At 45.9% G+C, this 72,089-nt stretch overlaps 1 protein-coding gene across 1 annotated transcript; it reads right to left on the bottom strand.

Annotated features, from left to right (window-relative positions):
- Nucleotides 1-16,541: 16,541 nt before the first annotated feature.
- On the bottom strand, nt 16,542-48,200 carry TNIP2 (TNFAIP3 interacting protein 2). The gene is made up of 6 exons (XM_029592119.1): nt 47,294-48,200; nt 32,968-33,273; nt 27,140-27,232; nt 23,529-23,810; nt 22,411-22,530; nt 16,542-19,709 (listed from the first exon to the last, which is right to left on the bottom strand). The coding sequence occupies exons 1-6, from the start codon at nt 47,672-47,674 to the stop codon at nt 19,416-19,418; spliced, it is 1,476 nt and encodes a 491-aa protein (XP_029447979.1). The 5' UTR covers nt 47,675-48,200; the 3' UTR covers nt 16,542-19,415.
- Nucleotides 48,201-72,089: the final 23,889 nt, after the last annotated feature.

Raw genomic sequence — 72,089 nt, 5'->3', positions numbered from 1 at the left:
CAATTCTGTACTAAATCCACTTCGAAACCCTGACTGTCTTAGATGTAGGGCATTTGTCTTCTCTAAGAAGTCGCCTCCAATAAATTTATAACAAGCCACACAAATCTGACAGCAAATACGTATATGACTTACATCAGTTTTCAAGCGAACTTACACATACATGGAAAAGGTACAGAGAGAAGAGCAACCAAAATGATAAAGGGAATGGAATAGAATGTTGGGAATTATTAGAAAGGTAATGGTGAATAAAACAGAAAATGTCATAATGCCTCTGTATCGCTCCATGGTGAGACTGCACCTTGAATACTATGTACAATTCTGGTCACCGCATCTCAAAAAAAGATATAATTGCGATGGAGAAGGTACAGAGAAGAGCAACCAAAATGATAAGGGGAATGGAACATCTCCCCTATGAGGAAAGACTAAAGAGGTTAGGACTTTTCAGCTTGGAGAAGAGACAGCTGAGGGGGGGGGGGGATATGATAGAGGTGTTTAAAATCATGAGAGGTCTAGAATGGGTAGATGTGAATCGGTTATTTACTTTTTCGGATAGTAGAAAGACTAGGGGGCACTCCATGAAGTTAGCATGTGGCATATTTAAAACTAATCGTAGAAAGTTCTTTTTCACTCAACGCACAATTAAATTCTGGAATTTGTTGCCAGAGGATGTGGTTAGTGCAGTTAGTCTAGCTGTGTTTAAAAAAGGATTGGATAAGTTCTTGGAAGAGAAATCCATTAATGGCTATTAATCAAGTTTACTTAGGGAATAGCCACTGCTATTAATTGCATCAGTAGCATGGGATCTTCTTGGTGTTTGGGTACTTACCAGGTTCTTGTGGCCTGGTTTGGCCTCTGTAGGAAACAGGATGCTGGGCTTGATGGACCCTGGGTCTGACCCAGCATGGCAATTTCTTATGTTCTTGTGTTCTTTAAAAATTATCCCACCAAACTACTTGCGCACAATTACAACTGCTATTTTATGATCTGATATATTTTGGGAAATTTTATGGGCATACTTTTGAAAATGCAAAAGTGGGCGCAGGAGTGCAAATCCCCTCCCCAACCTTACCCCCAAGCATGCCTCCTCCTTATTGCGGGTAATGTTATGTGCACACATGACATAAGTTTACCCACCTATCAGGTGGGCAATTCTACAACAGATCATTTCTGTGGATAAAGCACTACTTTACCTTGGAAAATTACCCTTTAGTTAAATAGGATCATTGTTTGTATAGGGATCTTAGAGAGGTGCTCCCAGCACCACTGATCACTCTGATCAGTCATACTATGAAGACAGGAGTGATTCCTAAAGTTGCCGAATAGCTCCACTGTTGCGGGAGAGGGTGACTCAGTCCCATTGCATACACACCCAAACTTGTAATCTTCATTTACTTCAGGAGATCTACAAGGCCTGTGCAACAATATTTGGTGCCCTACTCAAACCTTTGGTCATTCCTGCCCCCCCTAATTGGTGGCAGCTGCAGTGGCTCTATCTTTGGTGGTATTAGCTCTGGTACAACACCACTCTGAACCTCATCCTGACATAATTTCGCTGCCCCTAAAATCTTGGTGCTGTAGGCGACCGCCTAATTTGCCTAATGGAAGCACTGGCCCTAAGAGATCCAAAGTATAATTTCATGCAATGCAATTACTACTGCTACTACTCGCCATTTCCATTCTATTCTGTTTTCAAATTTCTAAACTGTCTTCTTCAAGAAGACCCAAAGTGATTTACAATATATCATATAGCGCTACCAGACATATTACAATGCATGCAATGGGGGTAAAACTAAGACTAGATCAATCTGATCTGAAAGAAATGGAGCCAGTTTGGAAACTCTGGTAGATCCAAAGGACTGGAAAAAAAAAGGCAGATATAATCCTCTTTCAGAAAAAAGGGAATGGACAGTAAGTTGGCGACTGCAGGCCAGCTGATCTGTCCTTAGTGGTATGAAAATTAATGGAATCACTTGTAAAGGAAAGAAAAGTGGAACAGCTTGAATCCAGAGGTGTACAGAATCTGAGGCACCATAGATCTGTCAGTCAAAGGTCATGTCAAACAAATCTCATTGATTTCTTTGCCTGGGTGACTATGGAATTAGATCAGGGTAGAGTGCTAGGATTTATAGACAAGCTGAGCTGAGAATAGATCCTAATAAACCCTTATGTCCCTGCCCTTCAGTTATAGAAGCATAAATGGAAAGACAAAGAGGTCCCACATTCCACAAGGGTTTGTCTGGCTATGTTGGGGCTTTAGCCAAACAAACCCCAGAGTTTAAATTTACTGCCCTATTTGACCACCCCAGGTTATCCAGCTAAGTCATGAGTCTGTTAACAATTGAGCTGGATAAGATGGGGCAGTCTGTGGATAAATCTGGATAAATTGGTTGGATAATGCCGATATTCAGCGTCATCTTGCTTTGTTTAGTGCTGCCTCAGAGCAGTCCTAAAGTTATCAGTTATCTGTACTTGGATAATTTTAACATTAACTGGATATATTCACAATATAGCTTAAGTACCCAAAAATATTTTAAAACTTCTCCCAGGCCAGCAGGCCCAATTCCCGACATCCAAAATAACTAAAAATATAAGGGCATAGCACCTGATGGCCACCCTCCAAGCTCCCTCAATATAATTAAAATAAGCTGCAGTATATAGTGGCCCAAGATGTCTCCAAGCTTCCCCTCCTTCTGATATTGAAATTGCCAGATAGACTCTGGGCTTTTTCCTAACCTGAACTCTACCCCAATCTGCCCACTCCACTTGGAACCACCCAAAACTTGTAGAGAGTCTATTCATGTCCCGATAAATTTGATTTTCTGAGATGGAATTACGGTTTGTTTTTTTTTATTTATTAGGAAACCTAGGGATTGAAAGAGTTGAATTGTTTTCTGTAGGGAAGACACTACTCTTTCCAGGGAAGTCACAGTCACTAGTCAGTTGTACAGATAAGGAAATATACAGATGCTCTGAAGATGGAGATGCACTTCCACTACATTTAGGCATTTGGTAAACACCCTTGGTGCTTCTGACAGACTAAATGGGAGCAGACTGGTTGTGAGAGGTTTTGACCAGAAAGCGTAGGTAGTGCTAATGGCAGGGTTGGATAGGTATGTGAGCAGAGGCATCCTTTAGATCCAGGGCACACATCCACTCCCCCACCTGGATGATGGGTAGGATTATGTGAAGGGACTTCATCTTGAATTTCTTGTTCAGAGTTCTTAAATTTAGGATGGGTCTCAATTGCCTGATTTTCTTGGGAATAAGAAAATAGGAACAGAATCCCTGGCCATGTTGCTTGGGCGGAACCGGTTCTATTGCCCACCATCTGAGGAGCAACTCCATCTCTATAAGAATATAAGTTTTGTAATGCTGAGTCAGGCCAAAGGTCCATCAAGCCCAGCATCCTGTTTCCAACAGTGGCCAATCCAAGTCATAAGTACCTGGCAGGATCCCAAGAGGTAGATAGATTCCAAGTTGCTTATCCTAAGATTAAGTAGTGGATTTCTGCAACTCTACCTTAATAAAGGTTTATGGACTTTTCTTCCAGGAACTTGTCCAAACCTTTTTTTAAACCCAGCTACACTAACAGCTTTTACAACATCCTCCAGCAACACATTCCAGAGTTTAATTATGCGTTGAGTAAAAAATATTTTCTCCTATTTGTCTTAGGTGGAATTGTGGAGTAAGTGAGACATATCCAGCCTGAAGGCTAAGCAATGAGGTAGCATAGGAAGAAAGCCAGGAGAAATGTAAGCAGTAACAAGATTCCATGATCTTGAGTATCCAGTGGTCTTTGATAATCTTGCACCATTCCTCCAAGTAGGGACAAATTCTCCCCCCTACTGAGAGGATGATTGGGTTTAGAGACTGGTCAAAACAATTGGTCCAGGTTGAAGGTTTTGGTTGGCGTCTTTCGTGTCAGAAGCTGTTGCGGAAGTAGAGGTAGAGTCCGGTATTACTGGAATTTCCGGAAGACATATCTCTGAACATACGACCATTTAAAAGTGGAGTAGGGTCACCTTAAACTGAACTGATTTCTGGGCCAATTGAGAGCAATTAAACTGCTGTACATTGCTCCTTGATTTGAGTGACTGTTTCTCTGAGTTTGTCTCTGAAGAGATGAACTCCCAGGCAGGAGACATCTGCTAACATCATGGACATGTGCAAATTGCTGGCCTGCAATCAAGTCATTTTGCATGCTTCAATGGAAGCTGATGAGGAGTGGACTGGCATGTATTTATTTATTTATTTAATTCTTTTCTATACCGACGTTCATGACGAAAGTCATATCACATCGGTTTACATCGAACAAGGGTGTAATAACATTAACTTAATCATTTAAGGAGGGAAGTGATTAATAGTGGAAAAGGGTTACTAGAGATAGGAAGATAAGGGAAGGGAAGGAGAGGAAGGAAGGAACAATTAAATGACAATGGTTACAATAATGATATACTTATACAATAACTACCATAAAAGATGGTTGCTAGAGCTAGGAAGATAAGAGATAGGGGTGGAGAGAAAAGGAAGGAACACATGAATGATAATAATTACAGCAATATACTTATTGTGAGATAATGAATGTAACACAACATTTTAAGGATAGGCTAGTTTGAACAGCCAGGTCTTAAGTTTTTTTTAAAGGTCAGAGGGCAGTGTTCCTGGCGTAGATCTGGAGGCAAGGCATTCCACTGAGATGGTCCAGCTGCGGAGAAGGCACATTTCCTTGTGGAAGTGTGAAGAGTGGATTTGGTGGGGGGAGCATGGAGGGTATCTTTATAGGCGGCTCTAACCAGTCTATTAGAGGTGTGGAGACAAAGTGGTATTTTTAGCTCGAGCTAGTGCTGATTATGGATGGTCTTGTGGATAATAGTGAGAGACTTATGAAGGATTCTGAAGCTTATGGGTAGCCAATGGAGATTCCTGAGGATGGGCGTGATGTGGTCTCCTCGGCTAGAGTTGGTTAGGATCCTGGCGGCGGCATTCTGGAGCATCTGCAGAGGTTTAGTGGTAGTTGTAGGGAGGCCGAGGAGGAGGGAGTTGCAGTAGTTTATTTTTGAGAATAGGGTAGCTTGGAGGACCACCCGGAAATCTTATAAGTGGAGGAGGGGTCTGAGCTTTTTCAGAATTTGTAATTTATAGAAGCATTCTTTTATTGTGTTGTTAACACATTTTTTTAAGTTCAGTCGGTTGTCCAGAATAACGCTGAGGTCTCTCACTTAGGCCGCTGTGGAAGTTGAGGTGCTGGGGAGGGAAAGTTTATTGTGGACCGGAGAGATGAGGAGGAGTTCAGTTTTGGCTGTGTTGAGTACTAGGTTGAGACTGGAGAGGAGGAGGTTGATGGAGTTCAAGCAGCTGTTCCAGAAATTGAGGGTTTTGGAGATGGATTCTGTTATGGGAATCAAGATCTGCACGTCATCGGCGTATATGAAATGTGTTAATTTTAGATTTGCGAGGAACTGGCAGAGGGGTAGGAGATATATGTTAAAGAGGGTTGGGGAGAGGGATGAGCCTTGGGGGTTCTCCAAGTGTTGAGCTGATGAGAGGGGATTCTTTGTTGCTTATTCTGACCTTATAGTTTCTGTTGCTGAAGAAGGACTCAAACCATCTGAGGACTGTTCCTGAAATACCTATGTCTGAAAGGCGGTTAATGAGGATGGAGTGATTCACGTTGTCAAACGCAGCAGAGATGTCAAGAAGTGTCAGTAGGTATGGTTGTCCTTTGTCTAAGCCAGGGGTGGGCACTTCCGGTCCTCGAGGGCCCCAAACCAGTCTGGTTTTCAGGATATCCCTAATGAATATGCATGAGAGAGATTTGCATGCACTCTGCCTCAGTTGTATGCAAATCTATGTCATGCATATTCATTAGGATATCCTAAAACCTCAACAGGTTTGTGGCCCTCGAGGACTGGAATTGCCCACCCCTGGTCTAAACCCATGAGGATGTTGTCTGTGAGAGAAATTAGGAGGGATTCTGTGTTTAGAGATTTACGGAAGCCAAACTGAGCGGGGTACAGTATCTTGTGTTTGTCTAGATAGTCGGAGAGTTGGGTGTTGACTAGTTTCTCCATTAGTTTAGCGATAAATGGAAGGTTGGCGATGGGATGGAAGTTAGAGGGTCAGCTGGATGAAGGTTGGGTTTCTTTATTAAAGATTTAAGGGTGGCGAGTTTCAGAGTGTCGAGTACTGTTCCTTAGGACAGAGAGCAGTTTATAATTTCAGCCAGGGGCTTGGAGATGGTGTTTGGAATGGTGAGCAGTAATTTTGTTGGGATGGGGTCGGAGGGGTGAGAAGAAGGTTTCATGTTCTTGAGGATGGATTCGATTTCGAGGGATGAAGTGAGTTCAAAGGACTCGAAGTTGGCTTTCAGGCTGATAGAGGAGATGTAAGGGGGTGGAGGCGGTTATTAGAGGAGATGAGCGGGGCTAGGAGGTTGGAGATTTTTTTCTGGAAGAAGGTTGCCAGTTCATTGGACTTAGTTTGGCTTGGTCATCAGGGATAGGGGGAGGGGAGGATTTTGTAAGTTCTGAAACGTATGAGAACAAGGCCTTCGCGTCATAGAGAAAATTGTGGATTTTGCGGGCGTAGAAATCTCTCTTTGTACGGAGTATGGTAGCCCTGTAGCTATGCATGGAGGATTTGTATGCAGACAGCGAGATGGGGGAGGGGTCCTTGTGCCATTTATGTTCTTTGTGTCTTAGCTCTTGTTTAAGATTCTTCAGTTCTGATGAGAACCAGGGTTTTTTGTTCTTAAGGGCAAGGTTAATTTCTTTACATGTCAGGGGGCATATTTTATTAGCCACGGAGTTAGTAATGTTAAACCAGGAAGTGAGGGCAGAGTCTTCGTTAGAGAAATCTAGGTTGTGTAGTTCCATAGAGAGGTGGGAACTGAGGTCATCCATGGAGCAGGGTTTCCTGAAGTGTATAGTAGTTTTGGGGAGAGGGAGGGTCAGGTTTTACTTTATCGTGAGGTTGGTGGTAATCATCGAATGGTCGGACCACAGGACTGGGGTGCAGGTGGGCGGAGTAGTGTGTGAGAGGCAGGAGTTTATGAAGATAAGATCTAGGGTATGGCCAGCTTTATGGGTAGGGATGTTAATGATTTGCTTAAAACCCATGGCCTTGAAGGCTGTCAAAAACCCTTCGCAGTTGGGGGAAAGTGGAGTCGCGTCGACATGGAGGTTAAAGTCCCCCATGATGATAGCTGGGGAGTCAGTGTTGATGTGTTTGGCAATGAGTTCAATGAGGGGAGAGGCATCTAAGTCTAGTAGACCTGGGGGGGGGGGGGGGGGGAGTAGATTAGACAGATTTGTAGTTGGTTTGATTTGAAGAGGCCGATTTCGAGTTTGGAGGCTTTCACAGTCCGAGGAATTAGTCGAAGATCTTTTCTTGCAACTAAAAGTAGGCCGCCGCCTCTTTTTTTTTGTCTGTCATCTTATCCAGTGTACTTCGTGGAGTGGATGCAGGTATTCAGAGCTGCTGTCCACGGTAGAAGAAATGGCTTCAGTTTTTGCATACAATCATGTAAGTATTGTACCATGTAAAACTGAGGAGCAGAAATAATTCCAGCCATAGCACCCCCCCCCCCTCCCCTTTGTAGTAGAGACAGGGGATAATTTAACAATTGCATATGTGAGAAGGGCTTCTGTAGTCTTCAAAGAAAAGTACTGCCAAGTAATTCATGTCACAATTTGTCCTTTCTGTTCTTCCCTGGCATTTTAGACTACAAACAGAGAGTGAACAGGGGTTCTCTCCTTTGCAATTTAATTCACCTTTACTAGTCAGAGCAAGAAGAACATCATAAGCTTCTGGTTTAAGTTATGCTAAATGTCTATGCTTCTTCAGTGCTTAGTGTACTGGCAGCTTTGAAGAGTGACCCTTCTTTTTACTACCCCCACCCCACCCCACTCCCAAGCTCTGCAAAGCCCTCGATAGGCTTGTCAATGCATGGTAATAGAGCTTTTTCTGTTTGCTCGACCCAGACGTATTAGAAGGCCCTGAAAGCTGCTCCAGCAAATAAGAGGCTTACCTAAGGAGTTTCTGCTCAACTTGGCACCCGGGGAGTATGACAAAGCTCTGTTCCAAGAGAAGGACTGGTTACAGTTCATCAAAGACATATACGGTTCCTCCATTTTCCAGGCCCTGGACTTTTGAGACATCTGGCTGCAATGATAGCATTTGGCCTGGTCATGAATCAGTGCTAGGGACCAGTAACAGATGTTGTGACCATCCATAAGGGACATTTTTTCTACCTTATATACAGTCCTTGAAGCCACTGATAGTAGGCTTCTTGATGCCAATCAATTCTGTGAAAACAATTTTTTTTAAATAGCTCCTGAACAGCACTTTTCTGTGCTGCTGTGACAGTGAGGCAATGTAATAGCTGAAAAACGTTTAACAAAAATGACGATACCAAGCGATATCAATTAAGAAAAACACAAAGGATACATTTCCATCCTATAGCTAGAATAAAAAAAAAAAAGATTAGAAAGCTCATGAGGCAATGTCTACATGGAAACTCCTGCACATGCTCAGTAGAGCAAAAATGCTCTATGACCTAAGAGAAAAGGATCCATTTGGTGCCATCAGATGATGTTACCCATGTGTCATGACTGATTCAGCCCTGCTTGCCAACGGACAAAGATACCATCAGTTGTGCTTCTTAATAAATTTAGCACTTACCTGAAAGGAGAGTTTCCACAACTGGAGTCCTGCAACTCAGCTGGATTTTCATCGGCCTCTGACCTACAGTTATCCTGTTGATAGCATAGATCTGCTGCCTCCTTCAGGGTCTATGCAGGACTGAGACAATCCCACCCCTCCTGCTGACTATATGCACCTATTCCACCTTCACAACGATGGTAACTTTCAAACCAGCACACGGGCACAATTTGGCGTATGTGCGTCGGCACAAGCCCAGGTACTTGGCTATTTTATAACTTGCGTCCACATAATAAAATAGCCTGGCTACATGCACATGTACACTCAGTTTTAAGTTGGTGCACATCTAGGTGTGCAAATCCCAATTCTACCACGTAAGGGTATTTTATAATAGGCGCGCATCCACGCCATTGCCAGTTTTACTAGTTCGTCCACCAGTTTGCCCAGTTAAAAGCTAGGTCCTCCAAATCCCCCCTGACTTGATAGCCTGGACTTCCTCAAGACCTCTTAAACCCAGCAGAAATGGCTAATTTAGGCCTGGATTTATCAAAATGCACTAAATATAGCATGTGTTTTATAGTACTAGGCAGTTCATCACAATTTGCACTAATACCTATAAGTGCAGGGAGGGGAGGAGAGAAAGAGAGAGAGACTATCCCTAGTGCCCTAACACTAGAGAGGTATTTATATCTCTATGGTAGGCCCACCTAGTAACTCGAGGTGAGGTTTAGGTATTAGTGTAGGGGTTAGGGGCCACTTTGATATTCAAAGTGAGATGTACGAACAGAACAGTGCTCTCTTGTGAAGATTTGATGACCCTCGGAGTGAGGAAACTCACCGAAAGATGAGATTTGTACAATGTTCTCTCAACCTAGCTTGATGGACTCTCTACCTGGGTAACTACTAAAACAGGCATTTGAGAACACACGGCTTAACGCTACTGAAAAAAGTGTAGCTAAAATCAGCATTAAAGCCGTGCGATAGGGCTTCGCAAAATGGTAAACCCAGCCCGCCCCTAACTCCTCCTCTTTTTCGACTTTGCATCGCACCATACGTTATGGTGCTATCGGATGCGTTAAGGGGTTTTCGAATGCGTTAAAGATGCTTAACGCATGTGAAAAACGCCTTAATGCATGTGAAAATGCCTTATAACATTTTGATAAATGACCCTATTAGTTTGTTATACCTCTTCCATAACAGAAGTAAAGTTATGTGGCCGTGGGCCTGGGCGCATAAGTATTTTCGTGCACATCTAAAATACGTTGGGAGCGTGGGAGCTCTAATTGTGCATGTATCGCCTGATTTTGGTGCAGGCTGGGCTTTTAAAATTCACCTTATATTTAGCACACGAATATCCCTAAAGCTTGGCTGCAGCATCCAAGTGACCATGTCTATGTCCTTCTCTCTCAAGGCTTCTTAAAGAAAAACTCACTGTGAAAATACAATCCATGGGGGTTACACTAACAGGAATGGCTAATAAGTCCCCTGTAAGCATGCACTGTCAGATTGTGAACTTGCATCATGCAAACTCTTTGATAAGCCTCCTAGAGGTGTCATGTTCATGCTCTTCATGCCCTTTCAGGCCAATGCAATATCAGCATTTTCTACTTTTCTGTTAACTTTAAGGGCACCTCAGAAATTAGCATCTACTCCGGGGCAGCGCACTTTTTTTTTTTTTGCACAAGTGAATAATAGCTAATAGCCTCATGAATATAAATTTACATGTGATAAACGCTATTAGCCACGTGCTGATTTGGATGAGCGTTTTAGTCACACTAATCCCCTTTTTGCATAAGGAGTTTTGGATGTGCATCCATAGCTACAAGTGTGTGTAAAGCTGTGTGTTTGGCTATTCGCACTATGGGGCAGATTTTCAAAGGGTTATACGCGTAAACCCCGAAACGCTGTCCCTGCGCGCGCCGAGCCTATCTTGCATGGGTTCGGCGGTGCACGCAAGCCCCGGGACGCGTGTATGTCCCGGGGGCTTCAAAAAAGGAGCTGTCCAGAGGTGTGGCCAGGGGGCATGATGGCGGTCCGGGGGCGAGGCAGAGTGCTCCGACATAGTGGCCTGTGCCGGGGTATGGCGCGCCGGCAGCTGGCCGGCACGTGTAACTTTTGGAACAAAGGTAAGGGGGGGTTTTAGGTAGGGCTGGGGGGCGGATTAGGTAGGGGAAGGGAGGAGAAGGTGGGGGAGGCAGAAGGAGGAGGAAGGCTGTGCAGCTCAGCGCGCGTAAGTTGCACAATTGTGCATCCCCTCGTGCGCGCCGACCCTGGATTTTATAACATGCGCGTGGCTGCATGTTATAAAATCGGGCGTAGATTTATTTGCGCTGGGTTGCACAAACAAATCTACGCCCGCGCGCAGGTTTTAAGATCTGCCCCTATATTGCATTGGCCTGTTTGTGTGCGTGCAGAGTGAGGTAATATCAAACATCCATTAGTCGTCACAGGAATGAAGGTCAGTAGCCACAGCAAGGACTTTAGCAGCAGGGCTGCTAAAACATAGACCTCTTCACCCTGTCATCAATGGCCTGTTCAGACCAGGGTTGTCCAACTCCAGTTCTAATCATCAGTTAATTGGTCTGATTTTCAGAGTGATTAAGTTATAAAATAAACATGGCTGTTAGAGAAAAAATACCAGCAAATACATACATATATATATATGCATGTGTATACGGTTTTTGTAAATTGTCTCTCAAACTGGGTTGGGTGGCAGGGCATTAACCCCCCCGTATTGTACAAGTTCTCGATCTCAACTGAAAAGCTAAAAAGGGACCATCCTCAGCTCATAGGCTGAGACCCTGCGCTTGGATCTTAGCCAAAAAGATAAACACTCGTGAGACAATGAAACGTGTGCAGACAGCATGGCCTGATTTTTTTTTCTTTATTTCTAATCATTATGGATAACCAGACTTGGGTGTGGCCCTCGAGGACCAGATTTGGCATTTGCTTCCTTAGACAAAAAAACCAACCGCATTTGCCAGCCCTGAAACCCAAATGTTGAGTCTCTGATGCTACGGTACACAGCCATGGTTGTCTTCATATCTCCCACCCTGCTGATTTCTTCAGGGAGGTAGGTTGCTGATTACAGTGAATTGTCTCTCCCACTAAAAAGATGATGCCTTCAGTTTTCTCTTATATTTAAGAAGGCAGCTGCATTAAGCTGTGTGTGTGTCAGCAACAGGAAGAAAAGAAGCTAGAATAATTTATAACAGAGCATCTAGAAATGAAAGGGAGCACATTTAGATGTTAGCAGGCTTTTGCCACCTAAAAACTTCTGGGAGGAATAAAGGTTCTAGACAAAAATCACATTAAAGTTTGTGACAGAACCAGAGGCTGTTTTAGACACCACAATTTTTTGGGGGAGTTTCCTCTGTTCTATTCATAGAATTATTACAGAATGACATTAGGTGGGAGGTTACAATGTTAAATGAAGGTTTAGATGCCAAAAGTAACCCACATGTGTGGTATTACTAAGTCTCATGTCTTTTATGTACCCCCCCCCCTGCATTTTTTCCCACCTAAGCACAAAGGACACGACAGAACTTGAACAGTAGTGCAGGGCTGGTTGAGGGGTTTCCTGGGTGATGAGGGTTTGCCAAGTGGTTAAAACATTTGTGGGAGGGGGAAGCCTGACTGACGAGTCGCAGCAGGTTCAGTGCCAGCCAGAGTTCATAAGCTAATAAAACCTTTATCTGAATAATGCCAGCTAAAAACACACATGACCGGAAAGACTGATACTAGGCCAGAAGGCAGAATGCATAGATGGTGCAAAAATATTAATCCATTGATGAATTTTTTTTGCTTATCTCAAAGCAGAAACCAAAGATTTGAAGCTGGCAATTCTCTTTTCGTCAGTCATAACTGGTAAACCGTATAGTTTTTATCTGTAAACAAAACCCACTTCTGGGCTTTTATGGGGGGGGGGGGGGGGGGGGGGGGAGGAGTTAGTTGGATGGGGCTTTTTTTTTTTTTTTAGTTTGCCATAGATTGAGACACTGACGTAAGCTGGCCCTGCCGTTTCCTTCCAACACTTGCTCTTGCTTCTTACAAGATCATACAGGAAAATAAGAGCATCTGCTGTCACTCCAGCAACATTTTCGTCCAGGAATACTTGGTTTCTGCCAGACCAGGTGAACAGTGTTACTTTGCTTTGCCAGGCATAATCTTTAAAGCATTAAGAGGACAAAATGTGACTGACCAAAGAGCCACTTCCACTGAAAAGCTCAGGCACCACAGTACAACAGTTAATATATTAAAATGTACCAAGCAGTGCCATTGATCTGTGGACAAATATTTAAGACTAAGTTGTCTTCTCCCTCAGGAGTAATATCAGAAAAATTTCCTTCAAGGAAAAGATGGGGAGCATATACAATGGCTGGGAACATCTTCTTACCTCCTCAGGGACTATTTTTTTTCCCAATCATATTTGAGTTTTCAGAAGCAATAGACTAAGCCGTAAATCAGAAGTTCTAAGCAAGAACAACATCCATTGCTCGTATAAGCTGATACAACAAATAAACAAGAGATGTCTATAAGAGCAAAAGAAAACCTTCTTAAAAAATTGGAACATCCAACAGGAACATCTTAAATAAACCGCTTCCCCACCCAATCCATCCCATCCCCCCACCCCCTCATGTCTTGCATACCAAGAAGAGAGAAACTGACTTCTGGAGATAGGTCTGCAAAATAAAACAGAACAGACCTTGCACGAGGCATACGAAAAAGGCATTGTTTCATAGCTAGATATCTAAAAATTGTATCACACTAGGATATGACATAACTTAATAAAACATTGCAAAATAAAACATACAGGGAAGAAGGAAAGAAATAGATATCAAGAGAGACCGAGGCAAGTAAAGAAAAGAAAATAGGTAAGACAGGAAACATTAAAGAATACCTTCAAACATCCACTATAGTCATTCAGATGGTGGGAGAGAGATAGTCATGGAAATGCTTTTAAATGTCCAAAATAGTCTGAAAATGTTTGGGAGAGCCAGGTCTCGTGGAAAGGTATTCAAAAGTAAACAATTTTATCATTCTATGAAACCAAAGATCTGGTTGAGAGAGAGAATTACCAATCCAATGAGAGAGTATGACTTTCTTGTCAATCAAACCCATTTTCCTCAAAAGTAAACCTAGGTTCATCTCGCACTCTGTGAGAACATAACATCCTAACATCTAAATACTTAATTTCCTGAACAACCCATTTCAACGGAAAATGGCCTGATCAATTCTGCTCTACATTCCCACATACATCCAGTGCCTCCAACTTATCATGGCTAATTTTTAGGCCACCAAACCAGCCAAAGGTCATTTGCAAAGAAAAACCAAAGGATCTTCTGGGCGGGTAAGAAAGATCAGAACATCATCTACAAAAGTAGCAATCTTGAAAGACTTCAATCTCCAGCTAAAACCATATTTGGTATGGTGTCAATTTTCCTCAATAGAGGATCAATGGAGAGGATATATAACAAAGGGGAGAGAAGACAGCCCTGTCTCACTCCTGTTGTATTTTAATACTGTTAGACTTACAACCATTAGCAATAATAGTGGACAGGGGGTTCTCATAAAGAAGAGAGATATAGGTTAAAATGTTTCCTTGAAACCCATACTTAAGAGCAAGAAGAGATTAGGCCATGAAACATGATCAAAGGCTTTCTCTGAATCGAAGTCAATGACTAAAGCTGAAACTTGATGTTTTTGACAAATTGACATAGCTGTGAGCAGTTTGATGATAGTGTGCTGGCCATCCACCCTTTAACAAAACTCACTTGATATTCTGAAATAAGAGAAGGTAATATGAGATTGATTCTATCTGCTAAAACTTTAGCTAGTATCTTGAGGTCACAATTTAAAAGTGAAATGGGCCGATAGGAAGAGGAGAACAATGGATCCTTCCCCGGCTTCGCCAATATCATAATGTGAGCTGTATTAAAATCCTTCTGGAAGGAGCCCGAATGGAAAATCTGTCAAGGGAACAGCTATCTGCAGTTTAAATATTTTATAAAAATCATAAGAAAACCCATCAGGGCCTGGAGATTTGCCCAGTTTGCTGGTAGCAATTACATCTATCTAATTAACCATATCTTCTATTGTTTGATATTTGTGAATTAATAACCTGTCCTTTCTCTTCCTTCTCAGCCAAGTTCGTATCACCCTGTTTTATGTAACTGCCTTTTCAACACCTTGTTATAGTTATGTTTACTATGCACCCCTGTTTTATGTGAACCAGCATGATGTGACTGCTGTCTCAAATGCCGGTATATAAAAATCTGAAATAAATAAATAAATAAATAAATCTAAAAACTTCAAAAGTTTGGATTGGTCTGTTCAAAAATTCTAAGTGTGCCTCCAAGAGTGTCAGAAGGGTGACATCTGAGGGAAAAAACCCCCCTCTTCTTCCTGTCTCCCCCAGGGCATCATCAGTGAATAGTGAGTCATAAAAACCCTTAAACACCTCGCAAATCTCCAATTTCATAGGGGTAGATTTTATAAATCTACGCCCGTGCGAACAAAAGTACACGGGATTTTATAAGATATGCACGTAGCTGCGTGTATCTTATAAAATCCGGGGTCAGCGCGCGCAAGGGGGTGCACATTTGTGCACCTTGCCCGCGCCGAGCCTTGCGCGCGCTGCCCGTTCCCTCCGAGGCCGCTCCGAAATCGGACCGCACCTTGCCCTCCCTTCCCCTACCTAAACCACCCCCCCCCCCACCTGTGTTTTAAAAGTTATGCCTGCCAGAAGCAGGTGTAACTCACGCACGATTCCCCGGCCCGAGACCCGTTTCGGAGGCCTCGGCCATGCCCCCGAAACACACCCGGGCCGTCACCACGCCTCCGACACGCCCCCCCCCGGAACGCCCCAAATGACGCATCAGCCCCGACACGCCCCCCCTAGCGAAGCCCCGGGACTTACGCGCGCCGCCAAGCCTATGCAAAATAGGCTCGGCGAGTGGAGGGTTTTTTTTTTAAAAGGGTTGCGCACATAACTTATGCGCGTAACCCTTTTAAAATCCGGCCGATAGTGACTAATTTTCCTTGTACGGTTTTCACCAATAAAAGTTTTACCCTGGACTGTTCGAACCATATTAGCTAAGTACTTCCCTGCTTTATTCCTGAATCTGAAGAAATTATGCTCAGATACTTGTAAAGATTGCTGTGCTCTTCAATGTAGGTAAACATTTAAATTTTCTAAAATGGCATGGAAGTCAACCTTATTTTCTTTAATGGTGTTACAAATCAGGGTCTCCTTGACAGACTTCAACCTAGCCTCCAGCTGGAGAATATTCTGGTTTATGCGCTTTTTTCCCCCAGTTGAGCAGATATGCCTGAGAGCTTCTCATCGAGTGCTGCTAGGACACTGCTTTAATCTCCGCAATCAACATGAAAGCTTCTACAAAGTTTTCTCTGAATAGTGCAGCATCCGACCCCTCCCCATGAAGACATTACACAGCATTATCCCCCACTAACCCTCAGCTTACTTACGTCACCACCATCCTCCATCAATATACCAGAAATGACAGCAAAGATTATTTTTCCTAAACGAGCATGAACATCAGAAGTCCCTACCTCAATCAAGGATCAGCCTATTAAAAAAAAAAAAAAGCGCAGAAGGCAGGATAGGAGGGAATAAAGGTCAAGAAATGAGTTTACTTAAAAAAAAAAAAAAAAAGCAGGCAGAGCAAAGACACTGAATTCTTAGCAAAAAAAAAAAAAAAAAAGCAGGCAGAGCAAAGACACTGAATTCTTAGCAAAAAAAAAAAAAAAAAGTAAGTAGAAAAAGCCAAACCACACCCTCTGAATTGTATTATGGGTGCAATTTGGGCAATAACATTTAAATAAAAAAAACTCTGTGAAAGCAAGTGATGACAAAGTAGTTAAGTAAATATAATTTTATTACAAAAATAAGCTTTTGTATCATATGAATATTCAATATCACTGTATACAACTGTCAAATATACAATGATCATAATGTCTGAAGTACAAGAAAGTTTAATTTAATCAAATGGTATAAATAATCAACCCAGTGTAATATATTTCAGTGCAAAGGTTTTATAACATCATGCAGAAGAAACAATATAACAAGCTAGCAAAACATCTCACTTACTATACCCAGAATGGACTGAATGTCCACCTTGGTGCAATGACACTTAACAGATTTATTTTTTTTTCTTTAGATCTTTCCTTACCATTTCTCTGGCTTTTTCTCCCTCAATCCCGCCCCCCCCCCCTTCCTCCTAATTCCCTCCCCCAGACGTCACGCTGTAGAAATACAGGGATCTACAACAGGACCCGATGGCCAATAACAGCTGACACAGAAGCATGCCCTGCCTTCCCTGACCCAAGCCCACCACCTTTACAGTACATCTATGCCTGGCCAGCCTCAATACAGAGGGAGATCCAAATCCAGACACCCAGCACACAGCCGCTGGAGCCTGAGCTCACCGGGCCATCCATAACAGGTCAGACTTGTCAAACTCCTAATCCAGTTTGGGAACTGCTCCAGATTCAGTGAAAATATCCCAGTATTTTCCCTAGGAAAAAAAATACTGGGGCAGAACACAAGGGGCCCAGACTAGAAAGCTGGCCTTTTAAGTAACTTAGCTGAAGACGACTAATCCGGCTAAGTCACAAAGTATATTCACCGGCATAGCCAAACCACTGCACATACGCATATACGTAAGCACTTAGCCGTCTGAGTCTAGCTAAGTTTAGACTTGCTCTACGGGATGGTTAAACTCAGATGTAAAGTTATGCCCGCCAACTCCGAATATCGGTAATTAACCGCATGAGTTATACCAGTGGTCCCCAACCCTGGCCTAGGGGCCCACCAGCCAGCTGTGGATATCCTGAAAACCCGACTGGCTGGTGGGCCCCCCCCAGGACAGGGTTGGGGACCACTGAGTTATATGGCCAACTCGCTCCGCCCCCAATATGCCAAGTACACGCTTTTTGTGGGTATAACTTTTAGCTGTACAGGGGACTTATACGTTAAGTGATGGCCACTGAACACAAGCGCACATTCAGCAGCCGCTGCTTATAGCGCTTTGAATATTCAGCCTTAGAAGAGCAGTATTTGCACCAGTTCGGTTTTTTTTTTTCTAAAGCTGATGATTAACTTCTGAAAATCATATGATAGCAAAGTACAATCAAAATGAAGTACAAGTAGTATAAAATCTAAATATCCCTGGAAAGTTATTTTTTTTTAATCCCAGTATTGAAAAAAGAAATAGTAAAGAATGGCACAATGCACTCTTTAACCACTATGTCGTAAATGGGCCAACAGTTTTAAAATATATTACATGGAACCGGGATTCTGCTGTTAATAAGTTGCAAGACTGCTGCTAGTCCTTCTGAATTTTGGTTTTCACTGTAGAGAGAGTACCAGCACTGCTATAGTGGAGAAGTCCCCTGTTATTTAGGAGCCTTACTTAGATTTTTAAAAAGTCTTCTTTTATCCTTAATTAAAAGGTGTGAAAAGCCTTTTTTTTTTTTTTTTTAGAAGTACTCTCCCTTTTAAACTCTGAACATTATTTCCCTGCACACACACATTGCAATGACATGCCTCTCTCCAAAAACACACAGGCACACTTAATCCCCCCCACAAGAAAAAAAAAAATTGCTGCATTTAATTTATGCATCTTTAGCTAAATTCTACTTCTCTCGCTCCAAACTGTATGTAGTGTGATACAGCAAAAAAAAACACAGAACAAACACCACTCAAAACAGAAACCTCCTTGTCATCATGTAAAGCAGCAGCTTCAGAAAACTGCAAGCGATCGCAAAATCTTCAGCCTGCCGTAAATGTTCCCGAGTTGCTGCAGATTCCCCTCTGGCAAAGAATTCAGTCACAGGGAAACCTGCTGGCAGCTATGAAAACTGGGCCAGTTTCCACCACAACACAAAAAGGAGATAGCACAGGAGCCCTTTCCAGCAGAAGATTCACGACACAAAAAAGCACACTAAGTCGAAGAAAGGAGTTCAGATAAGAGGCCTTCCCCACTTCTCCAAACAAAATCAAACCTTTTTCATCGCCTCATGTTCGGCTGTCATGACCAGAGGTTGTGGTTACTGAGTGGGGAGAGGAGAGGCCAACAAAATAAGAAACCGTCCCTCTGTAAAAAGTCAGGAACAGAGTGCCAAGATTCAGATGGGCACTAGACGGTATTGTAAAGCACCAGAGAAGCAGCAACCATCCTCCCAGTCAAAAGATCCAAATCAAAAGTCAGTAGTGGCATCACAGATACCAGGTTTGAACAGTGTTTTCTTTAACCAGTTCTAGTACGCCAGGACAATACAAAGTGCATCAAGTACATGTTCAGCTCCAACGCGGTTTCAAACTCTTCGCCAGCTTTGGTTTTCATTAACCTTTGTTCTCCTGAGATTTACTGAAACCAAAAAGAGAGAGGTTTTGTTTGCCTTGCATTTAATGATGATTTGCTCTTCCTTGTGTCTTCTTTCAGCCACTTGACAGTCCATTTCCCCTTCTCCTTCCTCCCAGTCAGGCCCGCTGACAGAGCCAGGTAAAAGCTGTTTCTTCGTTTTCAAGCCAGTCCAGCCACTATCCCTTCGGTTCAGTTACTCGTTCGCTTCTGTGTTCACCGGGACATCCGAGCTTAGAAAATAGTTTATGCACTATTGCCCCACGTGGCGCACGGACACAAAACGTTAACCCGCGCTTTCGATGCTGCCATGGTCAAAGGACCTGCAAGCCTGCGGTTTGATCAGTTTTGGGGTTTTTTTTAACCCTTTCACCTGCACTGGCAGCATTCAGAGACGTGTTTGAGAAACTTCTCGCCAAGTTCATCGTCAAACAACCTCAGGCAATGCGGGCACTGCAGTTCCCCTTGCTCTTGCCTGTCTGACCCTGAACTCTCACTAGCCGAGAGTACTTCAGCTTGCTCAGACTCCAAGACTTGTCTCCTTGTCCTCGACTGATCAGAGCTGCTGCCCACAAGCAATGGCTCCGCTGCATCCGGCTCTATGTACATACGGTGCATGTTGCCAATCTGAATTCTTAGACGACTGCCTGGCTCTCTCGCATCCTGAAAGACAAAAAGGAGGGGGAAAGAATGTAAATTCAAAACTTTTCTCTCTCTTTGTTTTAAACACGGCATCTGGACAGTCCAGTTTTTATAGGCTCAAAGTTCGCCAAGCTTCCACCATTTTGACAGTTGTTAAAATAATTACTGTAAATTTGGAAGCATACAGAATCTTAAAAGCAAAAAACAGGCTTGGACTGGGTATGACTTTGCAATTGAACACTTCAGAAACATAAGTAAGCCATCTCTGAGGTGGAGCAGCCTGAATGAATTTCATGAAAGCTTGCGGAAAGGGAAAGGAGGAGGAGTGAATTTTGGTACACAAGTCTGTGTCTGACCATACAAGACTGCAGGTGAAAGAGGAGGAAGAAATCCAAAAACTCAGCTTCAAAAGATATTCCCTGGCACGTTTTCGGCATGCTGACTCCCACAATGCTATTCTGCAGCGTGAGAGAAACCCCACAGTAACACAACTATGCGCTTTATACTGTATATAGACACCACATATTGGGCAGGATTTTTAAATCTGTGCGCGCGGGGTACATTTGTGCGTGCTACCTGACGCGCACAAATGTACGCCCGATTTTATAACATGCGCGTGCAGCCGCGCGCATATGTTATAAAATCCGGCATCAGCGCGCACAAGGGGGTGCACACCAGTGCACCTTGCGCGCGCCGAGCCCTAGGGGAGCCCCGATGGCTTTCCCCGTTCCCTCCGAGGACGCTCCGAAATCGGAGTGGCCTCGGAGGGAACTTTCCTTCGTCCGTCCCCCCCTACCTTCCCCTCCCACGCCCGAAAATAAAAATAACCCTTACCTCTGGCAGGCGTAACCTGTGCACACCAGCCAAGTGCCAGAGCGCGATCCCCCGGCTCAGCAGCCTAGCAGAGGCCTCTGGTCACGCCCCCTCCCCGCCCCTTTTTTCAAGCCCCAGGACATATGTGCATCCCGGGACTTGCGCGCGTCGCCGAGCCTATGAAAAATAGGCTCGGCGCGCGTAACCACCCTGTGCGCGTAAATCCAGCCGGATTTACACGCACAGGGATTTTAAAATCTGCCCCATTGTGTCTACCTTCACAGTCACAGAAAAGAAAAGAAAAAAAAAAAAAGTTAAAAGCTCGTTTGTGTCTTTATGTGGTAAAAATCTTCTAATGATCAATACACTTGGGAAGTGCACTTTTCACAGCCTTTTACACAAACAATTTACCCATGTAAACTGCCTTCCTGAAAGTCACCTTCCTCCAATCCAAGAGACTTGTGTTGGGTGGGAATGGAGAGCCACGGTCCGATTGCATTTTCAGATCCGTAACACACAAAAAAACCCCAAAATAAACGGTGCAAAAAGGTTGGCAGGTACTTTGTACCCATGGCAGTTTTCAAAAAGGGGAACTACATCTTAACCTTCCCTCTGAAAATGGGTCCATAGGTTTAAAAAAAAAAAAAAGGTACCTGCAGCAAACAGTGTGAGAATTTCCCCCTAGAGATAAAGGGGCAGATTTTCAAAGGGGTACGCGCGTACCTCCCGAAAACCTGCCCCAAGCCTATGTTGAATAGGCTCGGCAGCGCGTGCAAGCCCCGGGACGCGTGTAAGTCCCAGGGCTTTGCTAGGGGGGGGGGGGTATGGTGCCAGCCCGGGGGCGTTCCCGAGGCCTCCGGACCAGCCCCCGGGTCGGGTGATGGCGTGCCAGCAGCTCACCGGCGTGAGCAAGTTACGCCTGCCTCGGGCAGGCGAAGCTTTTCAAACAAAGGTGGGGGAGGTGTTTAGATAGGGCCGGGGGAGTGGAAGGAAAGTTCCCTCAGAGGCCGCTCCGATTTCGGAGCGGCCTCGGAGGGAACGGAGGCAGGCTGCACGCGCCGACCCCGGATTTTAAAAGATACACGCGGCTACACGTGTATCTATTAAAAACCGGCGTACTCTTGTTTGCGCCGGTTGAGCGAACAAAAGTACAAGCGGGCGTACTTTTTAAAAATCTGCCCCAAAGAGTGCTACTTAAATTCAACTTTACTTTAAATCAGGAGTATCAGAAGGTATGTCCCCGATTACTCAAACCAGACCTCATTACCATGCAGCACAATTTACCCCCTTCCCAACCGTATTAAGCTTTCCAGCATAGCCGCCGAAAGTTCTGATTTTACAACTCTGGTCATTTTGACGGACACAGTTTGGACCAAAAAGGCTGTTCCAGTATATAGCTATGGGGGTGACAGAGTCAAAAGTCAGCTCCAAAACTGTGTGGCAAGCCTAAATTTTACTGCACAATTCCTGTGGTCCTTTTTGATTACATAACCCCCCCCCCCCCAAAAAAAAAAAAAAAGGAGGTGCAAAATCTTCTCATTCCGTCAATATCACTTAAAATATCTCATCAACGAACATAGCAGAGTGTGATTAATCAGGATGCTTTGACTACAGCACTTGATAATTGGAATTCCATAGACATAAAATTAATCAGTTACTATAAAAAGCAGTAGTAGGTGTTTAAAAATAGTACAAGACAGAAGCAAGGCGGACAATCACCCAAGGAGAAGGCTACAAGTGACCTCGAGAGGTCATTCAGGACACCCCCTTCCTGCCTCAAAAGCAGGATTCACTGTGCCTGAACTAGACTGATAAGTGTCTAATCTGCTCTTAAATTCCTCCAGCGATGGAGTTTTCACTCCCTCCTAGATATTAACTTGTTCTAGTACTTCAGTCTGTTCATATTTACCTGTCTTCTGCTTATCTGAAGCTGTAGCCGGGTAAGTTCTTCCTGTAGTTCTTGTATTTTTCCTTGGGCACGTTCTCGATCCGCTCTCTCTGACGTGAAATCATCCTTGTACACAAGAACCTAAAAAAAAAAGCAGATGGAAAGGATTAGGAATCCACCTCAACAGCATATTCTGTTGCATAATTCCTGGATAACCGATTCCTTCCTGGAGCCATTCAGAACAATGCTGTTAACGCACATATCTGTTACAAAAAGTATGGTAGCTGAAGGTTCGTATTTATGGATTTAAGAAAATTAAAATATTTAGCTCTCATGGAAGCTGGCAATGCAGACTTGCATTTTTGCTTTCCAAAAGCAACGATTATGCACGCCCAACAGAGCAGATTTAAACCTGGTTTAGTGGTTAGTGCTTTTTCGGTAAAATGGGAGACCTAGGCTTGAGAAGACCTCATGATTTGAAGGGAACAGCACGGGGTTACAGAAGCTTTCCCTAACACAGGTTAAAATCTGGTTCAGGTTATCAGCTGGAAGGCTGAGCAATCCAAAGTAATAGAGTCCAAGTCCAGTACAGAAGTATCCGTATCAGAAAAAAAAACACACCCCACACCAATTTAAAAACAATTTAAATTAATTGGAAGCACTGTTGACATACTCGGCACAGAGATCAAAAGATTGCACAGGCATGGAGACTGAGTAATCCTTTCAGCCTTATGAGTGGCAGTATCCCGAGCAGGAGTGGGGAATGTTAGCAGCACAATATTGGGGAAGCTTGCGCTGCCACTGGCTTCACTGCACCCATTCTATGGATAAATGGAGGACTAACTATTTGGCACTTTTCATAAGCTCTAAATTCACTAGGAAATTAAAAAAAAACAAACAAACAAAAAAAAGGCCTAAATTTTATTTTGAAGTCAGGAAGCAAGTTCCAAGGCAACGGTGGCCAGCTCCAGCAGTTCCTGTGCAAGCTGTCGTCTCTTTATACACAGGAGGAAAAGGACCATGCTGCAGTCTGTGCATGAAAGCTCCAGAAGCCACACAGGAAAAAGAGAAAAATGAGCGGAAGACCTGGAAACCAAGAAGGGGGGGGGAAAAAAAATGTAAAAACCAAGAAGACGGACCTGCTGTTCTAGCATCTGTATGCGTTCGCCATCTCCAAGCCTATTCTTTGTCATCTCTTCCAGGTTACGCTTAAGATGTTTACATTCACTCAGTTTTCCTTCCAGCAGTTGATTCAACCGGAGAATTTCCTTCTGCATCAGCTCCGCGTTGGCCTGTGCCGGGGCCAAGCCTTTCAGATACTCCGGCACAGGCTTCAGTTCCTTCAGCTGCAGGTGAAGCCCTTTGACGTACTCTTCCCTACTAGCATCGTATTTCTGCCACTTTGCATTCAAATCTTCTACCTGGAGAAGGGGGGAGGGGGGGGGGAAGGGAAAAAAAAAAAAGGTTTGAATTATTCCAATATACAGAATCTTGGTTTAGGATCAAAATAAGGAAACTAAAAAATGACGCAGGAATTCTGCCAGAAATTAAACAGTGAGGATTTTCTGCCTTTTGTAATGAATGGAATATCTGAATATGTATGCAACCAAAGCATCTCCTTCAATCCCAAAATGTTTTCCCTCCAGGGTATAAGTAGAGCCTTAAAAAGGGAGAGTGCTATTAACTTGAATAAGAAAAATAAGAGACCGGCCCAGTGGTCCCTTGGCAGCGCCGCACACTGCCACGTAGGTTTGATTCCCAGGTCGCTTGAGGATGCTGCAGACGCGGCGTCCCTAGTGCCTGGTGAGGGAGAATCCCACATCATCTCACAAGGAGTTATCACTGAGGGGCCAGACTCGGGGGCCCATGATTACGGAGCCTTAGTGTGTGGCTCCCGGCCGAAAGATCGTCACTGCCACCGCCGGGTTATAAGCGACTTAGGATGGAATATAAAACAGCTGCAGCGAACAGAAGCTCACGGCACTAGGGTCCCGAGAAATAGCTGCACGTTTTGGAGATCCATGCAGGCCATGCTCCCTATGTATCGCACAGCTCAGACCGCTGCTAGACCTGCTCAGGGAAACCCCAGGGCCTCTGCAGTAACTTCCTGGTCTCAAGAGGGATCGAGGAAGGCTGTATCTATGCTCCATGGAAAGAAATCTAAAAAAAGTTAGGAGAAAAAGGGTTCTTGCACGTCACATCATCTAAATCAGTGGTTTCCAACCCTGTCCTGGGGAACCCCCAGTCAGTCGGGTTTTCAGAATACCAAATTTTCTCTCATGCACATTCACTGTGGATATCCTGAAAACCCAACTGGCTGGAGGGTCTCCAGGACAGGGTTGGGAACCACTGATCTAAAAGGTGTAGGGTGCTAAGTTTTTGCGCGTCTCTCTCCTGGAGAGGAGAGCTTCAATGCAGCCAGCTAAACTAATTCAGACCTAGATTTATCATTTTGCTATAAATACAGCAAAAATAGCACCCACGATAAAAAAACAGGGGCATGGTTACGGTAAATTTCGAGACACTGTAACATGCGCTACTTTACTGCATCATTATTTTAGCACAATGCGCTTTGAAGCTGAAGTGCCCAGACAGGCTTTTACCACTTTTTGGGCTGAAGAGAGAGGGAGAAGGAGAGAACCTTTTTATAAAGCTCTCATATAAGTAAACTATTTATACCACTGAAAGAGGGGCAACTAGTAACTCAGGGTGAAGTTTTGGTGGTGGCCTAAGGTTTGGGGGGACAGTTTTACATGCACAGTCAGAGGTACAAACAGCACAGTACACATCAGTGAAGATTTGATGTGATTTGGAGTGAGGAAAGGTAGATTTGTACAATGTACTCTCGGCCTAGTTTGATGTAGACTAATATGTGTGCCTACCCAGGGGGCTCTCTGTCTCTCTCTCCCCTCCCCTCTCCTGCCCGAAACAGGATTTGCATAACTCCAGGAAAAAGCTATTTCCGGCATTAAAACCCGAAATAATGTGCGTTACGCTATCACACGCAGTGCTAAGCACCCCTCATTTTAATTTACTCCGTTCTAACTCCACCCAAACTCCTCCCATTTGGGAAAAGTTTTAAAATTTGCACACGCATCTTGCAAGGAGTTATTTATTGTGGGCGTTAAGGCCCTAACACTCGCGATAAGGCCCAAACATGTAAGTAAAATGGCCTTGTAAGTTAGCAGTCCTGCTCAGTACAAAAAAACTTGCTGGTGGGGGTTGAGAAGTAGAGGATGAACACTCCCCCCAAAAAAGTACATTTGGAACTTGGGGTTGCACCAACTACATTCAGTACAGTGGCCACTAACAAGATGTCACTAAACAGGCTTAGCTACTCCAACAATCTGAGCCAACTCTGCCCTCAAAATAATTATTCCTCTTTCCTTTCACGCTATTTAACCTTAATACAGATTCTACTGTTGTGAAGAGTTTGCAAGCAGGTTATTAAACATGAGAAATGCACCCCTTTAAAGCCAGTGCTTTTGAACCAACATGTTTCTTGCCATGCTGACAGCAGCAAGGCCTGGCTATTTCACATCTCTTTTAGTGGATCTAGAACCAGAAAGCTTTTTATAAAGAGATGTGCCCATATGTTGGCTTCCTAAGCCTCATAGGTCCTCTCCTTCAGAAGTTTTTGAATGTAGTCAACTTGTATTTCAAATGATTGTAGCAAATTTTTTTTAACCATTTTAGTAAAAAAAAATAAAATTATATATATATATATATATCTTGGAACGGAAGAATTCTGCACTTTATGCTGCTCTTAAGTTTTATCAGCCATGTATAAAGAGTCCTAAGAAGCTTGCAACTTGCATGACAAGGTTCAGCTCAATAGGATCTAAAATCAGTCCTTAAAAACACAAACCAAAAGAAAAATGTAGTGTAATCAGGAAGTACAGCAGAAATGGCAACTAAACAGAGTGCCACCTTTGCATTATTACTTCACAGATTTAACACAGAATGTGACGGCAAATAAAAGACAATTCACTTAATTTACTCAACTTCTGTTGCAATTCCCTAGACCACACTCTTATTTCCGCTTTCCCTTCACAACGGAGGATCCTCTTTGCCTTTTCCCAGGCTCTCTTCAATTCTTTTAAACATTTTAGTATCCACCACCTCCCCGGGGGGGACGGGGGGGACCATTCCATGCTCCCAAGTCTATTTCCTTTGACTTAGCTTCCCCAGATGACGCAAGGTCTACATTCCAATATCACATTCCATTCTTTTATGGCTTCTGAAGAGGACATCCCAGGGGGAGGGGGGAGAGGAGATGGCAGCCTTGCTGAAACGTATCAGGGCCCAGAAGAAAACAGAATTTTTGTTTTGAAAAACGGGAGTTTCCATCCTGAACAGAGCAACCAGGACTGCTCTATTTAGAGCTGGATGATCTCCTTTATAATGGAGAGTGGAATGCAAAGCAAATCCTGGCATAATGTGAAGCTGTCATCTCCACCTTTCCCATACATGTGCCCTTAAATTTCCTATATCCTCCCCCCCTTTCATAAACATTTATAACTTTGCTATAACTCATAAATCCTGGCTCCGGTGACCGCATCTTTTGAAAGGTGTATGGCTGTTTCCAGCACCTGGCAATGCACAGATCTTTAATAAAAAGACATTAAAGGATCCGATTCAGCAAGGCACTCTCTCGGGGAAGAAGAGCTCCATGAATCAGACCCTGCAAATGACTTGTTAAACATATGTAAGTTGTTTTGCATTATACAAAATACAAAAATGTACTCACATAAACTACTTTTTGTTTTAATATCCTGTTTTCTTCCTGTAGTTTGCAGATGATTGCTTGAAGCTGAGTGGGTTCACTGTCAGGAAACTGTAGCTGTAAATTAAAAAAAACACAAACACTAATTTATTTATTTTTTTAAATTTATTTATTTATTTATTTTTTTTAGAGTTCCTGTTATTCGTTAAATTAAAAACAAAATAATAATTGGTCATGGAAATGTGCCACAAGCCGTTTGCTTCCACAGATCCATTGACCCAAGGTGTCGCAACAGCTGCTGTGCTGAGCAGCCCACAGGTAGGAAAATGTTCAGGAGCCAAGATAAAATGCTCTTTTGGCTACACTTCAGTCTCTTATTTTCAACTCGCTGAGTAACTGGTGTAAATGGATTTAGCCACCTACCTCAATATTTGTTAGCTTAAATACATAGTACTTTCCATTGAACAATGGATTATTAATTTTGGATAAGCTGTGTCCTGACTTTGCTTCAGTTTTATAAAAACAAAAATGCAAATAAAGAACTTGTTTTACGCTCTTGGCTGTAACTCTTCTCTTTAACCGATGAAACAGGAGAGCGTTCATTGCTTATTTCCCTCCTTTCAAATGTCCTTAGGACAGCGCACACACAGAAGGACAGACCTAAACCTGCCTCACCAGTCTTCAAAATCAGTTGGGTTTTATTTGCATCTATGAGGCAGGGAAGAGACACTTCAGGATCAGGAGTTCAGAGGGATAGCCGTGTTAGTCTGGTGTAGCAAAAATATGACAGGGGGCGGATGGCACCTTGCAGACTTAACCAATTTATTGGGGCATAAGCTTTCGAGGACAGAGCCCACTTCATCAGATGCATGAAGTGAAGTACAGCAGTGGGTAAAACATATGGGGATGGGGAGAGATACACAACAGAGGGAAAGCATTGAATTAGGCAGGAAAAGGACTGATAATGGCATTATAAATCAAGAATACTGACAACGGAGGTAAGTGTGAACAGACAGAATGATCTGAGAACAGTTAAGTTCATGAGATGTGCCATGAAGCCATTAATCTGTTCAGATCTAGGGTGATGGTGTCACATTTTTTTGATGAGTTCCAATTCGGCGGTTCCGCACTGGAGTGTTCCTTTGAAGTTCCTTTTTAGGAGTACAGCAACCTTAAGAGAATGTCCTGGAAAGCTGAAATGTTCACCTACTGGTTTCTGAATGCTGCCATTTCTAAGGTCAGATTTATGTCCATTTATTCTTTTCCTTGGGGATTGACCTGTTTGTCCTATGCAGACAGCAGAGGGACACTGCTGGCAAGCGATGACTTATTACATTAGAAGAAGAGCAGGGGAATGAGCCCCGAATGTCTTAATTTGACGCTGTTGGGTCCCTGTGATGATGATCAGGGATTCATATCCGGGCCAAGGCGGCACCGTGAGGAACTTAAGTCACAGCAAGGGCTGCTGTGTCCAGTCCCTGTTGAATTATTCCGGATTTTTGTCAGCATTTCTGGATGCCTGCTCCAAGGGGGGGGGGGGGGGGGGGGGGGCAGTAGAAACCACAGCACGAGGGTGTCACACTGTTCAGCAGGTTCCCCAGCATGGCATTTAACCCATATACAGTTTGCAACAGCACAGAATCAAAATGGAAGACAATATTTCAAATTTAAAGAAGGTTAAAATGAAGGCAACATCTGAATGCATCTTACTCCGAGATTTTGTTCTCTGCTAGTTCAGCTCAATAAGCGATAAAAAGATGGGCTATTATCCAGCCCGATGCTCCTTTGAATGTAGCTCTCTAAATGCCCACTCTTGATTACTTAGTATGGGGGAATAATTGACAATTTAACTTCTGTGTCTCAGTGCAGTGTTGGGGGCACAAAAGGAGAGCTAGCAAAAAAAACGCGTGCAGCGAGTAAGCTAAATTAAGTTAAAGCAGCAGCTCCCCCACCAAAATAAACACAAAAACAAAGAGGCACCAGAGGATAGTAGAGACTGCTCAGTCCACAGGAAACTGGCCAGATGGACGTGTGAGGAAAGGGAAAGTAGCAAAACCAAGTAGATGATCAGGGTTAGTCCTGTGACTGAGAGACCTGGGTTTCATTTACAGCTCAGGTCTTCCGCTCCCTGGGCTGGCGGATACTGTGGAGGCAGTGTTCACAGCTGCTGGAGATAAGGACTCGGGGAGACTGTCATTGTGCAATGGTGACCCCTAGTGTCAGGATTTAGGGCCTCTGATTTCAGGGTTCTGTAAGGAAATTTGGAAAATGATCCCCAGCTGAGGCTGGTCATTGCAATGACCAAACTAACAGGGTCTTAAATCAAAATGTGTTATCTCGGGCATTAGAGCCCTAATGCCCACAATAATGCCATAACGCATGCGATAAATATATCTCGTGGCGCAAATGCAAATTTTTCAAATTTATTCAAAAGAGCGGGATCGGGAAGGGGTATTATTGATAGCACAGGCATTTTCAGTCAGGGAGAGGGGAATGGTTGGGGAGAGTAAGAGGGAGAAGAGAGCCTCTGGGGTGGCACACATAGTAGTCAACTATTTATATCACTATAGGAGGGCCAGCTAGTAACTCAAGGTGAGGTTTTGGTGGTGATCTAGGTTTTGGGGACAGTTTTACATGCACAGTGAGACATATGAACAGCACAGTACACCTCAGTGAGGATTTGATGTGATTTGGAGTGAAGAAAGTCACACAAGATGAGACTTCTATAGTTTTCTCTCGCCCTACCTTGATAGTACCCTGGTAGAGAGTCCATCAAGCTAGAGTGAGAGAACATTATAGAAATCTCATCTGTGTGTGACTTTCTTCACTCCAAATCACATCAAATCCTCACTGAGGTGTACTGTGCTGTTCGTACGTCTCACTGTGCATGTAAAACTGGCCCCAAAACCCTAGACCACCACCAAAACCTCACCTTGAGTTACTAGCTGACCCTTCTACAGTGGTACAAAGAGTTGACTACTATGAAAGCCTTATAAAGAGTCTCTCTCGTCCCCCCCACCCGCCCCAGGAGCAGCAGCAAAAGTAATAAAAAGCTTGTCTGGGCGCTTTGCAGCTTGCGAAATAGTTATCGCACACCGCAATATTTGTAACGCACATTGTGATACAATACCCATGCGAAATGCTAAGATAGCATGCAGTGCGGCAACTCTAAAATAATCATAGCCATGCCCCTTTTCCTTATCGCGGGCGTTATCCATGCAAAACGTTTTGCATTTTGATGAAACTAGGCCTTAGTGAGCTGGGAGGGAATATAAAATAGGGGAAAAAAATCCCTGGATAGTTATGAATGCAAGCTTGTGAAGCCAGATTCCAGGCCTGGCTGAGACTGCACTGGAAGCCCAAAAGGAATGAGAGAACTGCTGTGTAGGGATATGCAGCCCCTAAATGTTCAGTTCGGTTTATTTCTTTGTTTCAGGGGAAGGGGTGGTTTCATTCTTATTCAGCTTAAGAAAAAAAACCCAAACAAATCCCAAAACAACACAAAAAAAACAAAGTACAAGCAAAATACAGGTCTCCGGTGGCCCTGGCTGGCCTTCCTAGGCCATAAAAATGCCCCAAGACAGGCAAGGAACCAAGGCACAACCCTAGAGCAAGCCCTGCACTGGGAGTTCCCTCCCCTGTCTCCTCTTACCCCTTTTCCTGGCACCAATGCCCAGTCACTCCCAGTCATATTGCAGAACTTGAAAAATGGCACTGGGCACCAAAGTGACATACTCTGGCATCTTCCTCAGGTGAGGCTGGGCTTTTTTTGTTGAACAGCCATACAACCAAATGGCACTGGCCTCATAGGACGTATTTAAGATCTTACAAGGGGGTTGTCCCTCGCACTTGCAGGGTAGGTTACAGTGGCACCAAAGTTGGTGGATTTCTCAGATTAATCAGAAATCCCTACTGAAGTTGCCATCCCTAAAGACCTTACAGCATGTGAGGTTGCAAAGCAGAGCTTTTTAATTTGCTTTTCCATGTCTCTGGCATATTCCCCCTTTGTCTCCTAGGGAGGAAGATAACTTCCTGTGATTTCACAAGGGGCTGAAACCTTGGTTGATGTCTGGTATTACTTGAGTTTGAAGATATAAAGATGGTAGCAACATGTACTTGTTTGTTTTGTTTTATTGTTTGTATTGGGTTCGGAGGGTATTTTATCATTTTTGTTTTATGTAATGTTTGTTATGATTATCATAATTTTGTATTATATGTGATTGTAAATGCAATTTTTGTACATCACTTTGGCAGTTTATTTATTTTTTTTATCAGGAAGGTGGCTATTAAATGTAATAAAACTGAAAACAAAAAACCCACAACTGCATTCACAACCCTGCTAATTACTAGTGCAGTTATGGGCCTGCAGCACAATATTTCTAGATGTACATTCACACTATTAACGCTTCCTCAGCACAGACATGCTTGTAATAGTGTGATAAAAAAATAAATACAAAATGGACCAATATCAAGTGATCATTTTTTCCTAAGTCCATGTGGTGTTTTCGAGGCTAGTGAGACCGGGTCACTTCCATTTTACCGCCGACTGCCTACAACAATTTAATTCATTTTTTACACACTGTTTTTTTCAAACAAAATTTAGAAAGGAGGTGCCTGAGGACAGCAACAATGGTAACAGAGCTTTCACTGACACAACGCAGACATCTACTCCAGGAATTTCCACTTTTACACAATTAACTTTGAAAATTTATTTTTGGTTGGCTGGCTGGCTGCCATATTTCCTGAATGGCAAAGCTCGGGGCCAGAAAAGAGGTTTTTAGAATTTTATAACACATGCCTTTCAGGTAAAGAATGCAGAAAAGCTGGGTTTTTTAAAAACTTCCTTGAACAGGCAGGGATTCACAGTCCATACTTTCTCTCCCCCCCTTGGAAAGTACAGCAAAGTGACTGAGGTATCTGATACGGAGGTGGGTGGGAGAAAAAAGGGAGCTTGATGAAAGTCTAGACAGAGAGTCACAGGTGGAATGCTCAGATTACAGAAAAATTAATAAATAAAATCTCAAATATAGTTCTTGAGAATCATATTTCATATTGTAAACAAGACCATATTTTATAATACACTTATAAACTAATAGTTAACGTGTATTATGCTCTACACTCACTGCTGAACGTGTTTAAATCCGGAGGAGACCATGGAAGAAAAATGTGGTGCTATTCCACGAGCAACCAGCACACATTTTCACAATCAAAGCTTGAATGAGTGACTTCTGCATTCAACTCTGGTTTAGTTAGTTCGTTTGGCGGCCTGTTCTAGTCACACTGTGGGAACTGCTCCAGTATAAAATGTGGATTAGTCTCTATATGATAGCTGAGCATCACCTCCTCCTTCTTCATAAGGGGTAGAGCCCTTCCTTTGGCTAAGGAGATCCAGTGCTCTGCTGGTGTCAGGAAGATATATATTTTAAGCATCACTGTTGGACATTATGCTAAACCACCACAGACTGCAGCTCACTTGCTCCTACCGTACTTCTCAGTTAAGCATATGGCACTAGGTTACTGGCAGGAAGACAGACCAAGTGGGCACCTTTCACAGCTGATGTCAGAAGTAGCTGGCACAAGACGGAATGGATTGGTGCAGGGTGGTAAAGCGGGCAGAGCTTGGATCCTACCAAGTCGGTGATCAAAGGGTCGTTAGTGCCTGAGAACGGAGCAGGGCTTCAGAAGCAATGGTGCAACAGTGAAGAGAGAGAGAGAGTGCCAAGACTCCACACTTCCACTGCTTATCCTGGGGACCTCACTAGAGATATCATCATGCCTGGCACCCTCGACTAGCCTTTTGTTATTTCGTCACACCAGCTCTGCTCTGTAGAAGTTGGAACAGTGTACTGTACCTTATTGGAGCGTTCCACGAGGTGCTGCCCCTCGTACTCTCCCCGGCCTTTCCTCTGGCTGTCCTCGATACACTTCACCAGCTGCTGGCACATCTCGGCTGTGGCTGCCAGCTTACGGCGCAGCTGGTGGGTTTCGTCGGTGAGGGAGCGGCACAGCACCTCGCTGGTGGCTTGCACCTTCTCCTTCTCCGCCAGACTCCTCTGCAGACGCAGGATCTCCAGCTCCTTCTCGTGCTGAGGCTGCCCGCCGAGGTCCTTAGCGAACCTGTCTCTCTCCCCCAGCTCCTCGTGCAGTCGCAGTACTTCCTGTGAAAGAAACAAGGACACACATGTGAGGCTGCGGCATGAGCAAGAGAGCGGCAGGCAAAACAAAAAAAAACCCCCAAAAACTGTCTTCAAAGGAAAGGCAGAGCTATGTAAAGAAGCAACGTACAGAATAAGACGTTCGAGCTGCCATTTAAAAATACTTTTGGAAGTCCCCAGTTTGAGCAGACCTTTGCTGCTTCAGTATCACTGCTCCATGAGCACTCTCGTTATGAAGGCGCGCTTCCCCTCGCATCGTTCAGTCTGAGAGCGAGCATGTGCTTTTATTCTGAGTCACCGGCTTAACTCTACCATCCTGACACACAGGTCCAGGCCTGGCTTTCTAGGACTACTACATACAGCAAGCGAATTAGCGTTCAGGGCCCTCTCTGACCGTGTACCGGTTTTTAATCTGCTTTATTGTAAGCTGCTGCTGCTTCGGTGTCAGCAGTCCATAAATGTAAATAAATGCTATCTAAACAGCAGCAGCGGCGGCTCTGTACAACAATCCCCCATGGTTACACCAGCCATGCCCCGGTGAAATTGCAATCCATGTGTAAGGGAGATGGCATGGTGACCCGCTCCAGGCCCCACAGCACACAATGGATGGGAACCAGACTAGGGGATCCCGCTGGTTTCTGCTTTAACCACTGCGCTACTGTCAGCCACAAGCAAGCAGAGACTTGGGTCAGGCTGATATAATCCGACGGATTCGGTAAAAGCTGCAGCATTTTCCCCCCTCAAGCATGTGCACCAGCGAGGAGTAATGACCAAATGCTATCAGGTATTACTGCACAAACAAATTGGTCCGGATGCAGTAAGCATTGTCTCCATAGGTGCAAATTGGGCGGGGGGGGGAGTGAGGCGGGAAACAAACTTTAATGCATCAAGCCCTTTCCCTTGGTGCTTCAGAGAAAAACGTCAAATAACTTCTCTTAAATAATCCAATAGTCCGAGCAGCTTGGGTGGAGTGCTTCCCAAACCCGTGTGCCTTCAGCCCGGATCGGGCGTGCCACAGGAAAGTCACCACTGCTTGATGCTCAGATCCAGGCGGCCAGCACCCGGGCTCTGCTCTCAGCACCTTGCAGCATCAAGAAACACCAGCGGTGACTCTTGAACACGTGGGAGCTCCTTTCAGACAGCACGTGTAAATCATGCGAGCATCTTCTTCCTAGTTACAGCACAAGAGTCCCGGCGTGTGGTAATTAAGGAGCAGCTTGCAGGGCATGGACAGCTGGGACCCGCACACAGCCCCTCCTCATCCTCCCGTGTCCCGAGCCGCCTCTGTCCTGTCCCCAGGCTGAATGAGATGGGGAGAGCTGCAGGGAGAGGTAATTAAGGAGCAGCTTGCATGGCACGGACAGCTGGGACCCGCACACAGCTCCTCCTCATCCTCCCGTGTCCCGAGCCGCCTCGGTCCTGTCCCCAGGCTGAATGAGATGGGGAGAGCTGCAGGGAGCACTCGATGCGACTTACTCCGAGTGCTGGGAGCAGCAGTAATGAAGGAGCTCTGGAAGCCACATGAGGAAGTCCAGATAAAAAACGTAGGCCCTGATTTCCTAAACCTTTTCTCCCATTCCGTTTCTAGGGGGGGAAAAAAGCTTAGTAAATCAGGTCCTTAGCTGGCTGCCCGCCCTTATCCTGCATTTGTATATAGAGAGGGAGCTGGTCCATCATGACAGGTTGATGGTGTCTCCTCTCCCCCCCCTCTCTCCTTGTGTTTTAAAATTTGAAAGAGTCTGATGGGGCTTTCAGTGCTTCCCTAGCTCTTCTACTGGCCACGAGTCCTTTCCATGCCTACACTGCCTGTCCATGGAGGCTGGTGTGCCACACTACATGTTTGTTAATGTAGGAGTGCCTTGGAAACACGAGCATATAAATTCCTTTAATTAAACAAAACACTATCTGCACCCCCCCCCCACCCCCCTCCATGTCTTTTACCCAACCTCACAAGCCCATTCCTACCGCTCCCTTCTGTATCTGCCCCAAGCATGCTCACTGATCTTAGGGTTGAAACCATGGCTCCACCATGCAGGTCACCCCAGCCATCTTGGAAACCTGATGCCACCATACCGGTGTTGTTAGGGTTCCAACCAGAGTTGCTGCACGCCAGTTAACCTAGCCCTCCCAGAGACCTAATGCCGTTGCCTACCGCTCTTTGCCCCGTTTGCTTGGGAGTTTCCATTTTTCCGCGTATGTAGCACTTTTCTCCCCCAAAGGGGACCCCCGCTCATTGTCCCTCTAAAGTTCTGCATGGTACAGCAAACACTCAAGCCCCTCCTTCGTTTCCTTTACCCAATACCTCCCCCCACCAGCTCAAATTCTGGCCTGCTTTTTAGCTGCAGCGGCCTCTGCCGGTAGGACTATTCCAGGAACCTACCACCCTTCTCAGGGAAAGCGTTTTCTCATGTTACCTCTGAACCTTCCTACCTGTAATTTCACATCATGAAGTCCTTGCCCTCTAATTTCTATCTCTATGAAAATTGCAGCTTCTGGTATTTTATTTAATCCTGTCAAATACTTGAAGTTTTCTTTTCCTGCCGATAACATCTCTGCCTATGCAACTGAGGTTATTACATTGACCAGCTACCTCCAGGTCCTCCGAGATGGTTACTCCTAGATCTTTCTTGCTGGATAGTTTCCAGTTCTTCCCCTCCAACTAATATGTGGCTTACAGAATTATTTTTTTTTAATCTATATGCACGATTTATACTTTTTAACATGGAAACTAAATTTTCCAAAAACTCTTTTCCACTTTTTCCAAGCTCTCTGTTTTTCTTCCCCACTCCTTTTGGATGTGTCTCTTCTGTCATAGACTTCCATCTCTTCTGAAAAGGAACGTATCTTTCCCTCCACTTCCTCCGCAAGGTCACTAACAAAAACACTGAAAAGAACCAGACCTAAATACCAAGCCCTGGGCCATCCTGCTGACAACGTTTCCTTTGGCTGAGCAGATTCCATTACCACTGTTGCTCAACCAGTTCACACTCAGTTCACATCTTTCTGGCCCACTCTCATACTGTTCAGATTGATCAGTCTTCTAGGCAGAATCGTGTCAAAAGCCCTACTGCATCCGATTAGGCTTCTGAAACGGCGTTTAATGCTGGTGCGACTAATTTGCTGTTCTTTTCACCTCAGAAGACCAAGGATCACACTTTGAACGCTGAAGGTTAACTAAAACAGAGATGCATCACTGTTCAGGTGCTTTACTTCAAGATGTCATGACCAGTGAGGATCCCTTGCCCTCTCTCGGCATCAGGCATGCCAGAAAATATTTAACAAATGTGCAAGCAATCTGATTATGCAGGCATATTTTAAAAACATGAGTATTGAATTCTTAGGTGGTAAGGTCAGGGTATGCCCTGACCTTGCCAGAAGTACTCAGATTAGATGCAACGCTTTTCTTTCTTTAAAGCCTAGCGTCATGGCATTGGGGGCAACTATGGTTGTAAAATACCCATGTAAATGTGTAATAAAACAGGGAAATGTTTTTATTTTCTTTGAGGTATCTCAATTGCAAGATTTTCTGAATGCTAGGATGCGGATATCTTTAAAGATGGAGGTGTAAGTAATTAGTATATTGTTGAAACTTTCATGAATATCCAAATTATTCTACTATGTTTAAAAAAAAAAACCAAAAAAAAAAACTTTTTCCTCACTTACAAATTTCATCCTCTTGGAATTGCCTCTATGATGTCTAGTTTTTGAACAAATATGTTTACTTCTTATCTGTAAGTTGTGTAATTAGAATATATGTTCAAAACTTTAATATTTCATTTTGCAAAGTTGATTCTTACTTTGTAATAGTTTTGAAAAACTAATTAAAAAAAAAACAGCTGTGCAAGCTACTCAACCTCAAAATGCTGGACAGACTGTACCTGCCCTACTCTCACTCTGTAAAATGAAGCCGAGTGCAGGGGTGGGGGGTCCCATGGAGGAGGTGGGGCGTTGGATTTAGTTTGTATCAGTGATTCCCAGGTAAGAATCGAGGCTGGGAATGGGAGGGTGGAAACAGGTGCAAAGTTGCCCAGATGTGTAAAATTCTGCATTTGGCATCTAACTAGGCAGAGGAGTCACCACCAATGTCAAGGGATCAGTTCAGGGTAAGAAGCCACCACAGAGGTTGAGGGCCTGAGTGAAGAATCTGCTGCTGCCACCAGCAGGGCCCCAGCTGAGATACCACAACCCAGACCTGCTCTCTGTTTCTAGTATTCTGGGAGTGGGGAGAGGGTGTCTGGAGAGAAATTAGAAAAGAGAGCAAAGAAAACAAAATGTGAAAAAGGAAAAGCAGCATAAAGAAAAATTGAAAAAATTATAAAATGCAAAACAAAAAGTGAAAAAGCAAAAAAAAAAAGAGGGGTGGGGAGAATTTCTGGCTAGAATGTAATTCTATAAACATTTTTCCATCCTTCGTGGGAATACAAAGTACATATTATAATAGGTCTAGTTTTGTGTAGTCATAAAAGGTCCTGTCTCATAATGTGATTACTAATGATTACTATCTTATCTGTATTTAACAGTCTCTCTGCTTCTCCTCAGTTTGTAATTGCTATGCATACAATATGCACAAGGTAATTTATTAATTCCGCATCCATATGGGTAATGCAATAAAGAATTTGGGAGGAGGGGAACAGTCAAGTATAATTTAATTCATTGCTTGAACAATCTCAATAAAAAAATGTTCAAGCAAAAATAGTTTGTTTGTTTTTTTACATTTATAAATAGAAAAGGTTTCTATGGGGCAATTTCATTTATAAACAAAATGAGAGCTGCTGGCAATATCAAGAGATATTGCTTGATGCTTCTATCCACTACTCACTGTGCTGCTCAGTAAGTCACTTAATCTAGATTTGAGCCTGGAGAGGTGAAGCTTTGCAGGGAAGGAAGCATGTAACCATGTGATGTATCTTATAACAATAGTATGCTTCGATGATGATTATATATATAATCATCCGCCTTCACAATTCCTCTTCCTTTTTGTCTACAAATTAAGCCCTGCCAAGAACCTTTTGAATTTATGGCATGTTCTAAAGCGATGCTGTTTATAAAGGAAGAACGTAGGATTTCCCTTAATGGCTGCTGCTGGCACATAAATAGTTGTGCCCTGTTACACCAGCATAATTAAGCTCTGGTGTTCACTGCCGGAGACTGTGGTAAAAGCAGTTAGCATAGCTGGGTTTAAAAAAGGTTTGGCTAGTTTCTGGATGAGAAGTCCATAAACCATTATTAACCGGACAGACTTGGGGAAAGCCACTATTTATCTCTGGGTATTAGCAGCATGGGATCTATTTACTGTCTGGGATCCTGCCAGGTACTTGTGACTTGGGGATTGGCCACTGTTGGAAACTGGGGACTGGGCTTGATGGACCTTTGATCTGACCCATTAAGGCAAATCCTACGTTCTTCCTTTATAAACAGCATCGCTTTAGAACATGCCAAAAATTCAAAAGGTTCTTGGCAGGGCTTAATTTGTAGACAAAAAGTAAGAGGAATGGTGAAGGCGGATGAGACTGTGGAGCCAGGGCCAGGACTGGGGTGAATTCTCTCTCTCTCACACACACACACACACACACACACACACACACATACAGTGAACACACTCTTAACATGCTCAAGGAGCATGGGTAGCGAAAGGAAAGCTAGGGCTGCAAGGTCACTGGGGTGAAGAGGAGAAGCTGGGTCTCTCTCTCTAGCCCCCTCCCTCTCTGCCCTGCTAATCCTGATCTTCTGTTCCCAGCCCTCTGTAAATTCCCCAGTGGTCTTTGTCCCCCCTATCGGTCCTAAAGCCTCTGTCTAACCCCTATCCTTGGTGTCCTTGAGCTTCTCTGGCAACTCCTCTCCCTCCTTGGCCAGTAAGGTACAGGCACCCTCTTCAAGTCAGAACCAGCTAACATTCCTCTGCCTTGGAAGGTGAAACTAGACTGGTGTGCATGGTCCACTGTCCTCAGTCTTCTTGGACAAGGGTGCGGGGGACAGGAATTCAGAAGTATGGCCTGCTCTTTGCCTCCTTGAAAGTGGGGGAAAAAAGGGAGCAATGCCACATGCTCACATCAATCACTCTTTTGTCTCTTCCTCCCCTTACCATACACAATCCTATCCCCGCCCCCCTCTTTTATCCATTCTCCACCCCCCCCTGATCACTTCACTCACAGATTGCCCCCATTGATCTTACATCTCATAACCCCTTCAATCCCACACCACCTTTGATCCCCAACTCAATTTCACATTCTTCCCACATAACCCATAGACCCCTCTGATCCCTTCACTCATTTTTCTCTCCTACATCCCATCACCCACTTGCCCTCTCGTCCCTCTGATCCCCTCACTCACTCTTGCCCCACTACATCTCCTTTGCCACCCTCCAATCTCATCACTTATCTCCCCCCCCCCCTCACATCCCCTTTCACCCTCTTCAACGTAGTCACCAGCAGCAGAGGTGGCAGAGCCTACGATACCATCGTGATAAGCAGGAAACCAAAACGCACAGCAATGGGGTTTGGCAGGCATTCACCCCATTTTTTTTTTTTTTTACCTTGGTTGTTCTCCATCACAGCCTCCTCAATTGTGCTAGGAAATTGAATAAAACAGAGTCACGTGGTTGTCCTCACCTCAAAGATGGGCCGATACAGTAAAAATCGCGGGAGAGCGCCTGCTCTCCTGTGGGCGCGATACAGTAAATTAATTTATTTAAATTAGGGTCCACAGTAAAAAGAGGCGCTAGGGACACTAGCGCGTCCCTAGCGCCTCTTTTTGGACAGGAGCGGCGGCTGTCAGCGGGTTTGACAGTGGATGCTCAATTTTGCTGGCGTCGGTTCTCGAGCCCGCTGACAGCCACGGGTTCGGAAACCGGACGCCGGCAAAATTGAGCGTCCGGTTTTCGACCCACAGGCCCATTTTAGTTATTAATTTTTTTAACTTTTGGGGCCTCCGACTTAATATCGCCATGATGTTAAGTCGGAGGGTGCACAGAAAAGCAGTTTTTACTGCTTTTCTGTGCACTTCCCTGGCGCTGACAGAAATTAACGCCTACCTTTGGGTAGGCGCTAATTTCTTTAAGTAAAATGTGCAGCCTGGCTGCTCATTTTACTTACTGTATCGCGCGGGAATGACTAATAAGGCCATCAACAAGCATTTGCATGCTTGGGGGGGGGGGGGGTTGGATGCCCGTTTTCGACGTGCTATTACCCCTTACTGAATAAGGGGTAAAGCTAGCGCGTCAAACGCACGTCCAAATGCCGGTTAATGGTGCGCTCCATCGGAGCGCACTGTACTGTATCGACCTGAGAGTAAGCAGGGCCAAAACTCTCGGTTCTGCTCTGCTTCCTTAATGATCCCATGCAACTACTGGCTCTGTTCAGTTTCGGCAGGGTAGCCAGAACTGAATTACACTGATAGCTCTGCTCCGCTTTCTTGGGTCTCAGAAAAAAAAAAAAAAAGATGAGAAGAGTTGGAATCTGTTTGCAAAATCCTGGTGGAAAAGGAAACGCGTGTGCGGAGGAGGGAAAAGGCGGGGGTACAGAAAAGAGGACAAGTGACCTAAAAATATCAAAAGGACTTTTTCATTCAAGAGAGAGAGATTTTTCCCAGGGGGAAGTGTCTGCGGAACATGAGAGCGAATGGCCTCTAGTGCATCATATTCAGGAAGGCTGGTCGAACAAACACCCCCTCAGCCTCTCCCTAGTTTAACAGGTTTAAATAAAAACAAGGAAGTGACAGTGCTCTCCACACAAACATTTCCATCTTTAAAAGCAGCAGTGCTGTGAAACTTGTTTACAATAATGCAGCTGGCCATAAAAACCAGATTTTGGGCAAGAAGGGGAGAACAGAACAAAAATAAATAAATAAAATTTGCGATTATTAATATTGCAGTCTCCCCATCCATAGGGTTTCCTTTAGCAATCTAAATAAATTAGGATGCCGCCTTGCTGACCTTCATCACAACCATATAAAAGCATCAACACAGAGATATGTAAAGTAGGAGAAACAGCAACCTCCACTGAAGAAGAGCCTCAAGAAAGCCAATTTTAAACCACTTGGGAAAGGCATACTCCTCTTTGGAGTACCCTAAAGTTCCTGGTGTGTCCTTTGTCAGGCATGCTTTTCTGCTCACCACTATGTGGCCAATGCAATAGAGTACGCTCGGCCAAGGGCACAACTTGATGCACGGTTGGACCTGCCAGAATAACTCCCGATACGGTAATGGGATTAGTGCATCCAAAACGCTCATCCAAACAAGCACGCAGCTAACATAGCGCTCATCACATGTAAGTGCCATGCACGTAAGGCCAGTAGCTATTACCCTATGGGGCGGGGGGCAGGTGGAAAATCACTGTGCGCCCGACACGCAGCTTTTAACACGGAAAATTTAACACCAGCCCTGAAGCTGGTGTTAAGTTTTGCCGCGCGTCAAGGGCTGAACTAAAAAACCCCAAAATACTGCTTTTCGGTGGTCCCTGCCACTTAGTATTGTTACGATACTAAAGTAGGAGGAACCACAAAAAGCAGCATCATGAAAAAATAAAAATAAAAAGGCTCGACAAAAAAAAAAAAAAAAAGGATGCATAGGAATAAGACCAGAAGAAAAAACAGAGCCAAGAACAGGCAATGGGCTTGGTTTACTAAGCTTTCTCTGCCGCCCCCCCAGACAAAGAACCAAAAAAAAAAAGTCTCATTAAATTAGGTCGTCTCCTCTGCCCATTCCTGATGCTGTATCACACAGTCTATCCTATCTCAGGCTTTGCCTTCACATCCAAGCAGAGGCGTAGCGAGGATCTCCCGCGCCCGGGGCCAATTAATTTATTAAAATCTCATATTCCTTTCACAAAGCGTTCAGTGTTGTCTCCCCTGTGCGGCCACCCCCCCTTCCCATCTTCTCCACCCCCCGCCCCCATCAACCACCAGCACAGCCTCACCATGCAGGGCCAATGTTAGACTTTTCTGCAGCCCTGTGCAATTACTGGGCTGGCCCCTCCTTTCTGGGTTTTTTTTTAACATTTAATTTGTATTCTTTTACTAATCAGGGTCAGTGCAAGGGTGTTAGGCACCCTAAGGGGCCGATGCAATACAGTGCGCTCAGCTGAGCGCACTGTATAACCCGCACTCCGACATGGGTTAAATAGGCGCTAATCCACCCCGAGTTTACCGGCGTCGGTCTTCATAACCGGCAGCCGCGACCCCCTAACTTGAGTATTGCATGGCACCCCCCTTGCATGACTTTGTTCCAGCCTTCCCCCTACCACAGCCCTCTCCACACACAATTTCAAATTATGCATTTATACTAAAAGATTTTACATGAAAAAAAAAACCCACACAAATTACAGTCTTATTAAGTAAGAATATCACAACAGCATGTATATTATAATTACATGCACAGATGTTGTGCCAAACAGAAAATCCTGCATAAAAGCCATAAGAACATAAGAGCATGCCATGCTGGGTCAGACCAAGGGTTCATGAAGCCCAGCATCCTGTTTCCAACAGTGGCCAATCCAGGATACAAGTACCCAAACACTAAGTAGATCCCATGCTACCACTGCCAGTAATAGCAGCAGCTATTCCCTAAGTCAACTTGATTAATAGCAGTTAATAGACTTCTCCTCCAAGTCAAAAAGACTCTTGAAACACATTTGGTATTAGGACTATTGTAACACATGTTGGGTGCGTGCTTGGTCTTCTGAAAGCCATGAGCAAGCTAAATTACAATTACAATATTATAAACCTCCCAATCCAAAACAGAACTAACCGTCAGCACTCAAACAGTTATAACCCTATGAAAAGGTGACCCTGCAAACATTACACTAGGCCCTAAAACACCAATACACCTCCTATTAGGAAAACTGAACAAAGCAAGCTTCTATAGATCCCTACATAGAAATGACACATTAATAGAATATCTAACCTCAATTACACATGCAGAACACAGACAGACCCTTACCAAATACAGAATAAAGGATCACAAAATAGAACCAGCAATATGCAGACCAAAACTGAAACGGAAGCCCCAAGAAGCCAGACTCTGTGTGTAACAATGGAAAAACAGAACCACGATTCCTCATAAAACAAATAAAAAAATCAAGAAACATAAAGCAGCAATTATAATTGTAAAATCATTCTAATAAAAGAATATTTTAAAACTACTGACAAATAGAATAACTTCTATTAATTGAGGTGATATACATTTAAAATTTCCCAAGCACCAATAAAATATTTCAAAACAGCACACATATCAAAAAACTATCCAATAATTAAAACTAATAAGTATTAAAAAAAACAAAACAAAAACACTGCTGTAAATACCTGGGAACTCTTGATTTCCAGTCACCCTGAGATTGTCAGGGATTAGGGGGCTAGGGGGATACACAAGCTTTATCCTCTCTCACACACAAAATCACATATTCATTCTCTCTCACACACACACTGTCATATATACATACATGCTCTCATACACACAAAAGCTCTCACTCCCCCAGATTCCCTCATTCACAGGCTCTCACCCACACAGACCCCCAGGCAAGGCCCCATTCTCTCTCTCCCACGCCTCCAGATCAGTCCCCATTCTCTCTCTCTCTCTCTCACATACACCCAGACAGATCCCCATTCTCACATACACAGGCCCCCAGGCAGGCACCCATTCATTCACACACAGACAGACACCCCCCCCCCCAAGGCAGGCACCCCACACACAGACAGACCCCCCCCCCCCAGGCACCCATTCATTCACATTCACACACAAGCTCCCATTCATACACACACTGATGGTAGGCCCCCTCTCTTTGTTTTGCCGGCAGCCTCAGAGCTTCCCTCTCCTCTGCTGCTGTCGTCATCGTCATAGCCGCGTGGCTGTTGGGGAGGAGCCGATCATTTATCGCTCATTCTGATTCCTCTCTGCAGGCCCCGCCGTATTAAAAATTTGCGGGGCTAGCACTTGCTCCATGCTGATCTCATGCAACGCAAGATCAGCATAAAGAACGTGCTACTCTCGCGAATTCTTATACTGTGGACCTGCACTATTTTTCGGCTGCTGGTGGGGTCAGGTCCATCGGGGGCCGCATGCACCTTCCCCCGCAGTATGGAACGTCCCGGGTCACTAGGGCTGACAGCCCCCCCGAAAGCTTATTTGCGGTGCCCTCAGCACTCTAGGCGTCCGCGGGCTGCCTCCTCTTCTGCTGCCGGGCAGCCTCTTCTTCTGCCGCTAGATGGGATCGGCTCCCCTGGCGGCTACGGGGCCTCCTCTTCTTCCTGGATGGGATTCGATTCCCCTGCCCCCAGGCGCCCGGGGGCCTTGGCTCCCTCCCCCCACGCCACTACATCCAAGGATCCTGTCTGCATATCACATGCTCTTTTAAATTCTGCTACCATTTTGGCTTTCACTAAGAGGCTGTACTATGCATATACTACCCTATGTGTGAAGAACATTTCTTTGTGGCATTCTTGAGTCTATCCCCTTATTACCTTTTTATTTTTTTTAAATTCAAGTCATTATAGTTAATTAACCAAAAACTAGAAATAAATGAAGTACTACAGCACTCATGCAACTCACTGACGGTATTTTTGTGTCATTTAAAGATCATGCCCACAAGTCAAAAAGCATTAAATTAATTGCATTTCTCACATCACCCGTAAACTGAGGAGTCAGAAGAGAGATAGTAAGTGTGTACTCTTTATGACACGGCAAAAAAGAGAGGGTTGGGATAAAACAATGTCATGCTGACACAAGGAAGAAACTTTGTATTTGCAAAAAAAAAAAAAAGGTGCAGGATCGAAAATTAGTATAGTTATGATAAAAATTAAAAAATATCCCCTTTACAGTTATGCTACACAAAAATTCACAAGATGACTCAAAAACACATGCCTGGAGTCTGTGATTCAGAACTGAAGCAGGTAACTGGGGATTTTTCTTAAAGAGCTGTTAAGAGGGAGGGAAGCAGAGAACCTTTTTCTTCCGGGGATTGCAAAATAGATGCAAGTACAATATGGCCACAACAAGCTAGGTGTGGACAAATTGTTTCCTTCTTTTGCTATGTGGAAAGTGGAAGTGGGAATTTTAGTTCATCTAAATGTCACATCAGGGGAGTAAGAGCTAATCAGAGCTAAAATCTTACAATTATTTTTTATTGCAAAACAAATGAAATCAGACAGACAATGTTGTAAAAACTGACCTCAAGGTTTTAAGTTACAAAATGTCTCAGTGAGAAGACAGAATGGCATTGGCACTCCTGTAGTTTTTACTCAAAATAGCCAAGCTGAGACTCGGCTGCACATCAGATAGACAGAATCTCTCTAGGCCAGAACTTTACCACTGTTCAGAAGACCACTCATGAATGGCAAGATCTAAATATGTATTTGGGAGTCATTATTACATAGCAACCTAATGAAACTCAAAATGTGGCAGTGCTTAAATAGAGGCAGGTATTGTCTCATGAAAATCTTTTACATCTACAACACTGTGAAACCAAACTATTGTACTAGGCCCTGATCTTTCCTGGTTCAGGACCATAAACAGTTGAAGTGCACAGGAGAAGGAAGGAACAGGTTAACAAAAAAAAAAAAAAAAAAAGTTTCATCCAGTATTTCGTTGGGCACCTTTGGGTTTCCAGCTCAGTCAAAATACAAGGATTTTGGTGCCATTAGCCTTCCTTTGCAGCTACCTGTGTAACAAATCTTACCCTCCCCCGCCACCTTATATCCCCTCCCAATTTACTGTCATTGCAGCGGCAGCAGTCCCTGGTTGGCAGCTAAGCATCAGCATTCTTTTCACAGCCCTGCACTAATGGGCCTTAAACCTGGCTACCAGGTGTTACCATTGCATATCGCTACTATTTATAATTACTAAAGCACTAACTACTAGACATAAACAGCACTGTACAGATACGCGTAAGAGAAGCAGTCTTTGCTCAATGAAGTTTTAGTCAAGAAACACATTGCATGACCGATTCTCTCCCCCCCCCCCAGGGGCTGTGAACGCCGCCTCTGCAGCACCCCAAGCTTCAGTCAGCCAGATGAGTGCCAAAACCTAGGCTGGAAATCAAACGTAGGTCCCTCTGAAAACATACCGGTATATATATATTTTTTTTACAGCAGGAGATTTAATCCTTCTGCTTTGGAAAAGGTCAAATCATTATCATGCCCCCACTGACACCAGATTGACAGGGTGTTACACCCAATTCTGCACAGGTTCCCAGTCTGAGGGCTAAAAATAAACCATCCTCAGTCCATAGCTCAGAGCCTATACTCAGATTTTAGCCAAATGACCAAGAATCCCGTGGTCCGCTTCCAGAGAAATATCACTGAGCTTTTATATGAAAAATAGCTGGTGGGGAGAAGAGATCCTGAATAGTTTATCCTTGTACAGAGACTCCAAAACTGCAGCTCTGGAATGGGAGCAGCCTTCCGGGTAGGTCAAAAGAACTTTCCTGGACGAACACCACAGTATGGCTTTAAAAGCACAAAACCATGCAAACACACCCGCAGAACGTGTTACACAAATATCTTTCCAATATCATGTGATTTCGTGGGGGTGCGAAAGGGAAGGAGAGTAACCGAACTTTTTTTTTTTTTTTAAGTGGCAGGAAAACGGGTCTGTATGGAATAGCTCGGGAGATAAGTTTAAGTGCAACAATCTACCAACACACAAATGTGGCAAAGAGGGTGGGTTTGCTTCACAAAGACCAATTAATTTAAGCCATCGGATCTTGCTTTTCAGCCCTGAAATGCCAGCCCACTATATTCCCACTCACCTTAAATATTCTCAGTCATGGGTTTTGTTATCTTAACTTAAAGCCTCTTATTTGCTTTTTTTTTCTGTGTGTTATCTGTTCTGATTAGCTTATAAACTCCAGGGAGTAAGGACTGTCCCTTGCATATCTTTGTACAGCAGCTGCATATACGCTATATAAATCGTAACGCCTTGTGCGTACCTCCCCCTCCCTGTTTTCTCACAGGAGCTGCATGCAGTTCTTCACCTCTACCATGAATTTGCCCGAGAGGTCGCTAGCTTCCCGCCTCCTCGCCGTCACCCGCTTACCTGGCCCAGGGCCGCCACCTTCTCCTGCGCGCTCCTCTCCGTCTCCCTCAGCTGCTGTTTGGCGCTGCTCAGCTGCTCCATTAAGCTCTCCACCAGGGAAGGGGCGGGCGCGAGCAGGGCGCCGTGGGACGGCGGGGTCGCTGCTGCCGCCGCCGCCTCCTCGTCGCCCTCTCCCTGGGCCCGGCTCCGCAGGCGCGCGATGAGCTCGTCCTTGCGCGCGAGCTGCGAGCGCGCCTCGTGGTAGAAGGTGCTCAGCGTGTTGTAGCTTTGCACTTTGCTCCTCAGCGCGCGGTTCTCCCGGTGCAGCCGCTCCACCGTCTCCTCCAGCTGCTTAAAGCGCGCCACCAGCGGGTCCGTGCTCCTGTCGCTGATGGAGGACATGATGCTTCGTGCCACACAAAAGCAAGGAAAACTAACAAATAATAATTTTAAAAAACCCCACACCAAACCGTTTTGGCTCCGATGCTAAAATAATTTAATGAAAACGTGCGGTGAGTTCAACAAGCCGCAATCCGAAAGAGCACGGAATAGCAAATAGCAGTGGCTCTTTCTGCCTCGGCCTCCTCTCCTACTGAAGGAAACAATATCCGCACGCAGAGCTCACACTGCACCCAAGCCGCCAGCAGTGCGCTATAAGGCGGGAGGAGGAGGAGCACCTACCCTGAGAGCAAGGAGAATAACAATAATAATAATAATATGAAAAGATAGTGACTGTAACGCTTCCGTTCAGGGTTGCTAAAGAGCGTGCGCACGCGCGCTCTCTGCTCCGCCCCGGCGCCAGGGCCGGGAATTTCCTCTACGGGCTTCCCCCACCGCCGCCGCTGGTTGTGTGCGTACTTTTTTTGGACTTTTACTAGCAAGAAGAAGGAATAAAAAGCAGACTATGCCAGACGAAGATTTCTCAACGGTAGCTCAGCTGTTCCCTGCTTCCGCCCCGGGGTCTGCTTACTGTCAACTCCTCCAGCCGACCCCCTTTTTGAGGATAGGGTGGCCAACTTTTCCGTGGACCATAACTGGACCCCCTACTAAACTTCATGCTTTGGGAGAGGAGGTTTCAGACTACTGTCAGTTGTCGATCCACTTATTACTTGATTTTCAAGCACCCCCTCAATATACTTTGTTTTATAAAATTTTATTTCAACTGCCCTCAAACACCTCAACCTCTCTCATGCAATTTTGCTCTCTTTCACAACTAAAGCCTTTCTAATACACACCCACACACACCCACCCACCCAATACACAGCCTCCTCTCTCATTTACACTTGCACACTCCCAAAGGCACAAACTCCTTTCGTACACACAGCCTCCGCTGTCAGACATACATACGGGTCTATCCTGTAAAGTGCGGCCGCGTTTACCCTGCTCCTAAGCCGCTTTTTACTCACTTTCCGGCTGCGTTAGCCCTTCCTGCAATCCTGAATCCCCTTTAACCTACTCCTACCGCGTCCTAAATTCACCGGGCAACCCCTTCCGCACGCGGCATGCATATTGCATGCAAACGAGCGAATTAGCTATTCCCTAGCATCCCGTAACCCGCGCCCCGACTATCGCTAGTTTTCCCTGCCGTTTTGTTGTGCGTTTAACCTGCAAACTTACCGCCTACCCTGACCCCGACCCCTGCGGTAGAGGCAGGGGTAAGGGTAGGTGGCAAGCTTTCCCCCAGCCCCCGCTCACCTGCCCCGGCCGCGATCATGGGTGCCGGTCTCCGTGGCAGCCCCAGTCCTCTCCCCTGCTCCCAAAGCCAAAAAAAAAGCGAAAAAAACGTTGCAGCCCCCCTCCGATGTCCGGACTGGGGCTGCCACGGAGACTGCAACGGCGAAGCAACGGCGAAGAAAAAAAAACCAAAAGCAATTTTGGTTTTTTTTTGCTTCGCCGCTGTGTCTCTCCTCCTCCCGGAGCAGGGCGCGAAAAGCAGCCTTGCTCCGGGAGAAGGAGAAGAGACACAGCGGCGAAGCAAAAAAAAAAACCAAAAGCAATTTTGGTTTTTTTTTCAAAAAGCGACAATTTTGGTTTTTTTCCAAAAGCGACTTACTTTTGGGATCTGTCAAGATCCCAAAAGTAAGTCGCTTTTGGACGCCTGCAGAACTTACTTTTTTGAAGCCATCAGCAGGAACACGATCATAGCTCCTCCCGACGAAGACAAAGATGGCCGCCTGCACGGGAGAAAGCTGCAATTGGCCGCTGAAGACGTGACGTCACGACGTTTGGCGTCACGGGATGTGACGCCACGTCTTGAGCGGCCAATTGTACGCTTCCCCCCGTGCAGGTGGCCATCTTTCTTCGTCGGGAGGAGCTATGATCGTGTTTGCTGATGGCTTCAAAAAAGTAAGTTCTGCAGGCGTCCAAAAGCGACCTACTTTTGGGATCTTGACAGATCCCAAAAGTAAGTCGCTTTTGGAAAAAAACCAAAATTGTCGCTTTTTGAAAAAAAAAACCCAAAATTGCTTTTGGTTTTTTTTTGCTTCGCCGCTGTGTCTCTTCTCCTTCTCCCGGAGCAAGGCTGCTTTTCGCGCCCTGCTCCGGGAGGAGGAGAGACACAGCTGCGAAGCAAAAAAAAAACAAAACCAAAAGCAAGAAGTAAGTCGCTTTGCCGCTTCCCTCCTCCCAGAGCAACGCTGCTTTTTGCGCCCTGCTCCGGGAGGAGGGAAGCGGCAAAGCGACTTACTTCTTGCTTTTGGTTTGTTTTTTTTTGCTTCGCCGCTGTGTCTCTCCTCCTCCAAAAGCAAGAAGTAAGTCGCTTCGCCGCTTCCCTCCTCCCGGAGCAAGGCTGCTTTTCGCGCCCTGCTCCGGGAGGAGGGAAGAGTGAAGCGGCGAAGCGACTTACTTTTTGGTTTTTTCGCTTTTTTTTTGCTTCGCCGCTGTCATCTTCTCCCCTTCTCCCTGGTATCTGTCATTTCAAATGACATTTGAAATGACAGATACCAGCGTGGCGTGAAGCCTTAGGCCCGCGCACCCAGGATACTGTATAGGCGCTCTATCCAGTAAAATGGGTTGCGCGGGCCTAAGGCATTACGGACGCGGTTTACACTTAAATAAAATTAGTGTTCAGGATCGAGCGGTAGGTGAGCTGCACTGTGCGTGCGGCAACCGCGGGTGCCGTAGGCACTAATGCAGCTCTTCCTACCGCTCGTTACTGGATAGACCTGAATGTAATGAATCACTGCATGCGGTAAAACGTTTGGCCGCCCAATGAATGAAGGTGCTGAAGGCTTCGAAAAAGGCACACGAAATCGCACACCCCATCGGTAAACACCGATCTATAAAGTAACAACCCTCGAAATAAAAACCTAACAAACCTAACAAAAAACCTAACGCTAGTCCCGCCTACCCGCCAGCTCAGCCAATCACAGCCGGCCCAGAGGGACTTTAAATCGCGGCTCAGCTCAGCGCCGCGCGCCAAGCGTCGCGCGCCGAAGGAGCGCGACAAAGGGGCCTGCCCCTTTGTCTCGCCCCTTCGTAGAGCCCCTAGGAGGCCCCGTGCCTTACTCGCGGAACAACCTAAATCTTCATCAAAGGCAACAGCCAGCAAAGACCCAGATTTAACCGTCTCTGCCATAGGGAATAAAAGTCCACCTCTCCAGCAAGCGTCCAGCCTCTCCAGCATTCGCCCAGCACGCGTCCAGCCTCTCCAGCAACCGTCCAGCCTCTCCAGCATTCGCCCAGCACGCGTCCAGCCTCTCCATCATTCGCCCAGCAAGCGTCCAGCCTCTCCAGCATTCGCCCAGCAAGCGTCCAACCTCTCCAGCAAGCGTCCAGCAAGTGTCCAGCCTCCCCAGCATTCGCCCAGCAAGCGTCCAGCCTCTCCAGCAAGCGTCCAGCAAGCGTCCAGCCTCTCCAGCAAGCCATAAACATTCATACAACATAGACCCCACAAATGGCCCCATTTTTCACAATTCCAATTCTCCAACATAATACTCCACCTAAAAGAATTTCTGTCCGACATGCCCAACAACACAACCTCAAATCCCTCTCTTCAATTTCAGTCTCTCCTTCCACACAACTTCTAGGCCTCACCCTTTTCTCTTTAAGCCTCTTCAATGCTCAATCCCTTACAAAAAAGTCTGTAATATTGAATGACTACCTCATCGAGGTAAAACCGGAGATATGTGCAATTACGGAAACATGGTTAAAACCAGCAGACACAGCAATAATTAATCAACTCCCTACAGAGGCGTACGACTTCTTCTCGCTACCTCGTCATAAAAAAAAGGGAGGAGGCATTCTTTTAGCAACTAAAAAGGACCTCAGATTCTCGCTACAGCAATCCAATCCCAACTCAAAACTTGAATTCGGCTTCTTCACCTCAGACAAGCTACAAATCCTTCTCGTATATGCCCCCCCCAGGACTCTTGGAATCAGATGCCTCACCACTGGTTGAATTAACCTCTTCCCTCATCAACTTTGACTCGCCAGCCATCATTCTAGGGGATTTCAACATGCACGTTGATAACCCTACTCCATCACCTAACTGTGAAACTCTCCTCACTGCTCTCACAGCGCTAGGCTTCACTCAAATAGTTAATAAACCCACCCACAAAGCCGGCCACACGTTAGACCTGATCTTCGTTAACGCTGCAATCAAGTCAGTTTCTACACCTAATTGCACAAAGGTCCCGTGGTCAGATCACTATCTCATAACTACTTCATTCTCTATAAAAGATACCAACCCGGCTTGCATTCCTTTGCCCTCCTTCAAATACAGGAAAACTTGCTCCCCTGAAGACCTTAATAATCACCTATCTCCACTACTCCACCAACTGGACCTTACTGATCCGAACGCAGCACTTCGATCATGGAACACAATTACCGAAACGATAGCCAACAAGCTATGCCCGCTTATTACAAAAAAACCACACCAGAATTCCTCCAAAAGACAGCCATGGTTCTCAGCAGAATTAAGAAAGCTCAAACTCCAACTAAGACAAAATGAGGCTAAATGGCGCAAAAACCCAGGAACCATCACCCTTTCAATCTACAAATCATCCCTGCATCAATACAAATCAAGCACCCTAAGATCCAAGAGGGACTACTACGCCTCGAAGATACACGACCTTATTTTCGATGCCAAAGCCCTCTTCAGCTATGTAGCCAACCTCACACAAGTAAACCAACCTGAGATTACACATGACCAAGCTCAATCAAAAGCAGAAGAACTAGCTCTTTTCTTCAACAACAAAATCAACACTCTCCTATCGCAGCTCCCCAAGAACTCCACTGTTCCATTAACTACTCCTCAACCCTCAATCAACTACACTCGGTTAGAAGAACTTGACACAACTTCATCCGCTGAGATCCAAAGAATTCTTAGGAAAATGAAACCATCCTCTCATCCCTCGGATCACATCCCAACCAAACTACTACTAGCAATTCCAGAATCTATCTCCAAATCCCTGGCAGACATCATAAATTGCTCCCTCACACAAGGACTCTACCCGGACAACCTCAAACTTGCCTCACTCAAACCCCTTCTCAAAAAACCAAATCTAGACCCAAACGATCCTAACAATTTCAGACCGATAGCCAACCTCCCATTCATAGCCAAGATAATGGAAAAATTGGTAAACTCTCAACTTTCAAACCACATTGAAGACAACAACCTTCTATTTCCATCACAATACGGATTCCGTAAAACCTTAAGCACGGAAACCCTCCTCATCTCTATGACTGACCACATCATCCTAGGATTAGACAAAGGACAAGCCTTCCTTCTGATACTACTCAACCTCTCGTCTGCATTTGATACGGTCAATCACTCCCTTCTCATCAACCAATTATCAGCCATAGGTATTTCAGGCACTGCCCTATCATGGTTCAAAACCTTCCTCAGCAACAGAGGTTATAAGGTCAAGATTCATAATAAAGAATCCTCTCTACACCCCGCAGCCGTAGGAGTCCCTCAGGGCTCATCCCTGTCTCCTACCCTGTTTAACATTTATCTGTTACCCTTATGTAAACTTCTCACTGACCTCAATCTCAAACATTTTCTCTACGCTGACGATATTCAGGTCCTGATCCCCATCGAAGAATCGCTCGCAAAAACAATGTCGCACTGGGAATCCTGCCTCCAAAACATCAAACATCAAAACATCCAAAAACATCAAACATCAAACAAAAACATCAAACATCAAACATCAAAAAAACAAACATCAAACATCAAAAAAACAAACATCAAACATCAAACAAAAACATCAAACATAAAAAAAAAAACAAAACATCAAACATCAAAACATCCAAAACATCAAATCGCTGGCCCCACCCTCTGGAACTCCCTCCCCACCCTCCTACGCCAAGAGACATCACTCCACAATTTCAAGAAAGGAGTCAAGACATGGCTCTTCCGACAGGCCTACCCTGACACAAACCAAACATAAATTCTTCCCTCCAGCCCCTCCCTGTCTCGACCATCCTCCGGCTGCTCCCCCCCTCCGTCAGACCCACCCCTACCCCTCTTCACTCCTAGTCACCTTCCAATCCTTTGTCTCCCAACCGCCCCCTTCTACCCCCTACCCCCCCGTACACCTTTCAATCTCCCTCAAATAACCTTTCTCCGAATGCACACCTTAGCCCAAGTAATACTGGTGGCTTTCAAGTCCTCATGAGTCCCTCCTTAAGTAAATGAAACCTGTACTTAAGTTACTGATACCTATACTCAAGTTAATGAGACCTGTGCACTCCGTCATCTGTACATAGTTTCCCTCTATTCCTATAGTTTTCATTCCTTTACTTCTCTTCTCTCTATCTGCCTTTGTTCTCCTCTCTTCCCCATCCCCACATTGTTAATTGTTATTGCCAGTTATTTATTTACTATCATTATTATAAATATTGTTTTATCGTTACACTGTATTTTCCACCTGAGTTCATTGTAAACCGGCATGATGTGCTGCACGAATGTCGGTAAATAAAAGTTAATAAATAAATAAATAAATAAAATAAATAAATAAATCAAACAACTTCTTACAAGCCTCAACCTGATACTAAACTCATCAAAAACGGAACTTCTACTCATCACTCCAGAAAACAGCTCCATCACATACACTCATCCTACCGTACTAAGCACTACACAAGTGAGAGATCTAGGAGTTCAAATTGACAATCACCTAAATATGAAAGCTAACATCAACAAAACCACCAGAGACTGCTTTTACAAGCTCCAAGTGCTGAAAAGAATACGACCTCTCTTCCACACACATGACTTCAGAACGATCCTACAATCAATCATTTTCGCAAAGCTGGACTATTGCAATACTATCATGCTTGGTCTCCCTTCATCACACACCAAACCATTACAAATGGTACAAAATGCCTCCGCCCGTATACTCACCAACACCAGGAGAAGAGAACACATAACACCGATCTTGATGGACCTCCATTGGCTGCCCATCCACTTCAGAATAATCTACAAGGCCATTCTCACCATTTTCAAAAATATCCATCAATTAGCCCCAATCGATCTCCATATTCCCCTCCGATTACACCATTCCATAAGACCGACAAGAGATGCTTACAAAGGATCACTTCAAGTACCTCCAGCCAAGACTACCAGACACATCACGCTTAGAGATCGGGCATTCTCCACAGCCGGTCCAACATTATGGAACTCCATTCCCCCGGATCTTAGAATGGAACCCAACATCTCAACATTCAAGATAAGACTCAAAACGTGGCTGTTCACACAGGCCTTTCCTAACTCCAACCACATCTAATCTCCCTTCACGCAACAAGCTCCGCTAGTATTAGCGTTAATAGCCACCTTTCAAAATGTTATTTATACTTATATTTCAATATCTAATCTTCTTTTCCCTTCTCATTCCAAGTTATTGTTGTCCTTGTTATATGTAACTGCTTTTTTGCACTTTTGTTAAATGGTAAAGTTTCACCCCTGTTTCTTGTGAACCAGCATGATGGGACCACTGTCTTGAATGTTGGTATATAAAAAACTTAAATAAATAAATAAATAAATAAACAACGGAAAACACGACGGATGTATAGGTAATAACCGAAAAGCAGATTCAATGTCCGCTTTCGCCATTAAGGCACCCTGGCCAGCTTTGTGCACCAACTCGATGGCTTCATCAAAAGATGCATATTTAACTGTGCATGCGTGTTTGGGAATAAAATCATTAACCGATGAACCCTCCGGATGTGACAAATTGAGGATTAAGCGGAATTTTCCTGGAATCTTCTTAGGGATGACCGCTAACGGTGATAAGTGCATGCGCTCAAAAGGTCTGCTCCGAAAAGGCCCTACTATCCTCCCTAACTGGATTTCGTCGTGCAACTTCCTTCGTGCCACCTCTGCCATCCTATATACAGACCTAGAATTCCTCGCTGTCCCTCCCTCCCCTGGACTGTCATAGGGGATAATAAAACCGCTAGTAAAACCTGATTGTAACAAAACCGCTGCTTTCCTATCCGGATAAAAACGCAAACCTTCTGCCAAAGCGACCAGAACTATGGGTGAGTTCGCTTTGGTCTGTAAACAGAGATTACTTGGTACCTTTTCCACTCCCCAACCCTTGCCCTTGTTGACACTTAATAGCGGAATGAGCCCCCCCCCGCATGTGGCGCATCCATGCTTAAATTTGCAGTCGGGAAACAAGCATGTAAGCTTGTTGAACCGCCAACAAATGTCTGTTCCACCCCCGACTCCTTTGGTAACGGGCTCACTTTTTTGAAAAGTACCGGGACGAAAGGAAGAACCCTTATTACCACCCGTTTGCCAGTTAGCCGTACTAACACCCGTCCCTGCTCCTGCTGTACCCCCTTTCCCCGAACTAGTACCCTTATTAGTCATCTGCGTCAGCCACAGATGAATGTCCTGTGAGCCCCACGACATAAATTTATTGCCTGCCATTTTGTCCCGGAACTTTTCATCATAATTGAGCCATGCCCAACCATCATAGTCCCTAAAGGCCCCCAGGATGCTATCTGCATATGATAGCAACGCTCCATATTGCGATGGATCAAAATGACTCACAACGCTCGCTAAACGCAAAAAACCACGGACCCAATTTACAATATTTTTCGCAATTCTGGGTCCCGATCCTTCTTTCTTACTCCTTTTCTTGCCTTTTTTGGAAGCCTTCTGCCCCCCCCTTCTCCCTTCCAATAGTTTGAAAATATTTACAAATTTTCTCTTTCGTATGCGCTTCACTAGCCTAGCTGGCACTTCCTCCCATAGTTCAGTAAGTGACGCCTGTGCCGGATGACCAACCGCATTTAGGACCCTAATCTAAAGCCACCACCCGACTCGATCGTCTGTCACTAGAAGACGAAGAGTCGGTCGACGAACTCAAACTGGAGCTCGAGTGAGACCTCCTCCGCACCCTCCCATGCCCCTTCCTTTCAGGAGTCTTTCCTTCCTTACCTGCACCTTGCTCCACACTTAACGAACTGACGTTCTGCGTTCTGGAAGCCTCCCCACGCCGTCCCTTTCTCACATCTTTGCCGACACCCTGCTTTGGACTCGCACTCTCCAGTCTTTGCGCCGAAACCTCGCTCCCTCTCCACGCCTCCCGGCTTGACGGACCTGGAATCTCATCATCGGCATCATCTGTGGAAAAACCCCTCAATCTGCCTAGCCCCAATCCCAACCCCCTATCCCCGGTACAGGGCCCCTGTTCTTTGGAAAACCCCCTTGGAGCTTCACCGGCTGGACCTACTGCAAAATCCCCTGATGACCCAGAGTTTACTGGAAAAACTTGCCCCCCGGCTGGTACACTCATACCACCCTGCCAACCACCGATGCCCGGACTTACATTATAACCTGGCCCCCTAGCATTTGGTAAATACCCGTAACCAGATCTGGCCATGTGGCCTAAAATATCTGCTATTAATGCCGCGGTATTGGCATCACCCAAAGCTGGGGAGGGGTGCTGGGGGCTAGCAACATCCCTGGGCCCAACTAGTGTAGTAGCAGGAGATTTGCCTTTGCCCGGTGAGGTGAACAAACTGCCTCGAACTCCCGCACCTAAACCACACCCCCTGATACTCTGCCCTTCCCTGCCCCTGCCGCTTGCAGGCCTCCTAGGGCCCTGGCCCACGGGAGAAACCGAAATGTGCCGTCCTCTGCTCGCAAACGGCTCAAATCTGGGACGAGGGAAGCCTCTGCCCCTTATGCTCGTCACGGGAGAAAGCACTCCCAAAAAAGGGCGGGACCCGCGGCGCACACGCGATTGCCCCCGGGGCTTCGGTTTTGCCGACGCAGCACTATCCCCAGGCACCCCCAACGACCCCGCCCCGCGCAGGCCTGGTGACGGAACCCCCGGGGAATGAGGAGACGCTGCCCGGGGTAAGCCGGCCTGGCTACCAGAGGGGGGGGGGGGGGAGGCACCTCCGCCGGCAGCGGGAAAAAAAGGCGGGCTGGGCTCCCTGAGGAAGGGGGGTATCAGGCTCAGACCCGCTCTCCCCGGAATCCGTCAAAGGGGGAACCGGAGGTGGAATGGCTGGCAGAGGGACACAGGGAGGCGCAAACTGCTGAACACCCGACCCCCCCCCCCCCCCCCCCGGAAATCACCGCGGGCCCGACCGGAACGTCTCTGGAACCCAACATCCGCCCTGCCCTCCTAGGTCTCGGCGTATGGCTTGCCTGCAATCCGCTTCCCTGCCTAGGCGCCTGTTTAGCTCTGGCTCCTTTCGTTATAACTTTGAAGACCGCAGCAAAAACAACGAAAACCGCACCTACAAAAGCCCGCGAAAGCCCGACAGTTGAGGATTCGCAGCGCAGCTGAGCAAAATTCCTGCCGCCGCTCCGCTGCCGAATTCCCAACTGCCGACTTTACCTTTCCCACCACCCCCTTATTTGCAGACTAACCAATGATAATGCAGCAATTCAAACTTGCTGCGCTACCATTGGCCCCTTGACACTCATACCCTCCTCCCCCCCCCCCCCGCGCCGCTCGAGCCCTTGTTAATTTCAGCACATCGGGATTAACCCGAAGTGCTTTCCCAAATAGAAGCTCCCACCAAAAAACAACTGAGCAGTCATGACAAGATATACTCCAACCCTCCAATCACAAAATCACAAGAAAGCACCCCATTTGATCTTATTATTCAAGCCTTTCAGGGACACAGTATCCAAGCAAAATACCCATTTTTGTTCAGCCTGTAATAAACGGCATTATAAATTACTGCCACAACTGCTGTTTTACAGTACAGTATCTTCAGTTTCTAATATTATTTTTTTTTTGCGGGGGGGGGGGGTTTGGATATATTTATTTATTATGTGGGTTTGTATCAGTTTCTTGAAGGATTTATAATTTTGAATATTGATGTTTGGAAAGTGTTATTATATTTATATATGAAATATTTTCCTTGAAAACTAAAATAAAAAACATTTGAATAGAAAATAAGAAATTCTTTAAATAAAGAGTTGTTTTTATGTAGATTATTTGAAAGAGTTTATTTGCTCACTTTCCCTGACTTTCTTTGGTTTTCTAATATAATTGTGGGTTTGCTTAATTTAGCCAGCACAGTATTCACAATAATAGGCTTAATTTCATATGAGTTCCAAGTATCTTTTTTGCAGGGATTTCTGTTGGCATAACAAGAGTGCATGTAAATATAACATCAAGTAAGTGATTTTACCTCAGAATACTGTACTTTGATATTTTTCATGTAAAATGTTATTATAAATGTAAAACTCTTAAATGTGTGTGTGGAGAGGACTGCATTGTGCAAGACCATAAGGTTGGCCTAGGGCATCTAATACCTGTTATGGTTTTGTAAGAATGTGAACCCTGGGCTGAGATGAGAGATGTCTCTGCTCACAGGAAGGAACCCCGTGAGCCTAACTGTCGGTGGGCGTGGTCTCAGCGATGTAGGGCACAGCTGTAGTGGAGACTTTATTGAGAGGAAAGATAAGGCATAGCCCGCGGAGCGGGAATGTAAATAACACAGTTCTTGAGCAATAGGTATGCCCAGGGTGGCACCGCTGGAATGAAGGTCCAGTAGTGGCCCGCAGTGCGGGGTACGCCGAGGATGACTGTACTGATGATGAGGCTGTTGGTAAGGTCTGAGGTACAAGAACCCGGATGTGAATCTTGTAGAAGCGGCAATACCCTGCAGCTCGGGATATGTTGGAATAGTAATTGCTGAAGAGGAACAGTAGTGGCCCGAGGCACGGGTAGTAGCTTCAGTAAGGCTGGTATTGTAGAAGGTACTCACAAAAGGAAGTTCCAGGAGAGAGTCCCAGGCAGGAAGGCCCTCCGAGGAGTGGATAGCCAGGAACGCGGAAGGTACCCAGAGCATCCGAACACCAAGAGGAGACACTGGAACTGGAAATCCAAGAATGGAGTGGATTTAGCAATGAGAGAAGTCCTTGCTAACCCTTGCATGGAGCGCAGAAAAGGAGTTAAATAGCCCTACAATGTGATGTCATTCAGAGGACCGGCCCAGGGTTCCCGCCCTGGGCCTTTTAAATATTTTCCCGATGGCGCGCGCGCACCTACAGAGAGCCAAGGGGCAGAGCCCGATACGGCGGTGGCGTTCTTGCTGCGGGTAGAGGCCTCCTGCCCACGGGCAGGCAGGTGAAGAGAAGTGATGCACTGCGGGCAGTTCCAGTGGCCCGCAGCGGGACTGGAGGTTGGTCTGGAGAGGAGGTGAGCACGGTTGGTCGCGGTGTCTGTGGCCGACCGGTGTAACAGTACCCCCTCCTCAAGGCCCCCCCAGGGGTTTAGAGCGGCCCAGTCACCAGTCTTCCTCCAAGTTTTCGAGATCCAAACCTCAGTGGAGTACTGAGGCATGACCGTCTCGGGAATATCCTGAGAGGGAACTGAGGAGCCCAAAGATGTTGGAGGAAACATAGAAAGGTGCCCTTCTGCGTCTTCCTGCTGCAAGAGAGCATGTAACCTCTGGATCTCCTGCTCCTTGTAGGCTAGGATGGATATTAAGCCTTCTGTAGCTTGCTTGTCCGTCTTTACGAGGGCTTCATGTTCAGACGTCTTGTGCGCCAGTTATTCTTTCACCTGGATAAAAACAGCCCTCAAGACGTCTTCACGGAGTGAACCAGACCTACTCTGAGTCTCTTGCAATTTCTTGCAGGGAAGGAGGGATGTAGGCAGAACGGTAGCCACGGTTAGGGACCGAGAAGGCCTTATGGAGTTCTATACAGGTCTCCGAACACCACAGGCCCCACTGAATCAGGCCCAGTGAAGACCAGTTGAATTGTGGTTGATGTTTCTTCAACCATGGTAGACCCAGAATTACTGGATTCACGGCTGTAGGAAGGATGTAAAATGAGATGATCTCAGAGTGATCAGGTCCTATCCTCAAAGACAGAGGTCATGTGGCTCTTGTGACCTCCCCGGGAAGGGAATTCCCATGTGCCGAAGAGAGAACCACAGGAGGAATCACTGGACATGTGGGAAGCTGATTCTGATCCACGAGGTCTTGCTGAATGAAGTTTCCCCCAGCGCTGGAGTCCACTAGGGCTTGGGTAGGAATGCAGGTGGAGGATAGTTCCAGGGAGGTGGGCAACAGGAACAAGGGTGAAACTGAAGTGAGGCCGAGTTTTATGGTCTCTGCCGTCTCCCGAGGAGAACGCATCTTCTTTGCGGGGCATTGGGGCAAGGAGTGTGCGGAGTCCCCACAAAGTCCCAACTGGTGGTGAGGTGTGCTCTCGGTCGCCGAGAGGTGAGCATGACCCAATTGCATTGGTTCCTCAGGAGAGAGAGGAGGGTCGTCCGCTAGAAAGAGGGGGTCCTTGAAGTGTCCCCGTCGGGTGGTGTGGTTCTCCCGGGCCCGCTTTTGGAGTCTTCGGTCGATCTTCCCTGTGAGCTCTATGAGTCCTTTGAGGGAGGCAGGAAGCTCCCGTGCCACTAGTTCATCCTTGATTTAGGGGGCTAAGCCCTCTAGGAACATGGCATTCAAACTGTTCCCCTGCCAGTTCAATTCCTTGGCAAGGGTACGGAATTCGATGGCGTACTTATACAGAGGACGAGACCCTTGTCAAAGGTGAAGAAGATCTCAGCCCATGGCAGGTAGCCTGCTTGGTTCCTCAAACTTGTTTGAAGGCTGAGACGAAATGTGGCAGGTTAGAGAGCACAGGGTCGGAGTGCTCCCACAAGGGAGAGGCCCAAGCCAAGGCCTTGCCATCCAAGAGGGAAAGAATAAAGGTCATTTTGACCGAGTCGTTAGGAAACAACGCAGGTTGAACAGAGAAATGCATGTGGCATTGGTTTAAAAATCCCCGACACCACTTCGGATCTCCTGAGTAGAGAGGCAGAGTTGGCAGCGGAATCACTGCTCGACTGGGGTCCAAAGCTGATGGCGAAGCTGCTGGAGGTGAAGGTAGTGTGTCAAGTCAAGTCAAGAGATTTGACGGGCGGTCAGACAGTTAACATCTTTCACTACCATCTCCAACATTGACTGTAGATTCTGGAATTTCTGGAGGAGACCGGGAATGGATTTGAGTACCGCCAAGTCTCCCGATTGGGAGTCCAGGTGAGCATTTAGGCGGTGAATGGAGGTCGACAGTGCCTCCAAGAATCGCTGCTGCTCTTGGCTCTTCTGAGCCAGGCCAGGGATGGCCTGAATGGCTGAGGCCTGCGCCGGGTCCACGGAGTTAGCAATCTGTTATGGTTTTGTAAGAATGTGAACCTTGGGCTGAGATGAGAGATGTCTCTGCCTACAGGGAGGAGCCCCGTGAGCCTAATTGTTGGTGGGCGTGATCTCAGCGACATAGGACACAGCTGTAGTGGAGACTTTATTGAGAGGAGAGATAAGGCATAGTCTGCGGAGTGGGAATGTAAATAACACAGTTCTTGAGCAATAGGTATGCCCAGGGTGGCACCGCTGGAATGAAGGTCCGGTAGTGGCCCGCAGCGCGAGGTACACCAGGAGATTCCTACAGGCAGGTGGAGATTTCCTCAGAAGTGCAGATGCGGTAGTGGCCCGCAGCGCTGGGTATGCCAAAGATGACTGTACTGTTAGTAAGGTCTGAGGTGCAGGAACCTGGATGTGGATCTTGTAGAAGCGGCAATACCCTGCAGCTCAGGATAGGTTAGAATAGTAATTGCTGAAGAGGAACGGTAGAGGCCCGAGGCATGGGTCACCGTAGTAGCTTCAGTAAGGCTGGTATCGTTGAAGGTACTCACAAAAGGAAGTTCCAGGAGAGAGTCCCAGACAGGAAGGCCCTCCGAGGAGCGGATAGCCAGGAACATGGAAGGGCCCTCGAGGAGCGGGTACTCAGAGCATCTGAACACCAAGAGGAGACACTGGAACTGGAGATCCAAGAATGGAGCAGATTTAGCAATGAGCGAAGTCCTTGCTAACAAGTTGCATGGAGTGCAGAAAAGGAGTAAAATAGCCCTACAATGTGATGTCATTAAGATGGCCGGCCCAGGGTTCCCGTCCTGGGCCCTTGAAATATTCTCCCGATAGCATGTGCGTGTGCCTATGGAGAACCAGGGGGCGGAGCCCAATATAGCGGCGGTGTTCTTGCCGCAGGAGGTGCCTCCTGCCCACTGGCAGGCAGGCGAAGAGAAGTGGCGCGCTGTGGGCGGTTCTAGCGGCCCACAGCTGGACCGGAGGTTAGTCTAGAGAGGAGGTGAGCACGGTCAGTCGCGGTGTCTGCGGCCAACCAGTCTAACAATACCCTTGTACCGGCCATGGATTCCGGGGCAGGGGGTGGTGAAGACCTGGGGGTTGGGGGAGGTGTCTGTTTTTAAAGTTTGTATCGCTGGAGGGAGCTGGGCTTTTTTTTTGATTGGCCTGGGACAAAGACTGAATGAGCTGGGGGGGGGGGGGGGGAGGGGCCAGCATAGTACTTCTTCGCACAGGGCAACAAAAAAAGCCAGCATCGGCCCTGAGTGCACCATTTCGGAGGGGCGTCTCCACGGAGGTTGCTGGACTGGCTAGCCCTCTGCTGGTATAAAAGCAGCTTGCATCACTGCAAGGTGTGGCGTTTTGAGTTAGCAGTTAGAGGTGAAGGGACAGCCAATTTTCTTTCTGCTTTGCTGTGCTGGGGCTCACAGCCTGAAAACCCGCACTAAATAGGAAGGGGGCGGTTTGTCTTGCTGGTATGCAGCCTGTCCAGAGAGGGTGTCCCAGAGCTTGCTTAGGGAACTTTTGGACTTTGGTTTAAGAGTTTTTCTGTGTGATCCCTGGCACCTGGCCTGGATCAGAGGACTTCCAGGAGGAGTCCTTTTTCTTGGGAAGGCCAGTAGAGGACATTTGTCCAGCTGGGGGACGGGTCCACAACCAGCCGCACTCACCCTGGAGAGCTGCCAACCCCGCGAGATGATGCCAGGCTTTCATCACAGCAAGGATGCTACCATCATGCTCCCGGTCGGTTGCACTGTGCCTCCCTATGTGCACGCGCACCTATGGCAGATTTCAAGGCCTCGCGGCGGGAAAGGGACTCCTGTCTTGCAGTGCTTGTTGCTATTTCCTTGTGCCTTGCCTCATTGTCCTGCTGTCTTGCCTTGCCTTGTTACTACCTCGCCCTGCCTCTGTTGTCTTGCCCTGTCCCTGCCCTGTCTTGTCCTGGTCCCCAGTGTCTTGTCTTGCCCTGTCTTGTCTGTCTTGGCCTGATTCTGACTATGCTCCTGGATTTCCGCCTGCCCTGACCCCACCTTGGACCTGGATACTGATTGCTCGCTGGCTCCCCCGACCTTGGCCTGGACCCAGATATTGTCTTCTCGCTGCCAGGACTGCCCACACCTTGACTTAATCTGACCACTCTTTATGGGACTTTTGCCTAAGCTCTGCAGACCCCTGGAACCCAAAGACTCAACAGCTGGTATAGATGAAGCTCCAGTCCCAGTAAGAGCAAGTCTACCAGCTGTCAGCGTGGACCTAGTGGCTTTACCTGCTAAATTGTGTCAACCATGCCATAGCCCAAGGGCTCACATCCATGACAGGAGATTCTGCTGCTTTATATCACACAAACTATGGATGGATCAGGGGTGACTAAGCAGGGGTTTCCAGTTTTTTTTGCCTTTTTGTGAAGATTTGCCTTGTGCTTTGGGAGGAAGTTTTACTGCCACCCTTCCTGACCTGAAGTGGGGAAAGTCAGAAGAGCTCCTTTGTTCCCTGATGCCTGGATCTTTCATCCGAGAGATCCTGTGCGATCTAGAGAAAGAGAACCGTGAGGAAGACCTTTTTGTTATACTTGGAGATCCCCATCCAGACTCTTCACCCTGGGGGGGAGAGGTACAAATGGGGACTTGTACAGAGACTGAGGCCCTGTTTTTGTCTGCCAGCATTTTATGAATGGCATTTTTTTTCTGCCCAACTAGGATATCCCTTGTCCACCTGCTTTTCCGAGCCCTGGCACATTTATCGAGAGACACTTGCACAAGTAAGTTGGAGAACTGTGGATAACAAGCAGTTTTGTACCAAGATCTGGAGTGTAAAGTACCACTACCTGTTTTGGAACCATTGCTACGGTAAAGTTTTATTTGGATTTTCAACTTGAACGGCTAGAGTGTTTGTTGGCACTCACATCCCTCCCACTGAAAATGGACAGAGAGCTCCTCAGGATAGAAACACTGAGAGTTGAAGATAACCTGGATTAAATAACTAAATAATGAAATTAGTGGAACAGTTTTGCACAAGAGAAGGAATGTGTATTTGTTTTAAACAGGCTTTGCATGAGAGACGCAAGCAGTTTGTGTGGAGCCAGCTCAAGGCCTAGCGTACCATGATAATGGTACTTTTACATCATTGGTTTAGGTAAAGGTTTAGTAATTCTGCACTCCAAATAAGGGGAATTATCCAAAAACAAAAGAGAAAAAAAAAGAAAAAACGCTGTCAGCCATACATGTATATAATGTATCTTGTTTCTTGTATAAGAAGAAGGAGAAAAGAGAAAGCAGGACAGGTTAGGTACTTTGCTGTTAGATGCACTATGCTTCTAAGACAAATTAATTATATATTCATTTCTTGCATTTTACTAATAAAGATTATTCATTAAGATAAGAAATTGTGAGTTATTACAGACGGGCAGGCCTTCTGCCCCATCCTTTGAAATCCCGGAGTAATGGCAGCGCTCCGGTAATGAACAGAGTCACCCGTACTAACATGGGCCCAGGAATATTCTTCTCCCTACCACCACCTGTCGGTAAAAACCCAGCACCCAGGGGCCATGGAACTGTGAATGAGGGAAAAAGGAGTTGGGCCCAGGGACCCCATGTGACCCCCACCTTCTAGGCCCAACCACCGGAACAGGGGGCTACATATGGGAATGAAGTCTGGGCGCCTATTAACTGAAAATTATATAAAATGAGACAGAACCCGTGCATCCCCAGTTCTGTAAACAAACACACTGCATCCGCAGTAACTCCCCCCACCGATGTGTGCAGAGCAGAACTAGGATGTTTCCATTTACAACTCGCCAAATAAGAAAGACTATTCGTATGCTGGAGTCACTTCAGTAACAGCAACACAAACTCCCTCCAGGCAGCGTGTAAAGTAATCCAAAACCCTGCAAAAAACACACTTCGCACCTGTATTAGCAAATTTGCCATGGCGAAACAGCAACAACTTCCAGAACTAAAGCAGCAACAAATCTGCCTACGAAAAGGCAGCACTGCAATTATTGCAACACCCTCTAGAACAATACACCTCCTATTGGGATATGCAGATTACAAAACAAAAACAAGAGGACTGGTACAAATCCCTGCACAGAACCTTCAAGCTAGGAGAATACCTCACCTTACTCACATATGCAGAGCATAGACAGGCCCTCCAATTTCAAAATTCAGTATTTATTCTTATATACCATACAACAGATACCAGATCTGGCCAGAGTGGTTCACAAATCTAAAATAAGATAAATTAAAATTACAATAAATGTAAAAACCATTCACAACCATAAAACAATAAAAAAAACCCATTGAAACAAAAGCTCCACCATAATTGAACACAAATGTGAAATAGAAACCGGCAGCCAAAAACTGAACTAGAAAGCCCAGGACGTCAGGTTCTACATACAATGCCATCCATACTTGAGAAACAGAAACAGAAATGCATTTCCTCCTGTATAAGAGTTGCATATTTCTCAAAACTGACAGAGAAAATCAAAGACTTCCTATAAAAGAATGAGCAGGAAAAACTCCATATAATCCTAGGGGAAACCAGAGGAACAGCAACTACAGCAGCGAGATGTTACCAGGCCAGAATCATAATCTGACTAAAAGCAATACTAGACTGACTATCATCAGAATCCTGCAATTGTCCAAAATTACAATTTGGGTTTCACAAAGGACATAGTATGGAATCATCTTTGCTGGCATCGATTAATGATGCCAGGGTTTGGGCTGATGGTGGCAAAGGTGCACCGATTCTTAATTTAGACATGAGTACTGCCCATGATACCAGCCATGAGCTACTTCTCTGTTGCCTACAGGAAATTGGAATTTCTGATATTTCATTGGCATGGTTCCAGTCCTATCTGCAGGATTGTTCTTTCCAAGTGGAATGGAACCAGGATCTTTCAAATCCTAAACCACTTCCGGCAAGTGTCCCGCAAGGTTTTGTCCTCTACCCTCATTAAGATTTTTCATTCACTGCTAGTTACTCTGATTCAAAATTGTGGGTTCAGGCCCTCTTTATATGCCGATGATGTCCAGGTCGTGGCATTTTTCGATATTAAAGCCTCTCCCTCAATGACTGCTCTTAACAATTGTCTGGACCTTGTAGCAAATTGTCTTAATGACCACAGGTTGAAGGTCCATTCCAATAAATTAGAAGCTATTTAGATTGCCCAACCTGGCTCCGCTCAATTTCCTCAGCTAATTATGTGGGTACTCCCATTACTCTTAAAGATGTGGTCTGTCTCTTCATTTAGGGCCAGATTTTCAAAAGCATTTACTCGAGCAAAACTGGTTTTTGCTCGAGTAAATACACTTTACTCAAGTAAGTGGGCTTTTCAAAATTGCTACAATATATGCCATTGAATTGTCCATAGGATTTACTCAAGTAAGTGCACTTTACTCGAGTAAATAGCTTTTGAAAATTGCTACGATAGTATCTCACATTTACATGCGTAACTCCTTTGAAAATGACCCCCTTAGAGTCTTGTTTGACTCAAAACTATCCATGGTTCCTTTTATCTCCAGTATTCAGAAATCATTTTTATTCTCTTTGATATATTCTACTACTACTACTACTACTTAACATTTCTATAGCGCTACATGACATACACAGCTACAAACATACAAAAAGACAGTCCCTGCTCAATAGAGCTTACAATCTAATAAGACACACGTACAGGACAAGAGACTTGGGGTATTTCTTAAAGCAAGACAATGGTTAAAAAGAAAAGAAAGTTATTTAACAAGACTAAAAGCAGACAGATACTTCGTCCACTTTTAGATATTTGTGATCTTAAATTGCTCATATTCGCATTTGTCATTTCAAGGTTTGACTACTGCAATTCTCTTCTCGTGGGTCTGCCACAATATCAGCTGAAACGTTTACAAATTCTTCAAAACACAGCAGCAAAAATCATTTTCGGTTTAAAAAAGGTTGGATCATGTTAGTCCAGTGTTACAGTCCTTTCACTGGCTTCCTGTATCCTGTCAAATCAAATTTAAAATTCATTGTCTGATGTGTTTCACTCTCTTCATTCTGGTTTTCCACTCTGCCTTTCAAAACATTAGGTCTCTTATTATCCTCCGATATCTTATGTTCCTCTCAAAAGGGTCTTCCATCTCCCCACCCCCCCTTCTGCTATTAGTCTAAAATCTATTGTTCTCTCTCCTATCAAGCACCTTTTTTTAGGAATGCTTTATCTATGGATATAAGGATGGAAGCTTAACTATTTGAAATTTCAAAAAGCAGCAAAGATTCACACAGGGGTAGATTTAAAAAAAAACCAAACAAACATGGATGCGCGCACAAGGGGGGGGCAGACATATGCAAAAGTTGTGCAGCAACGCATCTTTGGGCTTCCCCAGTTCCCTCCCAGTCCGTTCCAATTAAGGAGCAGACTGGGAAGGAACTTCCCTACCCCCTACCCTAACCTCCCTTCCCTTTCCCCTATCCTACCCACCCCCTATCCCTACTCTAGGTACCCCTATTTTTTTAAATTACCTTTTGCTCATCCAAAAGAGCAGTAGCAAATGGACACTGTACTGGGCGCCTCCAGCCCCACCCTGCCCCGCCCCCTGGACTGCCCCTTTGCCGAGGCCCCACTCTTGTGCACATAACAGGGGTTACTTGCGCGCACCGCGCACATTTTAAAAGGGGCTCGGCAGCGTAACCCCCGTTTTTTGCACGCGCAAGCCATTAAAAATCAGGCCTACAGGTTTTTGACTGCTAACATCTGCACAAGGATCTTCAATAGTATAGAGTTAGCTATTTTACCAGCACTAAGTAGTTGCTGTTGTGTCTACTTGTACTTTATTGCACTGATTCTCAACCGGAGTGTTGCGACACACCAGTGTGTCGCCAAGCGCCGGCAGGTGTGTCGCGGCTCCCGGTGTCCCTCTGCTCCACTTGTGCTTCCCTTCTCCCCTGGGGCGGGGCCAAAGAGTGTAGAGATGCTGCACGCTGCCACCGGAGGCCAGGCCGGTGGCGGCTGAAAAATGGAGAGACGCTGCGCGCTGCCGCCGGAGGCCAGGCCAGCGGGACCGAAGATCGGAGAGATGCTGCATGTCGCCACCAGAGGCCAGGCCGGCAGAGACTGAAGAATTGGAGAGACCCTGTGCGCCGCCGCCGGAGGCCAGGCCAGCGGCAGCTGATAAGCGAAGGCCAGGGTTATTGGGCCAATGAGAAGAGACGCCATGTGAGCTTCTGTGTGTATGAGTGGCAGCTTTGTGTGCCTGTGATAGAATTGATGCATGAGTAGCAACTTCGTGTGTGCCTGTGGTAGAACTGATGCATGTGTAGCAGCTTTGTGTGTGCCTGTGGTAGAATGGGTGCCTGGGTACATGAGTGGCAGTTCTGTGTGTGTGTGTGTGGTAGAATAGGAGCAAGAGCATTTGTGTGTGATTGAGAGCTTATATGTAAGTGAGAGGGCATGTGTGTGATTGAGATTGGTCAGAGGTAATGTGTTTCATTGAGAGACAGACTGGTTAGGAAGATGACTAGTGTGAGAGAGTGTGTGTGTGAGAGACAGAGACTGGTCAGGGAGGTGACTGGTGTGTGTGTGGGAGAGACAGAGACTGGTCAGCAAGGTGACTGGTGTGTGTGTGTGTGTGTGTGTGGGAGAGACAGAGACTGGTCAGAGAGATGACTGGTGTGTGTAACAGAGACAGAGACTGGTCAGCGAGGTGACTGGTGTGTGTGTGTGTGGGAGACACAGAGACTACTCAGAGAGATGACTGGTGTGTGTGACAGAGACAGAGACTGGTCAGCGAGGTAACATGTGTGTGTGTGTGTGTGTGTGAGAGAGAGACAGAGACTGGACAGGGAGGTGATTTGTGTGTGTGTCTGTGAGAGACAGAGACTGGTCAGCGAGGTGACTGGTGTGTATGAGAGAGACAGCGACTGGACAAGGAGGTGACTGGTGTTTGTGAGAGAGATAGAGACTGGACAGGGAGGTGATTGGTGTGTGTGTCTGTGAGAGACAGAGACTGGTCAGCGAGGTGACTGGTGTGTGTGAGAGAGACAGCGACTGGACAAGGAGGTGACTGGTGTTTGTGAGAGAGAGATAGAGACTGGACAGGGAGGTGATTGGTGTGTGTGTCTGTGAGAGACAGAGACTGGTCAGCGAGGTGACTGGTGTGAGTGTGGGAAAGACAGAGACTGGTCACGGAGGTGATTGGTGTGTGTGTGTGGGAGAGACAGAAACTGGTCAGGGAGGTGACTGGTGTATGTGTGAGAGAGACAGACTGGTCAGCGAGGTGACTGTTTGTGGTTGTGTGTGTGTGTGTGTGAGTGTGAGTGTGAAAGAGACAGAGACTGATCGGCGAGGTGACTGATGTGAGTGTGAGAGAGACAGAGACTGGTCAGGGAGGTGACTGGTGTATGTGTGAGAGAAACAGAGACTGGTCAGGGAGGTGACTGGTGTGTATGTGAGAGAGACAGAGACTGGACAGGGAGGTGACTGGTGTATGTGTGAGAGAGACAGACTGGACAGGGAAGTGACTGGTGTGTGTGAGAAAGACAGAGACTGATCAGGGAGGTGACTGGTGTGTTTGTGGGAGAGACAGAGACTGGTCAGGGAGGTGACTGGTGTGTGTGTGTGAGCGAGACAGACTGGGCAGGGAGGTGACTGGTGTGTGTGTGAGAGAGAGAGTGACAGAAACTGGTCAGGAAGGTGACTGGTGTATGTGAGAGAGACAGACACTGGACATGAAGGTGACTGGTGTGTGTGTCTGTGAGAGACAGAGACTGGTCAGGGAGGTGACTGGTGTGTTTGTGTGTGTGTGTGTGAGCGAGACAGAGACTGGGCAGGGAGGTGACTGGGTTGTGTGTGAGAGAGAGAGTGACAGAGACTGGTCAGGGAGGTGACTGGTGTATGTGTGAGAGATTCAGACTGGTCAGCGAGGTGACTGTTGTGTGTGTGTGAGTGTGAGAGAGACAGAGAATGGTCAGGGAGGTGACTGGTGTGTATGTGAGAGAGACAGAGACTGGTCAGGGAGGTGACTGGTGTGTTTGTGGGAGAGACAGAGACTGGTCAGGGAGGTGACTGGTGTGTGTGTGTGAGCAAGACAGAGACTGGTCAGGGAGGTGACTGGTGTATGTGAGAGAGACAGAGACTGGACAGGGAGGTGATTTGTGTGTGTGTCTGTGAGAGACAGAGACTGGACAGGGAGGTGACTGTGTGTGTGAGAGAGACAGACACTGGACAAGGAGGTGACTGGTGTTTGTGAGAGAGACAGAAACTGGACAGGGAGGTGATTGGTGTGTGTGTCTGTGAGAGACAGAGACTTGTCAGCGAGGTGACTGGTGTGAGTGTGGGAGAGACAGAGACTGATCAGTGAGGTGACTGGTGTGAGTGTGAGAGAGACAGAGAATGGTCAGGGAGGTGACTGGTGTGTATGTGAGAGAGACAGAGACTGGTCAGGGAGGTGATTGGTGTGTGTGTCTGTGAGAGACAGAGACCGATCAGCGAGGTGACTGGTGTGAGTGTGAGAGAGACAGAGACTGGTCAGGGAGGTGACTGGTGTGTATGTGAGAGAGATAGAGACTGGACAGGGAGGTGACTGGTGTATGTGTGAGAGAGACAGAAACTGGTCAGGGAGGTGACTGGTGTGTGTGTGTGTGAGCGAGACAGAGACTGGTCAGGGAGGTGACTGGTGTATGTGAGAGAGACAGACACTGGACAGGGAGGTGACTGGTGTTTGTGAGAGAGACAGAGACTGGACAGGGAGGTGATTGGTGTGTGGGTCTGTGAGAGACAGAGACTTGTCAGCGAGGTGACTGGTGTGAGTGTGGGAGAGACAGAGACTGGTCATGGAGGTGATTGGTGTATGTGTGTGTGTGTGTGAGAGACAGAAACTGGTCATGCATGTGACTGGTGTGTGTGAGAGAGACAGAGACTGGACAGGGAGGTGACTGGTGTGTGTGTGTGAGAGAGACAGAGACTGCTCAGCAAGGTAACTGGTGTGTGTGAGTGTGAGAGAAGCAGAAATTGATCAGCGAGATGACTGGTGTGAGTGTGTGTGTGTGTGTGTGTGAGTGTGAGAGAGATAGAGACTGATCAGCGAGGTGACTGGTGTGAGTGTGAGAGAGACAGAGACTGGTCAGGGAGGTGACTGGTGTATGTGTGAGAGAAACAGAGACTGGTCAGGGAGGTGACTGGTGTGTATGTGAGAAAGACAGAGACTGGTCAGGGAGGTGACTGGTGTGTGTGGGGGAGAGACAGAGACTGATCAGCGAGGTGACTGGTGTGAGTGTGAGA

This window comes from Rhinatrema bivittatum, chromosome 1 (assembly GCF_901001135.1).
Source record: "Rhinatrema bivittatum chromosome 1, aRhiBiv1.1, whole genome shotgun sequence".
NCBI lineage: Eukaryota > Metazoa > Chordata > Amphibia > Gymnophiona > Rhinatrematidae > Rhinatrema > Rhinatrema bivittatum.
This window is presented reverse-complemented; position numbering and strand designations above follow the sequence as displayed.

Excerpts from the sequence above, each read along its gene's own strand:
- TNIP2 (XM_029592119.1), bottom strand. The coding sequence starts at position 47,674 with ATGTCCTCCATCAGCGACAGGAGCACGGACCCGCTGGTGGCGCGCTTT. Across the intron at positions 27,233-32,967 it reads TCGTGGAACGCTCCAATAAG|CTACAGTTTCCTGACAGTGA; the intron begins GTACAGTACACT and ends TTTAATTTACAG. Across the intron at positions 22,531-23,528 it reads TACAGATGCTAGAACAGCAG|GTTCTTGTGTACAAGGATGA; the intron begins GTCCGTCTTCTT and ends TTTTTTTTTTAG.